This window comes from Musa acuminata, chromosome BXJ1-4 (genome assembly GCF_036884655.1).
Source record: "Musa acuminata AAA Group cultivar baxijiao chromosome BXJ1-4, Cavendish_Baxijiao_AAA, whole genome shotgun sequence".
In the NCBI taxonomy this organism is placed as follows: Eukaryota; Viridiplantae; Streptophyta; class Magnoliopsida; order Zingiberales; family Musaceae; genus Musa; species Musa acuminata.
The window spans coordinates 25750539-25822627 of record NC_088330.1 but is presented as its reverse complement, the minus strand read 5'-3'; the positions used below and the strand labels follow the sequence as shown (position 1 = coordinate 25822627).

Genomic DNA, 72089 nt, shown 5'->3' with positions numbered 1-72089 from the left:
AAATTATCCAAGATTAAGAAATTTTTTAATGTAAAGGGTAAATGACTAAGGTAGGATTCGAGTCTAGGGTCTTACGATATACTATTAAAGTCTATACCAGCTTGACTAATTGATACCTTCAAAAATTTATCTACTGGGGTCTCAAATTCTCAACTTTTAATAAGAGAGTTTGGTATAGCATTGTTAGACCAATGTTTAATATGTTAAGATTAAGAATATTATTTCTTATATTCAGTATATAATAAATATTTAAAAAAAATTGATGACTTCTATTCTGAGGCTTATCAAAATATTATATTTGCCTCTCATTGGGACTTTTAAGGAGTCTTCAAAGTAAACTTATCCTTTTCACAATTTCATCCAACTCTATGAATATATTTTTGTAACCACATATATAATTGCTAGCTCTATTATCCAAGTTTCATTGTTGTGCACGAGGATATGTTCTTCTTTATGTGCTAGAAACAAAAATAAATCTTTTTCTTCAACATAATTAGTATTTTTCTCAACTTGATTATTATTATTACAATAGTATTCAGAAGCATAATAATCATATTTTTCACAATAATAGTATTGAATTTTTAAATGATTATATCTTTGGCCTCTTGTATCTTCTCTTTTTTATTCTTGTCTTAGATTTGAATCTTTCTTATTATTTCTTCCTCTTCCTCCTGTTAGGATCAAGAGTACTAAGAAGGGGGGGAGGTGAATTAGTACAGCGGAAAACTTTCGACGATTTAAAACGATGTTCGTATAATAAAAACACTTTCGATGAAAAACCGTTTTAAATGATTATATCTTTAGCCTCTTGTATCTTCTCTTTCTTATTCTTGTCTTAGATTTGAATCTTTCTTATTAGTTCTTCCTCTTCCTCTTTGGCTATATCCTCTATCATGACCATAATCACTTGAGCATTTATTTATTTCTTTTAAACTTATATTTGTTTGAAGGACTAGTTTCACCGCATCTGGTTTCTTCTTGTTGATCAAATACTTATGTGCTTACTAAGAACCCATTAGTCTATCAATAGTTATTTAGTCTTAAATCATTTGATTATTGGATAAAGATTGTAATAAAGTTGAACTTCTCATATAGTGATCGAAGTACTTTTTTGATCACACATACATATGTTGAATCTTAGATTTTGATGATGAAACCAATCGATATGTGTTTATGTTTTAATCTGCATTTTGAGTGATGCAGGATGCTTCAATCAGGATGAGACAATTAAAGTAGGAAAAATCATGTTGGGCTAGAGGAACATGTCAGAAGATTGGATGTCGGGCCGATGAATCGGTCGATGTATCGACAGAAGGCTTCGGGCTATGGATTCGGGCATCGGGCCAAGAAGAGCGGATACTGCACCAAGGATATTGGAGTTGCGGAGTCAACTGGCCGATTGGGCAATAGGCCGCAAGAGAGGATGATGCGTCTACTAGTCATAGGTGCCCAGCAAGCCAATCACGTGAGTGATGGCACGTGTGACTTGATACAGAATCTTTTTGCTTATTATATTTTGGCGTATATCACTTTATAACTATTGCATAAATGCATATATATATTGTGATGTCCTTGGATTTGTGCAATGGGAATCGGATCGTGATGAGATCACGATAATGAGATCGATTCACCTTTAAACACATATCCTAAATAATCCCGGTCATAGGTTACTCGAGAGGGACATCGTGATAACCGGATAGACTGGTGTGCTGTATACCCGTCCATATGATGGATGCAGCTGGTCTCATAGCTGCTCGTGTAGGGACACTAGGGATACAGTACATGTGCTCATTGGAGAATGAGTTCACTGATTGATCCGCTTACGGAATGCTGGATGGTTGATGATGCCTTATTGTCAGACAGTGATTCCGTAGTCCTAGTGGTGTATCTGGTCCTTAGACTTGAGACACCAAGGATGTCTTGTATGAGTGCTCCACTCTTTGATACCAGACTTATAGGTTTGGCTGTCCCCAGATCTAGTACAACTGGTCATTGGGAGTGGTAGTCGACCTTACGAGGGCTATTGAGTGTCAATAGAGGATCATCCACTCTCGGCGTCATGAGAGGAATATCCTATGTGTTCTTGCTCAGACAAATCCCTGGCCAGGGTCATTCGGGTTGAGAGAGAAAGAGTTCTCCGGGAGAATCCGATTAGAGCGAGACTCGAGTAGAAACCGTATGAGTCTGACAGCACCATGCTCGATATACGGTCTCTGGGATATTAGATGGATGAGGGACTATAGGTACATGGTAACTGAGGACAAACAGGTCCAATGGATTGGATTCCCCTGTATCGTCTGGGGACTACGGCGTAGAGGCCTAGTACGTCCGTAGTCGATGAGTCGAGTGAATTATTACAGAGATAATAATTCACTGAGTTAGAAGGAGTTCTGACAGGTATGACTCACGGCCAGCTCGATATTGGGCCTAGAGGGTCACACACATATGGTAGGCATTGCGATGAGTAGAGGTTCGGATATGTGATATCCGACGGACCCCTTGTCTTATTGGATGCAGATCCAATACCCACTAGGGAAGGACCCATTAGGGTTTGACACGGGATCTCTATAAATAGGAGGGATTCACAGCCTCCTCCCTCTCCACCTCAGAGTAGGCCTGGAGTTTTGGGGAGCGTCATCGCAACCCTGCTGTGTGGATCACCGCTAGAGAGGAGGACGCTTGACCTCCTTCACCCTCTCCTAAGGATCTGCAAGGAAACAGAGATATACAATCTCCCTAGGTAACACAATCTCTATACGCAGTTTCATGTTTCACGGAATTTGCGCACCAATCTTCGCACGACGACGAACATCTTTTTGGGAATCGGGGATTTTGTTTTCTTGTTCTTCCGCTGCGCATATGATGTCGCCCCCAATGATTTCCCAACAGTGGTATCAGAGCCAGGTTGTTCGTGCGAATGATTGTTTTGAACTGCGTGTGTTGTGTTTAGGAAGAATATTGACGTCAAAATCGTTGACGCAAAAGCGAGGAAGGGCAGCAACAGTTGCTGCCCTCGATATGCATGCCTGCAGCCACCTGCAGCGGCAGCCGCAGCCAGGCAGCACAGCGCCGGCGCATGCGCAAGCGCTGTGCCTGCAGTAGCCGGCCGGCGGTCTGCTTGCAGCCCACGGGCAGAGGCGCCGCAGGGCAGCGGCGCCTGCCGCCGCTGCTCCCGCGGGCGAAACCCCCCCCACAGGGGCGGCCGCCCGGCGGGACAGCACCGCCTGCGGAGGCAGCGACGCCCGAAGGGGGAGCCCACCTGCAGCGGCAGCGCCGCCAGCGGGCGTGCCGCCTGTAGGCGAGGGCAGCGCCCTCGCCCCGCCGCACAGGCCGCCGCCAGCAGGGTGGCGATGGCGGCAGCGGCAGCAGAAAGTGGGAATTAGGGTTTTCTGGGAAAAAGATAGTTTTGCCCCTCGGAATTTGAGAAATTCCAGTTTCTGTATTTTGTCCAAATTACGAAAATACCCTTAGGAATTGAGAAATTCCCTACATATCCCTAATTTCAAAAAATATTAATTAATTAAAAGGTTTAGTTGATTATTATTTTTATTATTATCTAGTAGTCCTACATGATGATGATTATTTATACATGTGATGTATGATGTGTGGACGGATGATCATGGACCGTGTGATGTGTGTACTTGTGATTATTATTATTGAGGTCTGCGAACCTCCATTATATTTCTCGTTTATTGTCGGGCCTGCGTGCCTATGATTAAGTTGTAATCACATGAGGAGGCGCGGCGGGAGCGTGGATGCGACAGTGGGACCCACGAGACGGACGATCGTGATGCATGGAGATGCATCAAGATGTCGACGGAACCGACGAGGACGAGATGGACGATCACAGGGCATGGAGATGCACCGTTGCACACATAGATCTTGATGTGAGTGATTAGGCCTACTGGCTCGGGCCTAATCATATTAGGTTGTGGTCCATGATCATCTGGTGTGATTGCTTATACACATACTAGATATGTATATATATTTGCATGCGATGTAGATATATATTAAATATGTATATGTGTGACATGTCATATTAGGAGACCAAATCATAAAAACATCTCTCGATAATATTAAGTCGGTAAACGTGAGGCAATTAGATTGACCCACGTGGCCTTCCATCGTTATGAGTAGGAACCGATTCCCGGTGTAGGTTGAGTTGGTCGAGTCCCTCGAGACTCACCTATATCGCGATTCGTTATCTTGCTTACGACATAGAGATGTCACCGGTGACCTGAGGGCATGGTATGCTTGGTCGAGTCCCTCGAGGGTATATCATCAAATCAGACTCATCTTGTAACGAAGGTGTTGACTTAACCGAGCATCATGGTTGGTCGAGTCCCTCGAGGCCATGGTGATTCGGAGGCCGAACAGGACGGAAATCACAAGGAGTTGTGATCGGCAAGAGTTGCCTACCTTTTAGGCTTAGTGTGATTGGTCGAGTCCCTCGAGGTTACACTAAGACGCTGATTGGATCCTGATCCCCACTAGAAGTCTGCCGGAGACTTTCGTTTTACGTGTTGTGGGTGTCGCGTGACTCGATAGTAAAATAGTGGGAGCATATTAAGATAGAAGTTCATATCTTGATAGTTTATTTCTTGCAAAATCTGCATGTTATTCATTTCTGCTACATCTTTATTTTCAGAAAATGTCGCTTTCAAATCCCTTACGTGGCATACTTGATGTCAACCGCCTCACTGGTCCAAATTATACGGATTGGCTCCGTAACTTGAGAATTGTTCTCACAGCGGAGAAAATTGTGTACGTCCTTGATACAGTGATGCCTACGCCCGAAGAAGGGGCAAGCGAGGATGAGATCACTCGCTACATGAAGTACATTGATGACTCCACTCTTGCTCAGTGCTATATGTTGGGCTCTATGACTCCAGAGTTACAGAGACAACATGAAAAGATGGATGCCAGATCCATTCTCCTACATGTCCGCAAATTGTTTGAGGAACAGGGAAGGACTCAACAATATGAGATATCCAAGAGCCTTTTCCGTGCTAGGATGACTGAGGGGACACCGGTTCAGAACCATGTCCTAAAGATGATTGAGTGGATAGAGAAACTCACAGGTCTAGGAATGGTCCTAGAGGATAACTTGTGTGTGGACATTGTGCTTCAGTCCCTACCAGATTCCTTTTCACAGTTCATAATGAATTTTAATATGAACAAGCTTGAGGTGACTCTCCCAGAGCTCCTCAATATGTTGAGGGAGGCAGAGAGTACTATTAAGAAAGAGAAGCAAGTTCTCTACACTGGTGAGACCAGAAAGAAAAGGAAAGCAGAAAGGCCCCTTAAGAAGGGAAAGGGCAAGGGCAAACAAGGTAAAGCAAAGGTTGCTAAGAAAGACCCAGCAAAGGACAAAGGCCAGTGCTTCCACTGTGGTAAAGATGGGCATTGGAAGAGAAACTGCAAAGAGTACCTTGCAGAAAGGGCGAAACAAAAGCTTGATGAAGCTTCAGGTACATTCATGATCAGTCTCCATTTGTCAGACTCTTATGATAACACATGGGTATTGGATACCGGTAGTGCTTATCATATATGCAATTCGTTGCAGGTTCTGGCAAGGCCTAGGAGACTAGAGAGAGGCGAGATGGACCTCAAGATGGGTAATGGAGCAAAAGTTACTGTATTAGCTGTTGGCGAGGTCGCCCTACATCTGCCTAGTGGAGCTTTTATTGCATTAGATGCATGTTATTTTGTTCCTTCTATTATCAAAAACATTATCTCCATTTCATGTTTAATAGTTAGTGGATATAAATTTATTTTTGAGAACAATGGTTGTTCGATATTATTAGATGATAAGATCATCACGAAAGGAACATTGCATAATGGTTTATTTATGTTAGACACCACTCCACATATCATGAATGTAAATGTGTCCAAAAGGAAACGAGATGAGTTGAACAGTGCATACCTATGGCATTGTAGGCTAGGTCACATCCATGAAAGAAGGATTCAAAAGTTGCTAAATGATGGATATTTAGATCCATTCGACTATATGTCTTATGCAACTTGTGAGCCTTGCATTCGTGGAACATTCATGGAAAATTGACCAACTCTCCATTTAGTGGAATTGGTGAGAGAGCCACTGAGTTGTTGGAACTCATACATAGTGATGTATGTGGACCCATGTCAACTCATGCCATTGGAGGTTACTCCTACTTCATTACATTTACTGATGATTTCTCAAGGTAAGGATATGTGTACTTAATGAAGTACAAGTCCGAGGCCTTTGAGAAATTCGGAGAGTATAAGAATGAGGTGGAGAACCAGACTAGAAAGAGTATCAAAACTCTTCGATCAGATCGAGGAGGTGAGTACTTAAGGTCAGAGTTTACTCAGTTCCTCAAGGACCATGGGATATTATCCCAATGGACACCTCCTTACACACCTCAGCTCAATGGTGTCTCTGAAAGGAGAAATCGTACTTTATTAGATATGGTACGGTCCATGATGAGTTTCGCTGACCTACCCATCTCATTCTGGGGATATGCCCTAGAAACCGTAGCTTACCTTCTGAACAGAGTTTCAACTAAGTCGGTAGTGTCTACACCATATGAGATATGGAAAGGGAAGAAGCCTGATCTTAAGGTTGTTAAGATTTGGGGCTGCCCAGCCCACGTTAAAAGACACAACCCCGATAAGTTAGAATCAAGGACAGAGCGATGCATATTTGTGGGATACCCCAAGGAAACTTGTGGGTATTATTTCTATCATCTCGAGGACAAAAAGGTCTTTGTAGCTAAGAGAGCAGTGTTCCTTAAGAAGGAACACATTTTTGGCGGAGACAGTGGGAGAATGATAGAGTTGAGCGAAGTTAGAGAACCAAGCTCAAGCACCACTCTACAGCCCAAGTTTGTTCAGGTACCTAATACACAAGTTTCAACTTTACGCAGGTATGATAGAGTATCCCATCCTCCTGAGAGATATGTGGGACATATTAGAGCAGAGGATGTAGAGGATATTGATCCTCAGACCTACGAGGAGGCTATTATGAGTATAGGCTCCGGGAAGTGGCAAGAAGCCATGAATTCTGAGATGGATTCTATGTACTCCAATAAGGTTTGGAACCTAGTTGATGCGCCCGAAGGTATTGTACCCATCGGTTGCAAATGGATCTTTAAGAAAAAGATCGGAGTAGATGGAAAGGTAGAGACCTATAAAGCAAGGCTAGTGGCTAAGGGGTATCGTCAAAGGCAAGGTGTTGACTACGATGAAACCTTCTCACCCGTAGCAATGCTAAAATCTATCAGAATTCTATTGGCTATTGCAGCACACTATGATTATGAGATCTGGCAGATGGATGTGAAAACCGCATTCCTCAACGGGAACCTCGAGGAGGAGGTGTATATGATGCAACCTGAGGGATTCGTGTCCAAGAACTGCCCAGATAAGGTGTGTAGGTTTCTTAGATCCATTTATGGACTAAAGCAAGCTTCCCAAAGTTAGAACATAAGATTTGATGAGGCAATCAGATCTTATGACTTCGTTAAGAACGAAGATGAGCCTTGTGTGTACAGGAAGGTAAGTGGGAGCGCTATCACCTTTTTGGTGTTATATGTGGCTGACATCCTCATCATTGGGAATGACGTAGGAATGTTATCCACAGTAAAGACTTGGTTATCTAGACACTTCTCCATAAAGGACTTAGGGGAAGCACCCTATATCTTGGGGATTAGAATCTATAGAGATAGATCCAAGAGGATGCTTGACTTGTCCCAGTCCAAGTACATAGAAACCATTGTCAAAAGGTTTGACATGAAAAATTTCAGAAGAAAGGGCGAACATGGATATGATACCTTATGCCTCAGCAATATGGTATATCATGTATGCCATGCTATGTACTAGGCCTGATATAGCGCATGCTCTGAGTGTCATGAGCAGGTATCAGGCGGATCCAGGCTTGGAGCATTGGAAAGCAGTAAAATGTATCCTTAAGTACTTGAGAAGGACTAAGGATCTTTTACTAGTATATGGAGGTAATAGCCTTAAGGTTGAAGGCTTCACTGACTCAAGTTTTCAGTCTGATGTCGATGATAGCAAGTCGAATTCAGGGTATGTGTACACCTTGAATGGAGGAGCAGTGTGCTGGAAGAGTTCCAAGCAAGATACCACTGCTGACTCGACCACAGAGGCGGAGTACATTGCTGCATTAGATGCAGTAAAGGAGGGAGTCTGGGTGAAGAAGTTCATCACAGATTTGGGAGTCGATACAGATAGCGACAAGTCGACTTCTTTATATTGCGACAACTATGGGGTGATTACTCAAATAAGGGAACCCGGGTCTCATCAGAAGTGTTCTGAGGAGGTTCCAGCTTATAAGAGAGATCGTAACCCGAGGATATGTAGCAGTGGAAAGAGTTCCATCCGAAGATAACATTGCAGATCCACTGACAAAGCCGTTGTCTCATTTTGTCTTTGAGCGTCATAGGGGTCTGATGGGGATCAGACACATAGGTGATTGGCTTTAGGTCAAGTGGGAGATTGCTAGTCATAGGTGCCCAGCAAGCCAATCACGTGAGTGATGGCATGTGTGACTTGATACAGAATCTTTTTGCTTATTATATTTTGGCGTATATCACTTTATAACTATTGCATAAATGCATATATATATTGTGATGTCCTTGGATTTGTGCAATGGGAATCAGATCGTGATGAGATCACGATAATGAGATCGATTCACCTTTAAACACATATCCTAAATAATCCCGGTCATAGGTTACTCGAGAGGGACATCGTGATAACCGGATAGACTGGTGTGCTGTATACCCGTCCATATGATGGATGCAGTTGGTCTCATAGCTGCTCGTGTAGGGACACTAGGGATACAGTACAGGTGCTCATTGGAGAATGAGTTCACTGATTGATCCGCTTACGGAATGCTGGATGGTTGATGATGCCTTATTGTCAGACAGCGATTCCGTAGTCCTAGTGGTGTATCTGGTCCTTAGACTTGAGACACCAAGGATGTCTTGTATGAGTGCTCCACTCTTTGATACCAGACTTATAGGTTTGGCTGTCCCCAGATCTAGTACAGCTGGTCATTGGGAGTGGTAGTCGACCTTACGAGGGCTATTGAGTGTCAATAGAGGATCATCCACTCTCGGCGTCATGAGAGGAATATCCTATGTGTTTTTGCTCAGACAAATCCCTGGCCAGGGTCATTCGGGTTGAGAGAGAAAGAGTTCTCCGGGAGAATCCGATTAGAGCGAGACTCGAGTAGAAACCATATTGGTCTGACAGCACCATGCTCGATATACGGTCTCTGGGATATTAGATGGATGAGGGACTATAGGTACATGGTAACTGAGGACAGACAAGTCCAATGGATTGGATTCCCCTGTATCGTCTGGGGACTACGGCGTAGTGGCCTAGTACGTCCGTAGTCGATGAGTCGAGTGAATTATTATAGAGATAATAATTCACTGAGTTAGAAGGAGTTCTGACAGGTATGACTCACGGCCAGCTCGATATTGGACCTAGAGGGTCACACACATATGGTAGGCATTGTGATGAGTAGAGGTTCGGATATGAGATATCCGACGGACCCCTTGCCTTATTAGATGCAGATCCAATACCCACTAGGGAAGGACCCATTAGGGTTTGACATGGGATCTCTATAAATAGGAGGGATTCACAGCCTAATAGGCTAGAGTCTTTGCTTGCCTTTCCTATTCTCCTCTCCCTCTCCACCTCAGAGTAGGCCTGGAGTTTTGAGGAGCGTCGTCGCAACCCTGCTGTGTGGATCACCGCTAGAGAGGAGGACGCTTGACCTCCTTCACCCTCTCCTAAGGATCTGCAAGGAAACATGGATATACGATCTCCCTAGGTAACACAATCTCTATACGCAGTTTCATGTTTCACGGATTTTGCGCACCAATCTTCGCACGACGACGAACATCTTTTTGGGAATCGGGGATTTTGTTTTCTTGTTCTTCCGCTGCGCATATGATGTCGCCCCCAATGATTTCCCAACAGCGTCGAGGGACCAATGACATGCCGGACAACTTGATTAATGCTTAGTATTAATTGTCTAGATCGAAGTATGTTTTACATGTGCAGGATTAACTACGATAGCAAGGCATGAAGCAAAATGAAGTCCCCGAGTCAATGACGCGATTTCGTTGAGAATTCGAGAGTTCGTCGGAAGTCCGGACGTTCGTCGGAAGTTCTGTCGGAACCAACCGAGAAGTCCCGGAGCTTGCTAGAGAAGTTTATCGGAACTCATCAAGAATATCGTCATGAAGTCCACGAGCTTGTCAAGAGTCTGTCGGAAAATTACCGAGAGATCGTCGGAAGTTCACCGGAAGATTGCCGGAAGCTCGCCAGAAGAATAGACATAGGGACTTATTTAGCTTAGCAAATGTCTTAGGATTTCGTAGTTAACACGTAATTGGGCTTGGATTTAGGCCAACTCAATTAGGGGCCAGCTAGGCCTACGTAAGAATTATGTTGAGCCCAATAAGAGGCCCAAACAGTACCCTAAGAAGTCTCACCGTCAAGGCACAGTCTTCGAGATTATGTCAAGCGGTGGTACCACCAATCTGGGCAGTTGTACCGCCCCTGGCAGGGTACCAGGTGGTTATATCGCCAGTCTGGGTGGTGGTACCGCCCAGCATTGCCCCCCAAGTGGTGGTACCACCTAGGGCAGTGTCAGTCAGACTGACATTGGGCAGTGGTACCGCCCGTGCCCGGGGAACCCAAGATGGGAAAGTTTTAGGCTGCAAGTTTGAATCAACTTGAAGCCTATAAATACCTCTCTTATTCCTGGTTAAAGCACACAAGCACAAAGAGTTTAAAAATAAAGAAATGCTACTAAAATCTTGTGTGATCTTCTCTCCCTCTTCTAAGTGTTAGACTAGTTTGAGAGAGGAGTAAATGAGTGCTTGTAAGGGTTGTCTCCTAAACCCGGTAAAAGAAGAAGTGGGGTGTAAAAGGTGATTGGCCTTCGCATATTGAAGGAAGGCCTCTAGTGGAAGCCGGTGACCTCATCAGAGGAGGAAGCCGAAAGTGGATGTAGGTCACGTTGACCGAACCACTCTAAAACTGTTGTGTTATCTGGTTTGCATTTTATTCTTGCTATTACCTTACTGCAAACCTCTTTAAATGCTTACTGCCTTCATTTCATTACGTTCGCTTTCAAGTTAAGTTTCTGAAATTGATTTTTCATCGAAAATAGTTTTTATTGTACGAAGTTTTCCAAACCAACGTAGTTTTTACCGTTGCACTAATTCACCCCCCCTCTTAGTGCCGACCCCTAATTCTAATAATTGGTATCAGAGCCTCGTGATTTCTCATTTGGATTAACACCCAAGAGAAATGGCTCATTTCAGCTTTCAAGAGAGTCACTCTCTCATTCGTCCTCCCTTTTTAATGAGACGGACTACACTTATTGAAAAACTTGAATGAGAGTTTTTTGCTTTCGATTGATTTAAATTTATTGAATATGGTCGAAAATAGTTTTTAAATGTCTTCTCTTCCAATGAACCATTGGAATGATTTGGAGAAGAAGATATTTTTTCTAAATGCAAAGGCTATGAATGCCTTGTTTTGCGCCCTAGATAGAAATGAGTTTAATCGTGTTTCTACTTGCGAAATAGCTTTCGATATTTGGCGCACTCTTGAAATCACACATGAAGGAACTAGCAAAGTTAAAGATTCAAAAATTAATTTTTTAATACATGATTTCGAGCTTTTTCGAATGAAGCCGAGCGAAACCATTGTTGACATGTACACCCGTTTTACGGATGTTGTCAATGGTTTAAAAGCTCTTAGCAAATGTTTTTCATATTTTGAACATGTAAACAAGATTTTGCGTTCTCTTAATAAAAGTTGGGATTCAAAAGTAATGACAATTCAAGAATCAAAAAATTTGAATACATTTCCAATTAAAAAACTATTATGATTTTTAATGACCTATGAAATGACGTGCAATGTACGTAAAAAACTTGAGAACCACATTTGAAGACCACTCGAGCATAAGCTCTAAGTGATGGTGAACATGAACATGAACTCACTAAGAAATTTAAAAAGTTAATGAAACAAAAATTAAAGAAAAAAAAGAATATAACTACTTGCTATGAACACAAGAAGAAGTTGTCAAAAGACGAATCGAACTCCTCCAAAGACGATGAGAAAATCAATAAAGGCGAGGAGGCAAACTACGCCTTAACGGCTTTAAACGATGAGATAATCGAAATCCCCCTAATTTATTTCAAAATTACTTGATGCTTTTCATGATGCATTTATTTATTTTTTTGTTTAGAACAATTATTTTTCTTGAAAATTACATGTTTAATAATGAAATTACAAAAAATCAGGAATTTTAAAAATAATCATGAAAATTATATATTTATGATAAATAAAATGATTTTGATTAAAAATACCTTATGAAATCATGCTTGATGTTTTAATGATGTAATTGGTCCTATCCTCAAATTTCAATATAAATTCTAAGGCAAAAAAAAAAAATTCTATAATCAAAATTTTTTTGAGTGTCGATCGTTATATTTAACAACACATATAACGATTTTTTAAGCCGTCATTCAAACCGGATAAATCGGGGTCTAAGCTGCCGTCAGCTCCGGTTTATTTTATGGTTCGTTTGTTTCAGAAAACCGAATTGAAACGGCTGACACCTATGAACCGGCATGTTTTTGACAGACCGCACACGGCACACCTTGGTCTTCGTTCGTCTTTTCCATTGCCAGAACGGGGTAATCGATGGTCCTCTCGTCTCCGTGCCCTACCCGGCTCCCCCCTTTCTCCGCCGCGTCGCCGCCCTCCTCTCTACCTCTCACTCAGCCGCTCTATCTCCCTCTCTAGCTGCCTCACGTCGTATGTCGACACCCTCTCTCTATCGCTCGCTTCCTCATGCCCCAACTTCCGCCCTCTCCCGCCTCTATGGAAAGCTGCAGGTCGCGATGAGCCCTTGGCATTGAATTAGCTGAAGATGCAGAAAAGTGGTTCTTTTTCCTTTTTCTTTGTCCGTTTATTTATCTGTTGATTACATTTTCTTTTTCTTCGATCTTAGATACATCCCATCGTTAAATTTGTTTTTAACACTAAGTCAGCTGGTCAAGTTTGTTTCCTCCTGGTTTTAGTTGGTGTTAGAACTACTGCTTCTTTCTTAGTAGTTTTAATGCGATTTGTTGTTTGCTAAAAGCTTCAACTGCCCACCATTTTATGTTTTAGTTAGGTTCTGTATTCTAGTATTTATTCAGATCTCTCTCTCATTGATTTGTATGTTATGTAATTATACTATGGCATCATGTAAGAATATTCTGTTGGAGAATGAACAGCCAATGAAATAAATATTTTTTCTAAAACGTTTTCAGTATTTTCTGCTATCGAAACTAAAATAAAAACAGTTTAGCATTTGTAGATATTTATTGTTTCTAATATTATATTGCATTCTATATTTATTTATTTATATATTTTTATATTAGCCATGTGGTTCAATCAATTGACCCACCAGTCCAATCAATGACCCGTTGACTTGAGGCTTCGCCAAGTCAATCAAGAGTTTGGTTTTGATAATTATGGTTTTAGGTATCGATAGGCAATTGTTGCAGCCACAATAGATGATAGTGGTACGCGAACAATCATGATATCACCTAGAACTTATATTAGAACACTTTAAATAATCTAATCATTAATTACAAACAAAGAAATAGTCAACTGCAAAATAATTAATAGGTAGTTCCACACTATGGTAAAATCTGGAACATGTGGATGAATATTCATACTCATTTAAGAATATATTAAATAAATACTAATAGTAGGTTTGTCTAAGTGATTAATGTGGTATTATTAATTTGTTATAGACCGTAGTAATCAATAATATAGTGAGGGAACAATAACAGTGTGTGTGACCCACTTCATGCTTATGGGGGATGCATATGCGACTACGTAAACATATTTGACTTGCTTATGAAGTCTCATATTTAACATATACAATAACACTTGCGATACACACTACGTAAGTACATGGGTTTGGCATATGGGTACCACATATTTGGTATCATTACATTTTTTCAATTTTCCTGTTCAGAGTATTGATCATATGGGGTGATGGAGAACCATCTAGATTTATAAAGGATTTTAGAAGAGGATTTTCTAGGTAAAGAAATCAATAAAAAGTAATCAAGTAATTAATGTAGAAACTCTAAGAGTTGTGTGGAAAAATGAAGAATTTTTGGTACCATGGGACTCTACTTTTGTATTAAGTGCACTCTCTTTTTCTTCTCAGCTGTGATAAGCTGTTTTAAGCTATTTAGGTATCCTATAAGTCACATTTTGGGTTTTCAAAAGGCATACAAGTTCCCTAGAAGTCAAAGGAAGGTTACTCTTATGAATCATTGTCTTCATTGCTTGTACTAAGGCTCCTAAACCCTTATAAACAGTGGAGCTTGTCAGTGGATGAAACAATTTAGATTTTGAATGAAAATGAATTGTATTTTCTCTCTTCTCGTCTCACTCTCCTCTCTAATCTCACTCTTCTCTTTCTCTCTTCTTCTCTTTCTATTCTACATCAATTGATATTAGAGCTTATCAAGAAACCTGCCCTGCACCCCATCAAGTCCCAACTAGCAGCAAAAGCTTTAATCAACAGTGAGGCTACTCACAGATCCTTGCATTGTCCCTATGGAATTGGTGGACCACTTAGCTCTTGAAGCCTGGTAATTTTTTGAAAACTTTTGCTAATATTTTTTGTCGAAAAAATTATATATTTTGTTAGAGGATGGTTTTCAACGCTTTTTCTCCCCTCATTTTCTCCTTTCTTTTCATTTATCGCCCTCTTAGCTCTCTCTCTCTCTCTCTCTCTCTCTCCCCCTTTTAACTAACTTTAAAACCTTGAAAGTTGCCCCCTAATCCAAAAAGGTGAAAAAAAGTGAGAGAACAACTTGAATCACTATGCCTCTATCTTTTGCATTGCAGCAGTTAATAACATCATTATCAAAAAGCAATTTATCGATAGCATTAGAATCATGATTAGGCTGTCTAGGCGAAGTGAAAACAAATCCAATCTTGTTGATTCCCAAAGCCAACAAAGTAGGTAGACGACACCTTTAGGACTAAACTTATAGATCATGATACAATGTTGAATTGATTATCTGACCAAATGATCGATTCTCCATAATCTATAGCTTTAAATTAAGGAATTTTGCCTACTTCCTAAGCTTTACTGTGAACAAATCCTAAGTCTACCTATAGGGCACCTATTCACAACCATGCTCCAACAATTCTTGATGACTAAGTTGTTGACCTTAACGATGAATTCCTAGAACATGCTAAAAATCCCCCAACCCGAGTAATGGGCTAACAAGAACGGTTTGCTGACAATTTAGGAAACGAGCTAGAGGAGTCAAAGTGGATATGTTAGACTTTGATAGCCAATTTGACCCAATTGTGTTTGTTGAATGGTTAGATAGTATGGAGGACTTCTCTGAGTGGTACAGAGTGATTGATATTGAAGGTGTGAGGTTTCCAAAATTGAAACAGTTAGGGTTTGCTAGGAAGCATTGGCAACTTGCCCATTGTAGTTTTAAACGTCGTAGAGAACCTCCAATCACTCAATAGGAAGTGATGAAACAAAATCTTAAGGAAAAATATCTACCAACCTACTTTCAGAACTAACTAATTAAACGATTATTAAACCATAAGTAGTTAACTTCTAGTATGTTTGAATATTGGCTCGATTTGAAGAACTTTTGCTTAGGTGTGAAATCAAGAAGGACCAAATCATCATTGTTCGAAAGTTTGTTGATAGATTAAGGTTTGGCATCCAATGAGAAGCCCCCCTTAGTTTTTCTAACACCATGGAAGAAGCTTCTCGACGAGCCCATGAGATTGAGAATTACCTTAAACTCTAAGTCATCGAGTATTTTCTTAACCTTTTGATAATAAATTCATTTCCCAATCTACTCCGAGAAGTGACTCTATCAAGTCAAAAAACCCCCACTACTGGCAACACCCTTGGCCCAATCATGAATTGTCCAACTTGTTCGGTTCTTGATTTTCAAACTAATTTGCCTTCAATCCCATGTCACTTCTGTCATAATAGAAGTCACATTGTCTTTCAATATCCTCAATGTACCCTTACCCTAAAACAAGAATCAAAGGATCTACTGGAGGAAGTACACCAAGTATTTGAACCCGAAACCTAAATATGCACTAGAAATTAAAGATGCTCATGTTAATGTTGTCCATATCATTCTTTCGACCGCTAGTGATTCTAATGAATGGAAGATGACAAGTATCTTCCATACTTTTATCCGAAGCGGAGAGAGAATGGAAGATGAATGGAAGTATCGTTTTTTCAATCGCTAGTGGTTCTAATGAATGGAAGATAACAAGTATCTTCCATACTTTTATCCGAGTGGAGAGAGAATGTGCAAGTTGATTATAGATGGGGGTAACACTGTGAACATAGTTTTAAAATTTATTGTTAAAAAATTAAACCTTAAGGTAGAGTCACATCTGATGCCATATAAGGTAGCCTAGGTTGACAAAACCACTTGACCTGTGATTGAGAGGTGTCCAGTACCAATAAAAATGGGTGATTACTAAGATGAGATTTATTGTAACGTTCTACCAATGAACATTGCTCACATTCTTCTGGGTCGGTCTTGATTATATGATCTCGATGTTATCGATTATAAGAGAGAAAACACCTAAGCCTTTCAGTTCAAAGGTAAAAACATCATCTCGTGACTAGCAAAATCATCAGAAGAGGACAAATCAAGAACTTCTAAGTCCCTTCCATGAGCCCTAACTGCTAAGGACTGCACACTAGATCTCAAGCCTTTTGAAGTAGAGAACCTAGATAACAAGTTGTGTGTGCCCATCATCGCTAGAAAAATTCTTAGCCCTTACACTACTCTTGACCCAACTCTTGAGGTTAAGTCTTTGTTAGATAAATTTTTTGATATCATATATATGTTATTGATTGCTTTTAAAAAATGAACCATTTTTCACATGTAACAAAATTGATGATGCTTCATATATTGCTAAATTGTCCTTTCGAGGAGTGGTTAAGTTACACGGTTTGCTCTCAACTATGGTGTACAATAAGATTGTGAAAAATGGTTAAGTTACACGGTTTGCCCTTAACCATGGTGTATGATAAGAATGTAAAATTTGTTAGTCTACTTTTGGAAAATTTTGTGGAAACTATTTGGCTCAATGTTGAAGTTCACTTCAGCCTTTCACCCCTAGAGTGATGATCAAATCAAGGTTAGCTGTTCCTAGGAAAATCTTCTTAGATGTTTAGTTGGGAGAAAACTGAAAAACTGGGTCTTAATCTTACCCACGATAGAGTTTGCATATAATAACTCAGTCAATTGCTCCACTAGAAAAAACCTATTTGAAGTTGTCATCGCTTATACACCTTGCACACCCATTGACCTTGCACCCCTTTGACTTGACAATACTCCTTGCTCGCTCGTTGACTTTGCGCCCCTCCCACTTGACTATATTCCTTGCACACCCATTAACCTTGCACCCCTTCCATTTGACTATCATGTTTTAGAACCAACCCACTTCACTCAACATATTCATGATTTGCATGTTGAGATTCGACGTAAAATTACTAATGAAAGTTATAAATTTGCTGTTAGTGCACATCATAGAAGTCAAGAGTTTCAAGTTGGTGATTGTCTTTATTCGCATTTGCCCTAAGAGATTCTCAAAAACTCATTCAAAAAGTTGTATGCTTGAGGCATTAGTCATTTCCCCATTATCAAAAAATTGGGTTCGAATGCACATATTCTCGATTTGCTTTCTGACTTAAATATTAGTCCAATTTTTAATGTGGAGGGTTTAACTCCATATTATGGTGCTTTTGAGTCTCCTTCTATGTCTAACAGTCTTCCTGTAGGTGCCAATACTCTTAAAACACCAACTCTCCCACAATACAGGGATGATGTAGAGGCCATTCTTGATGATCACCTTGTTATGTTTGCCACTAGCGTCATTCAACATTTTCTTATCAAATGGCATGACCGTTCAACTTTTGATGCCACTTGGATTACTTTGGAAGAACTTACATGACTTTGCACTAGACTTATTAGATTAGTACCTTGCAGACCACTCTGTAGGATTGAGTTTGTTTTCATTGGGAGAGAATGATGGAGAATCATCTAGGTATATAAAGGACTTTAGAAGAGTTTATTCCATGCAAAGAAATCAACAAAAAGTCATAAATTAGTTAGTCTAGAAACTCTAAGAGTTGTGGAAAAATGAAGAGTTTTTGGTCTTTCTAGGTGTTAACCTTGGGATTATACTTTTTTATATTAAGTGAACTTTTTTTTTCTTATCAGCTGTAATAAGTTTTTAAAATCTATTTAGGGATTCTAGAAGTCACATTTTGTATTTTCAAAAAGCATACAAGTTTCCTGTAAGTCGAATAAAGGGAGTCTAAGAGATTACTCTTGAGAATCATTGTATTCATAGATTATATTAAGGCTCCTAAACTCTTATAAATAATGAAGCTTTTCATTGAATGAAACAGTTCAGAAATTGAATGAAAAAAATTGCATCCTTTGTCTTCTAGTCTTACTCTCCTCTCTAATCCCACTCTTCTCATTCCCTCTATTTCTCTTTCTGTTCTAATCATGGGGACCACGCAAGCATCGTGTGATGTGGTCATATGAGAGAATATGTGGATGTGGTATAGTTCACCTACATTGGGAAAAGACAAGTCGTCATTAATTCAACTGTAGGAGTTTGCCTACCAGAGGAATTTTCTGTAAAATGGTGTACTTTAATGGATCACCTCTGTCAATCAAATTAATCCTCTATGTATAGTGTTTTTTATTGATTTAATGTGTAAACAATAACTGGGATATGGACACTTAGATTCAGATTGCTCATTATACGAATGAGCATACATATAGTATCTATTTATGTTGAGAAATAAGGAATATCAGGCATTAATTTTGTTAATATTGTTTGAAATTTAGAGTTCACAAGTTCAGTGGAGCTGCATGCAACCACCTTAGGAAGTTATTAGGATTTAGTCATGAACATGTGTTTATGGAAGGAAAGTTCATTTTGGAGTGAGTTTTGGCCAACATGATGTTGTATATGAGGTAGAGCATTTTTCATCTCATAATGAAGTTATAATTCAAATTTATTTAGCCACTAACTAAGCCACTTTCAAATATACCATCAGATGTATGAGGTGTTGTCTAGGTATGCTTTGTAGCTTGTGTTGTTTATAGAAGCATGCATGGGTTTTTTGATCTTCATGGGTGATAGATATATACTTTTGGTAAACACTATTTATAATTTATGACCAATATCTTAACCAAATTGTGAGATAAGGCCTAAGGGTCTGAAAAGCATGATTATTTTTTCTTAGGAGGATTTTTTTTTGGCCACTTTTTCTTAGGAGATTCAAATGATTTGATGATTTTCATACTCTTGCAGGGAGGTAAAAAGATTCAACTTCATCAGTTAGATGTGGCATCAATGAAGTCGAGCTTTTTACTCTATTCTTCAATGTTCTCTCACTACCAGTGAATAATAGTGAAATTTCTAATGTTGGAACCAAGAGGTGCTCATCAACCAATTATCATATATAGGCCAATACTACCTTCTGATCTTGAAGTCCTTGAGGAGATCCATGTAGCTTTATTTCCTATAAGGTATCCCATTAATGTGTTATTGTGTTCAGTGTTTGATTTGTCAGAATAGCACTTCAGAAGAAATTTTGTTTACCTAAAGTCGTCATTGTGGTCATGGATATCAGGAATTTTCACAATGTTTGCAGGTATGAAAGAGACTTCTTCATCAGTGTGGTGCAAGGACATGGAATAGTCTCTTGGGCTGCTGTTGATGTTAGCAGGTCGGATGGCGGCCGTGATAAACTAGTTGGATTCGTCACAACACGTCTTATGTCAGCAAAAGAAAGCGAGGTGTCTGAGATTAATGTTTATTTTCATTCCAGCACATGTTTCTCACAGTAACAATTGTATTGTTCTATGTTGGTCATGCAGATTTCAGATTTGCTTAGGTATAATGCCTCAAGGCAAGATCTAATGCTAGTCTATATCTTGACACTTGGTGTGGTGGAGAATTATAGAAACCATGGGATCGGTCAATACCTTGTCTAGCTTATTAATTGCTTTTATGCACCAGATAGTGTTTTATGCTAATCTCACTATGGCATTTGCAGCTACTTCGCTTGTTTGCGAGGTAATCAAATATGCTTCAAGCATCACAAATTGTAGAGCAGTGTATTTGCATGTCATTTCCTACAACATGCCAGCCATACATTTCTATGAGAAGATGTCGTTTGCGTGCGTAAGACGGTTGCAGAAGTTTTATTACATTAATGGCCAGCATTATGATTCATATCTGTTTGTTTACTATGTGAATGGTGGCCATTCTCTCTGCTCTCCATTGTAAGTATATATCTCCGATAGGAAACATGGTGTGGTTTACTAATAGTTGTGTATTTTACATATATTCCTTTTACTAGTCATCTTGGTGATGCGATGTGTTCATCTATTGATTTGCATGTAAATAATATATAAATAATATATTGCTTTTACTCATTTGTTTTTACAACTACCAACGAGAAAAGCTTGCATGAGTTCCCTTAAGTTTTAATTTAAATCTGGGAAGTGATGGCTGTTACTTGTATGTTAGATACCTTGGATCTTTTTTAGTCAAAATTTTTGTGCTTATTGTATGAGAAACATGCAAATTAAGCAGTAGAATTTGCTTTTTTTGTTCCCTTGGAGAAAGTTCCTTACTTTTGACTCATGATAACTTTGCATATTTACATATTTCACATGTCTCTGGTGTTGAATTACTTTGACCATCCTAGCCGTGATAATTATGCCTAAATGTGATCACTGAATATGCTTGAACTGCTAATTGACTCAGATACTGCTCTGTTTCCTGCTCCATACAAATTTTATGATAATTTAGCTGGTAGACATGTATTTGTTTTAAGAATTTGGGATTCTTAATTGGGGTCATTTGTGGCATTCGAAAGTCCAACTATATGTAAATATGGTGAAGAATTTAGTCATTGATTCCGTGAAAAAGTTTTATCAACTCTTCTGCATTTGCTAAATCTTTAGTGCATACTACTGGGCTATGAACTTGGAAACAACAGGTGCTTCTTGAGAAATCATTCATTCGGTTTATGACCTCTGATTAAGATACCTTTTTCTATTCATAACTAACTCCATTTGAGTTGCTGAAGTCTTATGAATGATAGTTTTTATTTATTTGGTAAAATTTACATTTTACTTTGCATGATGTTGCATCAATTATATCTCTTTTGAATCTCCCACTTAGATTCTTTACCCCAAAAATGAAAAGACACTTATCACAAAGTTCTAATACAACCTATGCCTTGTACACAACGAGAAGCATTTACCAACTTAGAACACAATGAGGAGCTTAGTCGTGTTTTAATATTTAAACTGATTTTTACCATCCATCACTGCTTCATTGTACTAATTGGCACTGTGTTCCCATTTCTGTATCAAAATTAGTTATGAACCAGATATCATCATAATTATTCAACCATGAGACACATCAGATAGATCTTAAAATATGTTTCTTGTCATTGCTTATTTGAGGATGGCATCCTATCTCAATTAAATTAGTTCTTTTCTTAAGCGTTAAGACTTTCGAATTTTGATCTTATTCTGGACATAGTTTTTTGAGAATATTAAAGAAAACCAAGTGATTGTTAGTGATTGAAATATACACACCATGAACGAATTAAATAGCATTCAAATGTGAACATTGTATAAGAAACAACAAAAGTATTTGCCATGCCAACGTCCCAAAATGTGGAGACTTTGAGAATTAATAACATGTGAATTACCTACCATATATTATAGATGTTCTTTTTTTGTCTGTCTCCCTTTTTCCATGTTCCTTTGATGATGAACCTGTTTTCTTGTGCAGAAACATTGTGGCAGCAGTGGCAGCTTACTTGAGAGACCTTTTTAAAGTGCTGGCTTCCAAGCTGTGGAGGAAACAAGAGAAGCATATTCCCAGATATCTCAAGTGTAAAGAAACAAGTAGCCTTCTGGTTGCTCAAAACAGAAGGATCCTTGGCGCCGATAATTCTGCGTGTCAGAGTGTATAGATAGCCATTTGAATCAACCGAGGATTTAAAAAGATTCGCTTGTTTGACATCACCTATAAACAATTAGACACATACCATCGAATTTGTTTTCTGTATATTGAAAAGAAGCTTCCTCATTGAAGTTTTCACATGCCTTGTGGACCAGATGCTTGTTCTTTGTCGGATGGAGAGATTTAGAAACTTGGTTAATGCTAATGTGCATTAATTAGTAGTGTTTGTGCTCTTTAATACTTGTGATGAGGAATGAGCAATCTTCCCAAACCTATTATTATGGGTTGGAAGTGGTACCTTTGTGGTGGTGACTCGTGAGATAAAAGGGTATAAACCATGGCGACAGCTTGTCGTAAGATCAGTGCCATAACTTGGGGTCCTTTTTATTCGTCCTCTAAACAGAAGCCAAAGATACAAAAGCAGCTTCCGGCCTTCCCTGTGTGAAGGGAAAACGAAGCTGCACCATGAGTTGGGTAGGTGGAGGAGTTTGTCTGCATTTAGGATGCAGTTAAGGCCTGCGGAGGTAGGTAGTTGCACTAGCTGTACCTGATGGCTGATGCAATACCAGCCTAATTACCCCAACATCCACGTCTTACGGTTGGATGTCAGGATTGCAAAGCAAATGACACGTTACTCTCTCTATCATGTCTATTAATTAAGGTAGAGAAGGAGTTCAGTGCACTTTTCTCTGTCATCCTTTATTGGAGCGAGGCCCACTGCAAATTAACGATTTCAATGCTTGCAAGTTTTAGATTCTGAGATGAAATATATATATATATATATATAGTGACGTGTGCTCGGCTGTGGTCCTTCAGTTTGTTGATAGAGTGGATAATGGGGGAGGACTGTGATGGTGTTACCAAATCCAGTCGAGGTTAAAAAAAGCAGGCTGTCCAATGTCTACGAATCGATGCACGCGTCTTTTGCTGCTGTTGGAGATGCTTGCATGGCGTAGGCTTATCTACGTGTTATCCCTTTCTTTCCTGTATCATCCACCGTAGCTAAACAAAAATATTCATTGATTTCCAATTACTTGCAACGAATCTAATCAGGAACCCCTTTTCTACCTACAATTTAAGTAGAAATCCAGAATGATTGATGTCTGGAGTCAAATCCGAACGCAATGACAACTATTTGTAGTGTCACATGGGACGACATTAAATCTCTCCCTCGTTCGCTCTCTGCAGTTAATGCCACGGCTCTGTGAGATCGAAGAAACCAATGTTCATCATCTCCGCAACCATCCGCTGCTCAACTGTCCTCGCTCCAGCATTTAATTAGTAAGCTGTAGAACAGTATCTCCGCAAACCAAAACGCGCATGGCAACATCAAGACGTTGAGCACGGTTTTCATCCACATCCAGTCCGATTATTAATTGAATGATAGAACTAGGTTAGTAAGTTGGATGGTTTCAGCTATAGCTTGGACCAGATGAGATGTAGTAAAGTGGAGTTTGGTGTGCTTATATAATTCACCTACATTTCGCGACTTGAGCTGGACAAGCACGGCCTTCCTATGCACGGCCATCATACTTCACCTACATTTCTCGACTTGAGCTGGCCATGCACGGCCTTCGTATGCTTCGTGACATCTCATGACTCATAAAGTCGGAAGTAATCATATTTCCGAAATCATGGGTCAAGCCGGTTGTTTGGGCGCAGTAATGGCACAACCTTCCTCAATTGCCACCCCGACCACTGAACCCAAAAGCCTCCTCATAGCCTTCCCCCTCCGAGCTATGTAGCTTAGTACTGGCACAGCTCCTCCCTCGCGCCCCCCCCTTATTTCTCTCTTTTCCCTCTCCTCTCCCCCTCCCAGAAAAGAAGATGAACTCGGTGGTAGGCCCTGAGAGCAGCCATGAAGACGGGGCGAGCAAGAAGGAGGTGCACAAGGTCCCCTTCCTCAAGCTCTTCGCCTTCGCCGACACATGGGACTACGTCCTCATGGCCCTCGGCTCCATCGGCGCCTGCGCGCACGGCGCGTCCGTGCCCGTCTTCTTCATCTTCTTCGGCAAGCTCATCAACATCATCGGGGTCGCCTTCCTCTTCCCCACCACGGTCTCACACCGGGTCGCCAAGGTACGCACGACTGCGCCCAGCTGCAAACGATACATGCAACATCTGGCCTGAGATCTCCGATCCTTTCACTGCAGTACTCGCTGGATTTCGTTTATCTGGGCATTGCCATATTGTTCTCCTCGTGGACCGGTAAGACGAGAGAGAGAGAGAGAGAGAGATGGAAAGCTGGAAGGAACTTGGACCAAGCTTGACGATGATGAGCCTCTTGGTGTTTTGCAGAGGTGGCTTGTTGGATGCACACAGGAGAGAGACAGGCGGCGAAGATGAGGCTGGCTTACCTGCGTTCCATGTTAGATCAGGACATAGCGGTGTTTGATACGGAGGCTTCCACCGGAGAGGTGATTGCAGCCATTACAAGCGATATTATTGTGGTGCAGGATGCCATCTCCGAGAAGGTACGTACAATTTCCATGATTTGTTTTCATGTAATGTCCACCATATACTCATGATAGTGTTTAGGTGAGATTGTTGAACGTTGAGGCTAGTGTTTAGTGGGCCATGAATGCATCTTTATTATTATTATTATTATTATTATTATTATTATTATTATTTTGAGCAGACGCATTTTCAAGAAAATAAAATAAAATAAAATCGAAGGAAACACCTCCCCATCTTGTAAATTAGATGGCGTGTCTCTTTCCTTGTGCGTGCCTGCCACAAATATTTCCTGTGCCTTGGAAATAAATTGGAGTTGTTGCACCCATTAATTGTGAAGGCAAGGAGAGAAACATTCAAAATCACAAAGAAACCTCCTCAGAATTGATTGTGCGTTGTTTCTTGTCGCAACTTAAGTCACGATTGGGAGGTAACATGGTACCTGAAACTTTATTTATTTAATCTTAAATATATTTGTAATGTGACTGATTGCCACCATTATACAGAGTAGCATCATTAATTAAATTTTAAAAATATATTTTCCATTATTGACTCATCTAAAACTTGGTTAGTGACCTAATAATAAATATCTGCTAATCTCGGTGTTCTTCTTCTTCTTCTTCTTCTTCTTCTCTAAAACTCATCTTAGTGACCTAATAAATATCTGCTAATCTCACTGTTCTTCTTCTTCTTCTTTTGGCTACGCCAGCAAATCTTACTTAATAGAACTGTCCGAGTGCCTTCCGGGGGTAGGTTTGGTTCATAAATGCTATGCCACATTTGTGATTGACCGAGTAATGTGGGACATCACTTTCTTTGGAAAACCTGGTTGACATCAGAAACAAGACAGATTACATGGTTTGGTGAATGCTTCACCGATGAACTACTACATGTTGTGAATTTTAAAATTGGATATGGATATTATTTTACTTCTCTCGAGCGTTAGTTTCTTACATGTTGTTAATAATCTAAATCTTATAGCTGCAGTCCTTCTTTTTCAAGTACTAGTCATCATCTATTCCGTAGTAGCAATTACATGCCGATATCTAAACAGCTACCAACCTGATGCATTTGTTTTTTTACTGTAACGAAAGACAGCATATGAATCTTTCATCTCATCCTGTGACCTCCCTCTTCCCTTATTTAATGGGCGTGGCCCCAAGCTGAGCTGGAACGCTGGAGTCTGATCTGTCTCAACGCAGAAATCAAGGTCATCGTACAGTGAGAGTGAGTGAGAGAGAGAGAGAGAGAGAGAGAGAGAGGTGCAGCTTGACTGTTGCGCATTAAGTTGCATCGCGGGAAAATGCTGCAGAAATAATTCTTCTACCTCCGCATGCCGTGGTGTTCGACGAGTCATGTTGCCATCATTTATTCTCATATTCACGAGACGCATTGTATCTTTCCTTGTTTCACTGCGGAACTCGTAGCCATCGAGTGTCATCAAATCTATGCTTGGCCTGTGAAGCTTTTATGGAAGGCTTGAATTGGGCTCAGGCGTAGGGAAAACCATGAGGTGGTTAAATCCTCGAAGCTGCATCTCTCACCATGAGAAGGGTTAATTAATTTGCATGATGGGGTATTTTAGCTGAAGCTGATAAAAATCTACAGTAGATTGGCCCTATGTTCGGCCTGTTAGTTGTCTGGCCAAAAACACAAAAAAACATGCTGAATTGCTTGTAAATTCTATGGTACGTACTTGCATTAGATTGTGGATGATGCGGATTTTGATTCTTCGTGTACTGCGAATGCAAGCAAGGGCATATATGATTCCATGAATATTTTCGTTCCCGAATATGACTGACGTATGGCACCGCATGCAGGTGGGAAACTTCATGCACTACATCAGCAGATTCATCGCAGGATTTGCCATCGGCTTCGCTCGCGTCTGGCAGATCAGTCTGGTCACACTGTCCATCGTCCCGTTGATCGCCATTGCTGGTGGAATCTACGCCTACGTCGCCACTGGCCTAATTGCTCGAGTCCGGAAATCCTACGTCAAGGCCGGAGAAATAGCTGAGGAGGTCTCTGTTCTCCATTCTGAAACCATTAGATTCAGTACCATCTTTTCTTTTTCTTCTTCTTCTTCTTCCTCTTAATGTGTGTTCAGTGCTTCTCTCGGGGTAGGTGATCGGCAATGTGCGCACCGTGCAAGCGTTTGTGGGGGAGGAGAAGGCGGTGAGGTCGTACAGAAGTGCGTTGATGAATACGTACGAGTATGGGAAGAAGGGTGGGTTGGCCAAGGGACTCGGCCTTGGTTCCATGCACTGCGTTCTCTTCCTCTCCTGGGCTCTCCTCGTCTGGTTCACCAGCATCGTCGTCCACAAGAAAATAGCAAACGGAGGAGAATCCTTCACCACCATGCTCAACGTCGTCATCGCTGGGCTGTAAGTCTCGTTCTCCTGTTCCAATGCTGATGTACCTCTCTTCTTCAGTGTCACAATGCTCTCTCTATTTTTCCCCATCTCTGGTTTCAGATTCTTCTCTATTTTTCCTCATCTCTCGTCTTCAGTGTCACAATTTGTAGGTCGTCGTGATCTCACAGATAGATGCCTTGTTGTACAGGTCATTAGGCCAGGCAGCACCAAACATCTCCACGTTTCTGAGAGCAAGGACTGCCGCGTACTCCATCTTTGAGATGATCGAGAGAAACACGGTTAGCAGAACGAGTGCCAAGACGGGGCGGAAACTGGCCGGCGTGGACGGGCACATCAAGTTTGTCAATATTCACTTCAGCTATCCATCACGTCCCGACGTCCTCATCTTTAATGGGCTGAATCTGGACATCCCGTCGGGAAAGATCGTTGCACTTGTTGGTGGAAGTGGGTCGGGGAAGAGCACGGTTATCTCGTTGATCGAGCGGTTCTACGAGCCCCAACGAGGCCATATCCTGTTGGATGGGCATGACATCAAGGATCTGGATCTCAAGTGGCTCCGGCAGCAAATCGGGTTGGTGAATCAGGAGCCTGCCCTCTTCGCAACAAGCATCCGAGAAAACATACTTTACGGGAAGGATGATGCCACCATCGACGAAATAGCGCAGTCTGCAAAGCTTTCTGAGGCCATTAATTTCATCAAACACCTGCCTGACCGATACGAGACGCAGGTGACTGATTCGGATGTTCGGTGTTGGAACTCAGCATCATAAACGGCTCTCGGTACGTCTCGATCTTCTTATTAATGAATAACATGCTGTCGCAGGTGGGTGAGCGAGGGGTTCAACTATCAGGCGGGCAGAAGCAGCGCATCGCAATCTCAAGAGCCATCCTGAAGAACCCTTCGATCCTCCTCCTCGACGAGGCCACAAGTGCCCTCGACGCTGAGTCCGAGAAGAGCGTGCAAGAGGCGCTCGACAGGGTTATGATAGGCCGTACCACGGTGGTGGTGGCGCATCGATTGTCCACCATCAGGAATGCGGACATCATTGCGGTCGTGCAGGGCGGAAGGATCGTCGAGACGGGAACTCACGACCAGCTCATGTCTCATCCCACCAGTGCCTACGCTTCACTTGTGAAGCTCCAGGAGACTGCTCACCATCAGCGGCCATCGCCCGCGGAGGGCCCGAGCATCGGGCGACCGCTAAGGTGAACATCCATCTATGCTTCGGCTCGGACTATTTCTGTCCTGCTGATGCGCAGGATTCTGATTCGTTCCATCTGGTGATCTCAGCATCAAATACTCCAGAGAGCTGTCCGCAAAAAACACAAGCTTGGGGGCGAGCTTCAGGTCTGATAAGGACTCCGGCAGTCGTTATGCCCCTGAAGCAACCGATGTGGCAAAAGCGAAGCCTGTGTCTCTCAAGAAGTTGTATTCCATGGTCAGGCCTGATTGGATCTTTGGAGTCATTGGCACGTTAGGTGCCTTCGTTGCAGGTGCCCAGATGCCGCTCTTTGCGCTCGGAGTTACCCAGGCGCTTGTTTCCTATTACATGGTTTGGGAAACCACCCAGAGGGAGGTGAAGAAGATCGCACTGTTGTTCTGCGGTGGGGCCGTTCTCACCGTGTTCTTCCACGTCATCGAACACCTCAACTTTGGCATCATGGGCGAAAGGCTAACTCTTCGGGTGAGGGAAAGGATGTTTGGAGGTAAAGTCCTTGAACAGAACCAACCAGCTATAAAGAGTGTTCTGTTCCGTCTTCCATCACTGCTTGACATAACCTCTGCATTTCGCTCTGCTAGTGATCTTAAGGAACGAGATCGGTTGGTTCGACGACATGAGCAACACCAGCGCGATGTTGACGTCGCGCCTTGAGACGGATGCCACTCTGCTGCGGACCATCGTGGTGGATCGTTCCACAATCCTCCTGCAGAACATCGGAATGATCGTAACCTCCTTGATCATTGCCTTCATCTTGAATTGGCGAATAACTCTGGTGGTTCTGGCCACATACCCTTTGATGGTCAGTGGGCATATCAGTGAGGTACACCCACCTTTCCCTCGCATGCAGTCTTAGCCTGTTGTTGCGTAGGGTCAGCCGTTCTCTCCTTCTTCTTTTCATATGCGACGCACTGCAGAAGCTGTTCATGAGGGGGTATGGAGGAAACCTGAGCAAGACGTACCTGAAAGCAAACATGCTAGCTGCTGAGGCTGTGAGCAACATCCGAACGGTGGCCGCCTTTTGCTCGGAACAAAAAGTAATCGATCTCTACGTCGAGGAGCTCAGGGAGCCGTCCAGGCGATCTTTCCGACGCGGGCAGACTGCGGGCATCTTCTACGGCGTCTCCCAGTGCTTCCTCTTCTCTTCGTACGGGCTTGCTTTGTGGTAACCAATGCATGCACTTTCTTCTTTTGTGATTCTTGTGCTTCACGAATAGCCTAATCTCGAATGAATTGCTACGATCTGTTTCAGCTATCAGAGGTTGTATGTTACAATGGTGACGGTGCAATCTATGATTTGTGCAGGTATGGCTCAGTCCTGATGGGCAAAGGGCTTGCCAGCTTCAAGTCGGTGATGAAATCATTCATGGTCCTCATAGTGACGGCGTTAGCCATGGGAGAAACGTTGGCTCTGGCTCCGGACATCATCAAAGGGAATCAAATGGCAGCATCGGTCTTCGAGGTGCTTGATAGAAGGACGGAGGTGCCGCCCGAGGTCGGGGAGGACGTTGGAAGGGTCGAGGGCGCTATCGAGATGAGAGGAGTAGAATTCTGTTATCCTTCAAGGCCGGATGTCTTAATCTTCAGAGGGTTCGATCTGAGAGTGACGGCTGGGAAGAGCATGGCGTTGGTGGGAATGAGCGGATCAGGCAAGAGCACGGTGTTGTCTCTGATACTACGATTTTATGATGCGACTGCTGGAAAAGTGATGATCGATGGTCTGCTTGTCTCCTCTTCCCAAGTACTTCTTCTTCTTCTTTCTTTTATTGGTCTTGATCTCTGTGAGTGAGTGTGGTTTGCAGGCAAAGATATAAGGAGACTGAGACTGAAGGAGCTCCGCAAGCACATCGGCATGGTTCAGCAAGAGCCCGTGCTCTTCGCCACAACCATCTACGACAACATCGTCTACGGCAAGGATGGTGCCACAGAAGCAGAGGTTGTGGAGGCTGCAAAGCTCGCGAACGCCCACTCCTTCATCAGTGCTCTCCCGGAGGGCTACTCGACCAAGGCAGGGGAGCGAGGGATCCAACTGTCGGGAGGCCAGAAGCAGCGGATCGCCATCGCCCGAGCCATCATAAAGAATCCTGCCATCTTGCTGCTCGATGAGGCCACCAGCGCGCTGGACGTGGAGTCGGAGCGCGTGGTCCAGCACGCGCTGGAGCGGGTCATGAGGAACCGCACCACCGTCATGGTGGCGCACAGGCTCTCCACCATTCACAACGCTGATGTCATCTCGGTGTTGCAGGACGGGAGAATCGTGGAACAGGGGAGCCACTCCACTCTGGTTGAGAACAGGAACGGTGCCTATTTCAAGTTGATCAGCTTGCAGCAAAAGCACTAGTAGAGGATGCAATGAAGCTGAAGAAGAGTAGGGGTCATTTTTGACGTCCCAGTCTATGCCATAAGAACACCGCATAGACGATATGCACCAGACTCTAACTGCCACTCACGAGCTCGTCTTGTTGGTATATAAGACTGAGCCCTACTTTGCCATATTAATCCTCGATGCAATTATCTTAATATCTAAAAATGGTTGATATTTAGTTATGATGATAATAATAGCCATACTGCAACTATTCTTTCCGACTGTTGTCAAACTATGCATTATGATGTCATTCAGCTCAAAATTACTCAATTTGCTGATTTCTTTTTTCTGTATTTTGTGGTTGACAAAGCATAAATGTCGATGAACAGCATTAAGTATTTAACTGCTAATATCAGTTAGCTGATCCAGCGTTTCTAATCATTCAGTGTGCATCTTAATTTAGTTGAGATCATGTGATCAGGGTTCGGATCTGTTGCATGACATTTGTGAAGCCTACAAAGCAGCCCTCTAGCATATACCTTGTCAAGAAATAACATATTTGCAATTGTATTAACAACTAGCTCCACAAAAAATTCATAAGCACGTTGGATCATGGAGACTGTGGTAGCACAAAGAAGAAGAAGAAACAGGAACACCAATAATCTGCTGTCGTGATGATTCTGTGAAGAAAACAAGAGACAAATATGAAAGAAAAGGCGAAGAAAATCGTTTGGATAACCAATATAACCACAGAAAAAGGAAATGCAAACACCAGGTTTTCTGCGCTTGTATCAAAAAGAAAGATGTAGAGAACATGCTGTAGTCACAAAGAAACATTGTAATAATGCCAATTCAAGAGAAGCAACTGAAGCAAATAAAAAAGAACAGGATAAGATCCATTTTGATTACCAAGATATATAATCAAAAGATAACAAAAATGCTGAGAGGTCTGATTGAAATTCTGAATGGCAGGTTTCTGCTGTTGTATCATTAAATAGCAGCTGCTGACAGAAAATAAAAAGAACAATCAAATTAATAGTATGTTTTACTGGAATTTACCAGATTCATGCCCAGAGTATGTGACCAGAAGTAGACACAACATGGCATATTTGTGCTGGTCAATGCAACATACTTGTGTCGTGGTATCCTGGGCTTGTCACATGCTAAAGCATACACCATATCTTGGTTTATGAGCAGGCAATCACATATTACCCGGGCACTTTTCTGCCATACAAAAATGCCAGCAAAGAGAAGAGGGAACAAAACAGAGACATTAACTGTGTTTTATTAATAAAAGATATACTATAGGAATACAGAAATCCAGGATGCACTCACCCAAGGATGCAGAGATATCAACCTAGAATGAAAAGAAAGTACCGATACACAACAATAATCATTTAATGTGAAACATATATAAACCTACTCATTCTAATCATGAACAAAATTATTGATGACCACAAAGTAAAAGCATTACAATGGAAGTCAAGGCACATTCCGTATCTACTAAATGTAGAAAGTAGAAAGACCAATCCAAACCAAGGTTTGCCGTACCGGACTGTACCGCCCGGTACGGGTGGTACGTACCGGTCCGACAGGCTAGCGGTACGCGGACCGCCCTGTACCGGTCCGCTCGTACCGAGCACTGTAGCAGTGCACTGTAGCACTGGAGCACTACTACAGTGCTCGGTACACCTGGGTGTACCGAGCGGTATACCGTACCATACCGGTACCAAGCCCGGGTCGAAACGCCGGTACGGTACGGTACGACGAACCTTGATCCAAACCCCTTTAGATTGGTAGTGAACATAAATTTGGCTTCAGATTGACCACACTTTTCACTTTCACCATGATTTTCTATTGAAAGAATGATTTTGGTACTATAAAGGAGGAGGCTTATATAAACACCATAAGTTGTCACACGGCAACATTTCGTATGTTTCCACTTAAATTTCATATATTTCCTTGATTGCTCAAGGAAAAGGAAAAGAAAGCCAAATGGAATGCAAAAGTTAAAATTCAAATTGGTGGAAGATGATTACAAGGTCCGTTCGATGATTTCATCACTATATGGAAGTTCAAGATTGGTTGAAAAAAATCCACAAATAAATAAACCTATGTCAATCAAATATTGTGCTCAAAGGGCAGATTATCTTTCAAAATACATTTGAAAGTTTATCATCCTGAAAAAAAAGTAGGTCAACAAACCTTGATTCAAGGGTTACAATTTTAAATTTCAATTTTCTAAAGTAATGTTATTGTAGATTTGCATTTTGTGTGTATCTAATAAGGGAAGTGTATAGTTCCTTCTTGATTGAACAAATGAATGGATGAATAAAATCTTTTTTCCATAGTTTGTACGGTAGTATGAATGTGAGATACCAACAAATTTTGCACTGAAAGTAAGATTGAAGGAATACTAGTTTCTACCTTCTCCTCTCTCTCTCTCTCTCTCTCTCTCTATATATATATATATATATATATATATATACTGTTTCTAAGCTTTACACAAACAACCAAACCAAACTACTGAAAAGAAACAAATGGTTCAAACTTAGGGACCAACTAAAGCTATTCGGGAAGGGTGCCATCATTGTCCACTATCAACCAAGAACTGGTATGCGGTTGAACTTGTTCTGCTTATATTTTCATAGTCGATATGGTTTTCCTATGAATCATATGTGTCCTATCAAAGTATTCTCATTATTTATCCTTTTCTTCTCTTTATCATTCATTTTAGTCGCAGTACCTTGAATCTTTGCATCCTCTAGTTTGTCGTATCTCACATTAGTGCTTCTATTTGTACTAGAAATAAAAAAATTTCAAAGCCAAGTAAAGTTTCTTTTTTAAAGTAGTGCCATTTGATATTTGTTCTCATATTCACTACATTATAATGTAAACGCACCAAATATGACTTAACAACCCACGTATGACTTTCAATTTTTACAACCTTGGTTATGCAGATGTATTACAGCAAATGAAAACTTGTTTTCCTTCTCTTTCTCATCATTCCTTTAATTTTTTCTCTTCTCTAACATTTAGGACATGCATCATTATCATCTGCGGTCATTGCAGATGGAAGCAATGATCTATGGACCATGGAGCAGAGTGCCACCACTAGTGCTGCTTCTGTGATGGGGGGTTACTACAAGCAGAACATAGGATCAATTAAGATATTGCCCAGTATCAAACCTAGGCAGCTACTTCCAGACCAATCAATTGCTGCCTACAATCATTCAAAACCATGAATTTTCTGTTCAATAAAAGGATAACTATGGAAGTAAAAGCTTTAGTTTGGCAGGTGGTCACCAAGGATAAATCAATATTGTGCACATAGATGACCAATGTTCTCTTGCAAAATGTTAAGTGTTAGAAACAGAAATATCAAAATATGGAATGTAACAAGTTCTTAGCATCATTCAACACTACATTAGGTACATTTTGTCTCAACATATAGGGGAATGGATAAAAGAAAATTTACAAATTCAATGCTCACATATTTGAAGATAACTAAAAGAAAGGAATCCTCACTGTATTGACATTAGAATCGAAGTCGAAGGTCCAGCTTAGGCACCAGAATAAGGCATTTGCAACTTGTACGATAAGAGTCTAGTTCCGCACATACTCTACATGCAGGACTAAGAATAGGATATCAACTTTCAGTTTACTAATGTTATAAAAAATAGTATAGTGGAAAAGTGGATAATTTTGAAACATGCTAACTTGCTAAACAAAATGATAGGTTTCCTGTACATAGTAGTGTTTGATAGTTTTACTACGTAGTTAAAAACACAACCGAAAAAAAATACACATGCATATCCTGTTCAAAATTTATACACACAAAAATATTCACAGGTCATCATTCATATTCTGTGCTGTGGGAGGGAACCTTGAACATGTACATCAATTTAGTGATACAGCATTAGTACTAGTTTAATGTCACTTTATTGTCATAATATATTGACTTTATAAAAGAAAATTTTCAGCATCATATAATATATGCTCTTATGGAATATATCCAGGTCTGAATTTGACCAATGCTTTTCTGAATACATTATTAGGAACAAACATGCTAGGACCAAGGATAAAAGTCCAAGTCAGGTTTGGGCATATCACCCGAAACTTGCAAAGCCAACTATGTTTCGGGACCCAAGAATAGGGATTACTGACTAGCTCGTTAAAATTCTAAGCTAACCTATTAAGAAAACAGGGCTAGTTCTGGTCCATGGCTGATGATTAAGAAGGGTCATGCTTCATTTGTATCATCAACACTGTTGGGAAGAAACCCAGCTCTCTGAGTCAACCCTCACTGCTGCTGAGCAACTTCTCAAGGCTGGAGAAATATGAGAGGACTTAGAGATAAGTATACAAGTAAATTCTGTTGGGTTCTTGTGTGGACAAGAACCACTGTGTTATATCAAGCCTTGCCATGCTACTGTGTTATATGCCAGTGGCATATAACACGGTGGTTTGACTTCAGCAGCTTAATGCTTCAACAGGATTCTACCTCAGTCATTAGATTCATCATCATCATGACCTTTTTTTCGTACAATTTGTCTAAGGTGTATATAAATATATATATATATATATATAGCTTGGATTTGTTCATTTGGATTCTGTGTTCTCCTATCCTCAACCTATATAGAACATATACTTTTCTTTCTTTTTTTTTGCTTTATTCTTTATTTCATTTTTTATGATCTTTCCATGTGTTACACACACACACACACACACACACACATATATATATATATATATATATATATATATAAGAATGAGAATCAACATATTTACATACTGCATAGCATTTTAGTGTCGACAACTGCCAGAACAGTCAAGAGTCAAATTCTCATGCGAGTGAACAATCTTTACTCTCATATGCACTAAGCAAAACAATTACAAATGACAAATAACAAATCCCATGTTTTATAAATGCCCGGTTGATTAGAATGAGATCATAACCCTTTGAATGGAGCACCAGGCTTATTACTCTTCTAACTACAGAGAGAAAGCAATGTCACAAGGTGGTATATCTAATCACAGCCACAAAGTAAGGATGTTTAGTCAATGTAAGAACCAAATAAACTTATGGCAAAGTTATGAATCCCTAATTGACTGACCTACTTATTCAGCCAAACACAACAACATGCAGACTGATAACCTTAGCAGAAAGGTGAAAATTCTTGTACCTTCCAAGTAATCAGGAAAACTAAATTTCTAGAAGGATGGCAGCATTAAAACCCTCATCCGACATTCTCTATATCTTGTGCAATCTTGTCAATGACTATCAACCAAGAGCTTGCTCTCTTTATAGTGACTGTTAACAGCCGAGTCCACATCATCATGCTCATTGTTCTCATGAATGATGTTCCAGAGGAAGTCAGTTAAAATTTTCTCATAGAATGGCATTTTTGCATACCCAGGAAAGTAGTTAATGTCAATCACAAGGTAATGATTTCCTCCTGCTTTCAAATCCCTTATCATGTCAAAATTGAAAAGGTGCAATCCCATGAGCCGCCTCAAACCTCTTGCTATCTCCGTGACAAAGCTCAATGGAGGCATCTCCGCCTTATCCAAATTCATGTAATAGTCAACCCCCACTGGATCCTGCGTCGTCATATTGGAAACCTGCGAGAAGGTGAAAGACCCCTCAGAGCACTCCAATTCCTCTTGGGAGACATCCGGAAGGGATTTCCTCTTCACGCACTGCACGTAATCCCCCACCACAAACACCTTGAAGATGACCCCGCCGTGATTCACAAACTCCTGCAGCACAAGTGGCGGCTTGAGCTTTCGGAGGCTATCCCGGCAGAAAACAAGGGACATCTTATGGGACTTGGCGCTGCCATCAGCTATCAGGGGCTTGGCGATGACGGGGAAGCGGAGGACCCCGACGACCCCGGAGTTTGTGAGGGCCGCGGAATCATAGATCACCACCTGCCTAGGAATTCCAAATGTCTCCCTCTCCTGGGGGATATCGAGCTCACACACGACCTGGAGCATGGAGATGCGGTTGTGGAGGCGCCGGATGGCAAGGGGCGGGTCGACAATTGGAACGTCTGGGTTCCTGGAAGCAAAATCCTCGAGCTGGGCCTTCCAGTCCTCCCCATGGAGCTTGTGGAGCACGCAATCGAAGGGACCCTGATCAGCAAGGCGCCGTGAGGTATCGATGGGAACGAGATCGATGCCGCGCTCGCGTGCGAGACCGACGAGCGAGGGCTGGATGAAGCTCCGCTGCTTCTTGGGGGCGAGCGCATATCCTACCACGAATCTACGAGGGGTTGCGGCTTCCGCCATGGCGAGCCCAGTATCCAAGAAACACCTCGAATTCCTCCGCAATCTCCGAACGCCTGAGAAACAAACCGCATTTTAGAGCACAGATTGATCCCAATCTAGGGTTCCTCAACCGAAATCATCGATTACCAGGGAGCAAAACATGAAGAGAAGCGTCAAAAATTAGGGTTCTTCCCCTTTTCTCGCACTTCGGACACCGTAGGAAAGATTAACTGGATGGAACGGTTAGGCGAGCCAGCGAGCACGCGATACGAAGGGAAGGAATGAGGCGAGGGTTGGGGGCCTTTTTATAGCTTCGGAGTTGCCGGGAGGCGGGGGGAGGGGAGTGTGGGGGGGGGTGGTGTGAGGTCAATTGCGGTGAGCAGATTGGCAACTCTTTCGCCTCTTCACGCCCAGCGAGAAGTAAACCAATGGCGATTTGCGGCGAGCGTTCACGTGGCATAGACATCGCGGATCGCCACGCGCAACCAACGGTCTCGATGCTCCCTGTCAGCAAAACGACGATTGGGGCCCACTAGCGCGGCATCGGGAGTGACCAACAAGAAGAATAAAACGTGGCGAGCCGACAGCCGTCGCTTGGGGCATTAACAGGCGTGACTGGATCAGGTTCGTTCGATGAAGCGAGACGGCGGGCCGCGAAACGGCGCACGTGCGATTTCCGGGGTGCGGCGGGACAAGGTGCGGGGCCCCGGACAGCGAATCTCGTGGGGTCGGGGAGGGGAGATTCACATGTTGCTTTCAAGATTCGTGCTGATACAGTTGGGTGGTGTACATGTACATGTACATGTGAAAGATTCCAGGGCAGATCTGTTTGTGGGACAGTGCGAAAGCGGGATTCTTACGCGTAATACAAGATTCCTTTAGAAAGGGGTGCATCTGATGCTAAATGGATAGAGGCCACGACAGTCCGTCAACACACAGTGGCCTACTTTTATTAATTCATTCCTTTTCTATTTATTTTTCATGGAAGGAGATAAACCCCTCATACAGGCATGATTGGACTAAAGAGAATTTAGAACATGGAATGCTTTGACGCTTTATATCAAATGTGATTCCATTCTTATCCACGAACCTACTCACGGCAAAGGAATGCTTGTATATCTATAAAATATAATATATATTGATAAGTCAACGTTTAATTGTTATTGATGTGATTTTATTGACTCGCTAGGAATTATCCTTTCGGAGCTCAGACATATTTGGAAGAAAGGGTGACTCGACGAGCTTACAAGTCCTTGATTTTTCTACTCTTTAATCAATATAGAATTAAATATTTTTATCAGTCCCACATTGGTTGCGAAATAGGGGAACCAAAATCTTATAAGCTCGTCGGGTCATCTTTACCCTGTAGATATTTTTTGTGACCTATGAGTCTCGAAAAGGCAAAATCGTACGGGCACACCCAAAGTGGATAATTCCTTACGAACCTATGAGGTTGCACTAATGACGACCAAATATTAATTTATCAAATTGACATTAGAAGAAAGGTCACGAGCCCTTAGCTTCCTAGAACACTGATAAGAATATTTAGTCCTATATTAATTAAGAAGTAAGAAAAATAAGGACTTATAATCTCATCGGATCACCCTTATCCTCAAAAATATTTTATTCTTTCGGGGCTCGGACATATTTAAGGGTAAGGGTGACTCAACGAGCTTACAAATCCTTGGTTTCTTTACTCTTGAACCAATATAGGATTAAATATCTTTATCAATCCCACATTGGTTAAGGAGTAGGAGAACCAAGGGTTTATAAGCTCGTTGGGTTACCCTTACCCCTATATATGTTTTTTGGGGCTCGAGAGTCTCGAAAGGGCAAAATCGTATGGACATACCCAAAAGGGACAATTCCTTACGAGCATGTGGGGTTGCACCAATGATGACCAAATGTTGATTTATCATATTAGTATTAGAAGGAGGGTCATAAGCTCTTATCTCCCATATGGGGAGAGCATTGATAAGAATATTTAATCCCATATTAATTGAGGAGTAGGGGAACCAAAGACATGTAAGCTCATCGAGTCACCCTTATTCTTAAATGTTTCTTTACTCCTCAACCAATATAGGACTAAATATTTTTATCAGTCCCATATTAGTTAAGGAGTAGGGGAGTCAGGGACTTATAAGCTCGATGGGTCACTCTTACCTCTATCAATATTTTTTGGGACTCGGTGAGTCTCAAAAAGATAAAATCATACGGACATATCTAAGGAGGATAATTCCTTGTGAGTCTATGAGGTTATATTAATGACGACCAAATATTGATTTGTCATATTAGCATTAGAAGGAGGTCCATAAGCCCTTGGCTCCCCTATGGGGAGAGCACTGATAAGGATATTTAGTCCTATATTAATTGAGGAGTAAGAGAACCAAGAACTTATAAGCTCGTCGAGTCACCCTTACTCTTAAATGTTTCTTTACTCCTCAACCAATATAGGACTAAATATTTTTATCAATCCCACATTAGTTGAGAAGTAGAGGAACAAATGACTTATAAGCTCGACGGGTCACTCTTACCCCTATCAATATATTTTGGGACTCGGGAGTCTCGAAAAGGCAAAATCGTACGGATATACCCAAAGCAGATAATTCCTTGTGAGTCTATGTAGTTATATCAATGACGATCAAATATTGATTTATTAGATTGACATTAGAAGGAGGGTCATGAGCCCTTAGCTCCCTCGTGGGGAGAGCACTAATAAGGATATTTAGTCTTATATTAATTGAGAAGTAGGAGAACCAAGAACTTATAAGGTCATCAGGTTACTTTTATCATCAAAAATATTTTTTGGGCTCACGAGTCCTAAAGGGACAAAACCATATGAGTATAACCAAAGCGGATAATTTTTCATGATTTTATGATTAAATATTAATTTAATTAGTAATTCTATACGTGTCTCATCAATTTTTTTTATTAATTCGAGGTATTTTCCAATAGAACCCCTCCCATTTAGTTCAAGATGGCTGTAGCCAATTAGAAATTCTGGAAAATTTTAATTTAGGCTCGATTAATATCATCGTTATACCATCGATGTTTTCGCAGCTTGTATGCAAAAATTATCGTCAGTAGTGCATGGTACAGTTCTTTTATTTTACACGACAAATTTAACGTGTTGGATATGCATTTGATCCCTTTTGGTAGAGAGGTTAATTAACGAGTTAGATTTTTTTTCTGCTATGTAGCTGCATTTAACCTACTTAAACTAGATTTTTATTTTTTATTTTTTGGATTTAAAATGCCTTTGAATATAAAAGTAGGTCGGCAGTGATTTGGTTTCATGTTCGACTTCAGATATTACGGGTACTTTGAATATAAAACTAATCGATCGAGTTGGGGAATGAATCGGGCGAAATTTATGAGTACTTTTATTTATTTTTCTTTTTATTGTTAAAAAGTACAGCACGCTGTTATTATTTTATGAAGCGAGTCTCATATGAGCTACTAAATTAACTGACTGTTTCCATCTATGTTAGTAGCAATCGAGATCGAGTGACTCCAGATATCATGCAAGGGTTGAATAAGGGCTCTCCCACTCTTTTCGGGCTTTACGAATGCCTATTCAATCGAATTTATAATGTTTAAATATTTATTTATAATTTTTAATGTAATGTAAAGAATTAGGAGCATTATGGTTAGTGCAGCCATATATTGTATTAGATTCCCCTCTAAAGGCCATTTCCATCCCGATGAAGGCAAACTTGGGTGTTGGAGGCCAATCTGAATAAATAATCTACTTTTTTCGTATACGACTGTCGCCTAAATCTAAGAGTTGTAGAAGCCAAAAACAAAGGAGTTGTAGGTGGTTAGACTTGGATAGGTCTACAAGGACAATAAGACCAGAAGGTATGGACAATAGCTATGATAAGTCACCTGTTTCAGTAGACACAGATGCATGCAGGCATGAGAATACTGTAGCAAAACCTCAAAGGTAAGGACAATAGCTATGATAAGTCACCTGTTTCAGTAGACACAGGTGCATGCAGGCATGAGAATACTGTAGCAAAACCTCAAAGGTAAGGACAATAGCTATGATAAGTCACCTGTTTCAGAAGACACAGATGCATGCAGGCATGAGAATACTGTAGCAAAACCTCAAACTTCATCTGTTTTGAACATACACAGCAACTTAGAGCAAAGATTAGATGCAAGCAAGGATCAATGGGTGGAAGAAAAATATGTTATGTAAGCATTGTGAGAGAGTTGTAGAAAGATCATTTGCCTAATTTAGTGCATTTGGTGGAAGCAAACTGATCTCGATTGGATGACCAGTGATCCCAGAAAAACCTTTACGTGAAAGTCAGATTAGACTTGACGTTATATATGTACTCGAATTAATATGAAATCCATCAAAGTGTATTGAACCCTAACAGTAAGAGTTGGAGACAAATGTGGTGCTTTCAGCTATAAAAAGAAAAACCCTATGTATATTAAAATCTATCATTTCCTTTCACGTGCAAGTCGGATTAGACTTTGACATTATATATACTCGAATTTATATGAAATCCATCAAATGTGTAAGAGTCACAAGTCAATTCGGATACAGATTTGGTTCTTTCAGCTACCAAGTAAAACCAAGATGTCATCCTTCTTACATCTTGGAGCAACTTGTTAAATAATAGGTTGCGCATTTTCTAAAAACACTTATGCTGAAATATTTGAGGTAGATCTTAATCACTTTAGTTAGTAAGTTCCTCACTCTTTTGCCTAACCCAAATATTGGGCTACTTACTGTGAAGATTTTTAGATGCTGAATCATTGTGACAGATGAAATCTTTTGAGTATGGGGCAACGAGGAACTTGGGGAAGGATGGAATCGTACCTTCTACAATTTTACCTACTTCCGAAAGGCAATTCTTCAATGTTCTTGGAATTTGATAGTAGTTCTCAATAGGCCAAGTGCCAATCTACAGGTACAAGTTTTCTTTTTTATTTTTTAAAGAAAATATCTATAAATTATTCACTCACGAAGATTAGACTGAATAAAATTTAGAGGGTAATAATCTCTACATAAAACTTCTCAAGAGATAATGTTTTAAAGGAAATATCTATAGATTATTCACTCATGAAGATTAGACTTGAATAAAATTTACAGGGTGATAATCTCTACATGAAACTTATCAAGAGATAATGTTTTAAAGGAAATATCTATAGATTACTCACTCATAAAGAAAGATTAGACTGAATAAAATTTAGAGGGTAATAATCTCTACATAAAACTTCTCAAGAGATAATGTTTTAAAGGAAATATCTATAGATTATTCACTCATGAAGATTAGACTTGAATAAAATTTACAGGGTGATAATCTCTACATGAAACTTATCAAGAGATAATGTTTTAAAGGAAATATCTATAGATTACTCACTCATAAAGAAAGATTAGACTGAATAAAATTTAGAGGGTGATAATCTCTACATAAAACTTCTCAAGAGATAATGTTTTAAAGGAAATATCTATAGATTATTCACTCATGAAGATTAGACTTGAATAAAATTTACAGGGTGATAATCTCTACATGAAACTTATCAAGAGATAATGTTTTAAAGGAAATATCTATAGATTACTCACTCATAAAGAAAGATTAGACTGAATAAAATTTAGAGGGTAATAATCTCTACATAAAACTTCTCAAGAGATAATGTTTTAAAGGAAATATCTATAGATTATTCACTCATGAAGATTAGACTTGAATAAAATTTACAGGGTGATAATCTCTACATGAAACTTATCAAGAGATAATGTTTTAAAGGAAATATCTATAGATTACTCACTCATAAAGAAATATTAGACTGAATAACATTTAGAGGGTGATAATCTCTACGTGAAACTTATCAAGAGATAGCCTCTCCAAATTCAGTTGAGTTATCCCATCAATCAACTATTTAATATTATCCGAGAAACAAATATAGCTCTCCTGAGAATTTTTATAAGATTATGATAATCTTAGTATATCTTTAGGTGAGATAGATTCAACCCTTTTGTATGATTTAAATTTACTATAAATATTATCCTTTTATCTTGAATGGGTGATCATTCATAATTGTCAGCAAATCTTATAGTAACCGATTACACTTATTCATTCCTTGGGGAATGGCCCACACTTACACCGTTAGAAACCAAGTCATAAGGGTCATTATTAGTCTGAAAGAAATATTTTCAACATCAATTATTTCTAACTTCATAAGCTCTATTGAGACTCCTCAATACGCTTAGTTAAATAAAATTGGTCATTAGTAGTGGTTACTATTTTCTTCCAAATAGGTATACTACTAATCTAATGATTGAGACAATGAATATCATTTCGAGCTAATCATAAATACTATAAAGATATTGCAATAAGATGTCTTAGATAAACAGTAATAGGCATCCCAGATTCACCCCTTCGTTAATTCAAGCCTTAATTGTTGAATTTTGAAAGAACATGAAACTCACCCCAACATAGCACTAATTCTTATCCTATAACTCCAAAATAAGTTTACATAAAAAAAATTATATAAAGCTGAGTAAAAAATAAATTACACAATGAACATAAATATGATTAACTATATAGGAACTTAGAAAGATGGGATCATAAAATAGAATAGCCATAATAGTTTCCATAAAAATATTTTAATTTTGGGTCAGATGTTCAGATTCCATAACATTTTCGAACCAGGTCAAAAGTTATCATCATTGTTATCTTTCTCTCTCGACATGCGATAAGCACTAATAATTATGGTTATACCACTTGAAGTAAAAGACCAAATCTAAAAATCCTCCTTAGGATAATTAGAAAAATGAATGATAAAAATCCTATAAACTATAAACGGATAAAAATATAAATTAAAATCATGCCACTTCAAGAAGAAGCTTCCATAAAATCTTAAATTTTATCAAAATAATATATAGTGACATAAGTGGGCCATTTATAGATAAATATATTTTCTACTCATATATCCTCCCAAACTCTAGTTATTTGATCATAAGCTATATAAATGGACTAATAAGTTTTCAAAATACCTCTTTTAAATTTATACGAGTGGAGCATAGTTTTTTCCAACTAAGAGATGCACTAGATTTGCAACAACTTGCCAAAGGTTCATTACCCCATACATAGAGGTAAGGACTTTAGTCAATATATTACTCTCCTTATTCAAGAATGATAAGAGTCTCTTAATACAAATAGAATCCCTAGTTACTGTGAGACCTCAAACTTCAAGGCTCCGTAGTTTTATGAAAGAGGTCACTCTCTCCTAGCTAAGGAGGCTAGACTCATTAGAATTAAAAAAAAATTTCTAAAAGGGTTTTCTAGCATATTTAGAGAATCATTGAAGGATCTGACCAGAGACCTTAGAATTTAGTAAGGAGTATATGGGAATGACATTGATAACGGAGTTGATAAAAACCGGTTTGCCTACTTAGCATATGTAATTTTAATGTCAACACTAGAGTTTGTTCAACATTTTGTCTACAAGACCATGTTAAAGGGAGAGAGATTTTACCATAGGATATGTAGGTTCCAAGTTACTTAAAAAGTTAGAACCCCTCCTTAATATCAAAAGATTCATAAATACCATGTTTAACATATGGGTTACACTATTTTAGAAAAAAATAGTTTAAATTCAAAATTATTGATGTTAACATTTACGAGAGAGGGATAAAATTCTAGTAAATTTCTTAAAGAAGCATAGGTTTTATGATTGGCTCTAAACATAATGAGAATGTCTATAGCGAAAATCAAATGAGAAACCTTAAGCCCTTTTATATTGAAAGATTTGAATAGAATTTTCCACAAATCATTAGTGAGACTAAATAGTATTCGTTAAACAAGAATGAATATGTAAGGCGATAAAAGGATCCATTGTTTAATACTTTGATGACCTTAGAATCAATCAAATTACCTATGAGTATCTGGATAAGTGGATCTATAGGAAGCTATACACTTTTTGACCCGATCCATAAATACACCTAGGAAAGCCCTTTTAATAAGAACCTCCGTGATAATAGTCTAGGAGACTATCATATGCATTTGATAGGTTAAGTTTCATATAAGTTAAAGCATATTTTCCTCTGTGGCTTGGGACAAAGGCTAATTAGGTTTAAGATATCATAGAATTTTAAAAATATTTTACTTTATTAGACAAAACTTTAGCTAGGATCTTATAGTCCCAATCTAGTTTCAAAATAATAGAATTAGTATTGGTAGTAAATTAACACGGTAGTTTAGCCTCCAAATAATTTTTTAAAGTTGAAGCTTATTATGTATTTATTTTATATGTCTCTTAGTTTCCTATAAATTTTATAATAATTTAATATCGTTTAGTCATCTAAAATAGTGAAGTAAAATTTCTTCATAGAATTATGTAATGGTTTGAGTGATACTAACTAGTTCATTTAATTATAGAGTGATTTGTTAAAAAATTAATAGTAAAATTTAGAATATTTTTTTAAAAAATATAGTCTATTTTATTAGGGATTATATCTGAAAGTTTTTTTATGAATTATTATAAATCAATAATTCAAAAGGTAGGTTTTTAATCAAGGCATTTCATGATCATATGTTCCCAATTTGATAGATGTACTACTCCCTAACACACTCAATCATTAAGGAATATAGTCTTTCACTATCATATTTATTTTTAAGTTAAATCAAGTAAGTATAAGTTTAATTATTATAAAATAGTGGTTGTATAAATTATTGTATTCATAATATATTTTGGAAGATATGTTTTAAATGATATGATTGTCATTAGCTAGACATGAGCTAAATATGAATGTATATATTTTGTAAGTATAAAAATTATATGAATTGAGATAACGTGTATGCATGTATATATAATAATGTGTACTACTCCCTAATATACTCGATCATATTAAGGAATATAGTCTTTCACTATCATCTTTATTTTTGAGTTATATTAAGTAATTATAAGTTTAATTATTATAAAATAGTGGTTGTGTAAATTATCATATTCATAATATATTTTACAAGACATGTTTCAAATGATATTATTGTCATTAGCTAAACATGAGCTAAATATGAATGTATATATTTGGTAAGCATAAAAATATATGAATTGAGATAAAAATATATTATATGCATGTATATATGATGATGTGTAGTGTGAGAGTGCATATGTTTTATATGTCTTATAGTGTGGAAGTATACATATATGTTACGATATGCAATACTCATATATACTATGACATACGGTATGAGAGTGCACGTATATATTATAATGACGTGCGGTGTGAGAGTGCATATATATATATATATATATATATATATATATATATATATATATATATATATATATATATATATATATATATATATATATATATATATATATATATATATATATATGTTATGATATGAGATGTAGAAATTCATGAACTTGTTGTGTTTTCTATATGTGCATATAAATATTTTTGAATTATTTCTATGTAGAATTTTATCTCTTTATTTTGCATATGCTATGTTGCAGGGTTATGTTTGTTAAAAAAAATCATAGGATGAGGTGTTTACTATTAAATATTTTATGTCAATAATTTTGAAATATTATATATATGACATGACGCATGCTTACCTAAATAAAGTTATAAAGACTTATACTTACTGTGTGATCATTTACTATATATTTTACTTTATGGGTAAAGAAACTAGTACCCCACCCAAGTAATTAGGTTAGGAAGTAAACACATACGAGCTCATACTAGTACATATATGGATGATGATCTATGAGCATTTGTATATATATAACTTTAGGATATATTACTCTTAAGATTATATATTTTTTTCACCGTGCTTCTATCGATGCCAGTAAAAGAATTGAAAAGTGATATTATACTTTAATTATACATGTAGGGTATCGATGGGATTAGGAGTAGGATATTACATTAATTAGCTTACCAAGATTTCTACCTTAGACCCTAAACCCTAATTAAATGGAATGTTTCAACTAGAATTCGGTCCAAAATAAAGACAAATAAATTATTGTGCATGGACTCTGTTAAATTAATTAGCACTGATCAAGCTTATTTATAACTCTTCTTTGGAAATGTGCTTTCATGTTAGAAATCAAAGTAAAAGAATAGGAGCATTATATATATTATTTATTAGTTATACAACAATGTATGATCTTTTTTCTCTTTTGCTACGAGACGTGGACTTCATAAAAAATGGTAAGGGAAGACAAAAATCATAGTTGAGTATTAGCTTGCGCTAATCTTGAATTCTTATGGAAAAGATTGCTCTTCGAGGTTTTTGCCATGGAACATTGTACTTTTGTGAGGTGTGGCTCCTGTTCAACGAGTTTCTAAGATAGTTTGTCAAGCTATTCAACTGTAAAGAAATTCTATCGATACAACTCCAATGTTAGGATGGATTTGACTAGAAATCCCAAGTTACACATAATAGTCCTTTTATTCGTCTCTTTGAGTATTAGCAGTAATAATGAACACCATTATGCAAAATAAGCTTTGTAAAACTGTTAAAGAACTGATTTAGAGTTTGGTTTTAATTTCTAATTCATTTTTGTAAGATGTAGCTACTAATAGAAAAAGCTTTGACATTTATAATATTGTTTGATTTAGTTTGTGCAAACGAAGGAGAACAGAAGCTATCTTTATAGAATGTGATGAAATGTTCGATGGCAAAAGTTGGTTCTTTATGTTGTAAACAGAGAATCCTATGGAAATGCATGATGAAAAGGAGAGTTGGAGTTGGTGGCCAACTAATGGTTTCGAGGAGGGGAACACTGAGTTATTCCGCTTCCCCTTCAACATGTTACAGTGGATTCCGTGTTTCAACACTATCCGCTATGGCATGAAAGCATCCAAATTATAGGCTTTAGATATATATAAATGTTGTAGACAACATAACTTGTATAAACTTGATGGTGTGGGTTTTGTTAATATTTGATTGTAGTGGTGGTGTTCTATGAGCTTATAGTATTGAATTTTTTTCTTTAATATATATATATATATATATATATATATATATTTTTTGTGAACATCAGCATGGTCTTATCAATTACATTTATGGTGATCATTACTTTTTTTTGTATCTAATTGGAATCTTTCAATGACAAACTTCAGTAGTCTGTTACTAAAAGTTTCATATTAAAATATAGCTACAAAATTAGATGTTGCCTCAACATCATCATTATTGTGTCAAATAACATGTTTCTAGTGATGAAATTTTAATAAATTGATTATAGATATAATTTGTCACTGAAAATAGTAATTCAGTGATAAATCTATCGGCATTTCGTTCGCTATTAAATCATTTAGTGATAATTCATTGCATATCTTGATGATTCTTATCCATGGCTAATAAATAATTTTCTTGTAGTATTTGAATCCACATAAGAGCATCTCTCACGCGTAAAATCATCATAGTATCCCTACATATTTTACTTTTTCATTGCCTAATACTCCACTTTTCTACCATGCTTAATTTTTTGACCTAGGTGATTAATTCAAGTTACAAAAATATTGTTTCTAGTTAAAAAGATGTTATTATGTATATTGATATTCCATATGCAAAATCTTGTGATTTAGATTCTGTCTTGTGATCAAACATTTTATAGATAAGTCAAAAAGTGTTATTTACGATGAGAAAAGAAAAAAACATAAGACGTGATCAAGATGCCTAATTTTGACCCGATATTTTATGTAATCTTTCCTCAGATTTCACAAACAGAGAGAAAGAAAAGAATTTGATCCGTTGATAGGATTGACATTGCAAAGCTTATTACATAATAAGCGAAAGTTAAGTATCATTTGATGCTGACCCAAGGGGATGGTGTTGATTAGCTTGACTTGATCATCTCAAGAACCTTTTTCCAGCTGAAATTATAACATATAAAAGAAAATTAATAAAGACACAAGATTCTAAATGACAATGCAAAATAATAATAATAATAATATTATTATTATTATTAAACTCTTACCTTAGTATCCAATCTTCTAGTTTGCTTCATCTCTCTTGATCTCATGAATCCTTTTTAAAAAAATATTGTTAATATTCTCTTTTCATTAGAAAAGAGAGAATAAAAAAAAGACAGTAATAAGAGCATTAGCACATCAACCTAATTATTTGTGCGTGTTCTTGTTGTGATCTTCATGTGTAATAAACAACTACATTTGATTATAATAAACAACTACATTTGAAACGTAGAGAAGAATTTTGACAAGGAAAGATCAAAGGCCTTGCAGTTCTTTTGAGTTGACATGAGGAGCAATTATGTTGGTGTAAAGATGCCATGGTAAGAGTTGATTAATTAGCAACGAAATGTATTGAAAAATAAGAGAATCATCTCCCAACCTTTTTGTTTATTGATATCATGAAATTTTTTTTTTTTCATCGTCAATATTTCTTATTTTTTTATATTTTAATACAAACTAAGCCTTTTAAATGGTAATTATTTTCGTTGTACTCAATGAATTCAAATATATGCAATAGAAATTTACTAAAAAAAATATTGATATGTATAACCTTATGTACGAATATTTATTTTTATTAAATCTCTTTATTTTTGGGATTTTTCCTTTATCTCGAAATGATAAATATTATATATTATATACAAGAAATGTCATCAAAATGATAGTTGCTTTTTGATGAATTTAAGTAATGCATTAAAAACTTAGTCCAAAACGAAAAGTTTGGATGATTCACAGTTTCATGTAAAACAAAGAAATTAGTTTGATTTCTTTGATCATTCATTTTTATCTCTACCTAAAACAAAGTTTTAGCACGTATAAGTGATAACTCTTGAACAATTATAGCAATTATGTTGGACTATTGCGATCCTATTTGGATAAATCAATTCAATGATTATCTATATGCATGCACATGAAGATATAATATTACGTTCGCATTTATCTTCTTATGAATAGTTGTGATAATAAATAAAGAAGTGTATGAAATACAATATTTATATGTATGAAGGTATCGATTAGCTTAGCTAATAAAGATCTTGATAGTTTATCATAAAGACTTAAATCCTAACTTCATCATTTATCTTTTATAAAAAAAAAATCATATGCATAAATAAATAAAGTTAGTGCCAAAAGGAGCAAATTTGTTAATGCAAGAATACTATCCTAGCCGAAAAATGTTTGATAGATTGTCTTGATGAAATTATATGGTAGATTGTATTAGAAAATAGTTTTATGATTAAAAAAAGAAATGTGATGCAAAAAAATCAACTCCAAACTTCTTTAGCAAATATCATGAAAATGGTTCTTATTAATTTTTCACACTACAAACATGATATTTAAAATGATAGTTATGAGAAATGGGGTTCTTTATTTTACTTTGAGAACTATAATGATCCCAATATAAATTTTTTAAATATAGAGATTAAGATACTAATATGATCTAAATATAATAGGTAAAATGTAATTAGTCCACATTCTTATATTTATGTTTTTTCTTTCATTATAATAATTATATAATGGATTTATTAGTTTTATCAAGATAAAATCAAATTTATGGTATATATATATTATGAAATATATCCATCATTATTGAAACTATCAAGTGGTTTTGGGCATATAAATTAAAAGGATTCTTTTATGTCTTGGATTATTTTAGATATATTGATATTAAATTTTTTTTAGGCACAATGAATGGATTTTCATATATGATTCATAATTGACAAGTCTCTTTTCATATATTAAAGTCTGTTGTGATTACGTGACTTGTAGTACATATATGTGCTCTATGGTGATTGCAATTATTTCTTGTCTTAAGCATTCATATGAGTATCTATTAATGAGTTTATCATGAGATGTCATATAAAATTTCTATATTTGTAATGAGTAATCATAACATATAGTCACATCTATTATAAAATATTTATTAAAATGACTACAAAAGAACAAATGACAAGGGTAAGCACTTGGTTGTATAGGAAAGTAATTATCTTTTATGAGTTAATTAGAATAAGATAACAATTTAGGTATTTAATTTTCCTAAACTCATAGGTTTGGAAAATTATTTTCATGCTCTGGTTATCGGTCTTACTAATTAAAGAATTAAAGTTTGAAATAAGTTTTATGCATGATGCACCTCTACCCAAAGGAAGGTTAGAAGTTGTATTAATATGAATTATTTTGTTTCATAGCATAAAGTATATTATGTTTCTTGGCTTCACAGTTTTTTCTTTTTGTTATTATGAATGATATTCTTAATTTTAAGTGATGATAATTATGTTGATTGGAAATAAAAAGTTCTTATAACTCTTAGGCGCTTCATATGGATGAACCATCCATTTTTACATAATCAAATATATTTGTTGAGAAAACAATATATGAGTGGTGCGAGCGATCAAATCACTTAAGTATAATGCTAACTAGATCTCATGATAATAAAAGCATGGGAGGTTTTATTCTTGAACGTAACAAGGTGAAAGATCTTATAAAAATTATTAAAAAATAATTTGTAACTTCAAATAAGACACTTGCTAGCAACACTCTAATGAAAAGATTTTTAGACATGAAGTTTGACAATTCCAAAGATATGTATGAGCACATAATACAAATAAGAAATATTGTTTCCCTACTTACACCCTCGGAGAGTGAGATATCATAATCTTTTCTTTCATTTCATATTAATTTTTTTTTCTATAGAATTTGACCCATTTAAAATTTTCTACAATAAAAATGATCAATTAATAAACTTTTAACTGTGTGTATAAGAGAAAAAAATAAAATACGAGAAACTTGATGAAAAACAGACGGTGCTCATCTAACGACTCACAAAAAGGTTTCTAAGTGGAAGGGAAAAGGTGTTTGTACAGAAAAATAAAAAAATTACTAATAAAATATCAAGATAGAAAAGTTTATTATTTCTTTTATAAGAAAAAGGGAAGTACAAAAGTTAGCTTTAAAAGAAAGGTATTCATATATCTTTAATGCATTATGAATCTTTTTTTTTTTATAATACTTGATGAATTGATTTTTATTTATAAATTCATATTGTTAATACTACTTAGAGCTTTTTAGATGTAAGGAAGTCAAGGACAAAATAAAGAACATTTATTCTGATAATTAGATGCACTCTAATGTAGACGACATAAGAATATTTAAACTAATTTTAAAAATCAAATATATTTTGGATCTTGAAAATACTGTTTATGTTCCATTATTTTCTAGAAATTTGGTTTCAGTTTCAATATTTATGTAAGTGGGCTTTTCTTTTCATTTTAAAATCTCATTTTTAATATTTCACAGAATAAAAGAGAGATTAGAATTGAATATTTAGTTGATGGTTTATTTAAATCTAATTTAGATTCAATATTTGAGCTTAACTATTTTACTATATATGGTCAAAATACAAGACTTAAGCATAGCATCCATCTAGTTTATGACAGATGAGATTATGTCATATCTCCATAAAAAAATAAAAAGATTAGTAAATGATATTCTAAAAACACTAGATCTTATTGGAATTTGTGTGGATTGTATAAAATGTAAGTTATCTAACAAGTCCACTAAATATACCAAGAGAAATTTTAAAATTTTAGAAATCATACATACTAATATATGTGGGCCTTTTACTCGATTCCTCAAAGGTCAAAGATATTTTATTTAATTTATAGATGTATCTTTATTTTATGTTTGAGAAAGTTGAGGCTCATAACACCTTTAATGCTTATAAAGCAAAAATAGAGAAATAAATAAAAAAAATTAAAATTATACAACTAGATAGATGCAGAGAGTATTATGGAAGGTATATAAAAAAAGAATAAATAATGATTTCATTTGCTAAGTTTCTTGAAGAAGTTATTATTGGGTAATATACACACACCTCAACAAAATAGGATTGCTGAAACAAGAAACTACACACTTACTAACATGATAAAAAATATGATAGATAATTCTAATTTACCTTTAGCCTTTTTTAGTAAAGTATTAAAGATCATTATATATATCTTAATAGGATTCATCTAAAGCTATTCAAAGACTCCTTTTAAGTTTTAGAATTGGTGAAAACTAAATTTAAGTTATTTACATATTTATAGTTATGCAATTGAAGTGAAGATTTATAGTCCTCATATAAAAAATTTAGACCCTAAAACAGTCAATAGTTTTTTTCATTGGTTATGTTATTAACTCTAAAGGATATTAGTTTTATTGTCCCTCTCATACACCTAAAATTGTTGAAGCTGCTAAATTTCTTAAGAAAATAAAGACTCCATATAAGGAATCAAATGATAATATTGGTTTAATTCCTATTAGTCAACTTTATTATATTGAAACTGCTTGAGTATAATGCCCCTAATTTAAAAATGAAAGGGATATTATGACATTGGTGAGATCTAAGTATAAAAAGATAAGACATTCTTAATGATCCCCTTGCATATATCTAATTTTAATACTAGATTTAAGGATGACCCTTAATTGTTTTCATAAGCCATGAATAAAGATGACTTTAAACTTTGGTATAATATCATAAAAGTGGAATTAGAGTTTACGACTAAAAATGAAGTTTGGGATCTTGTTGAATCACCAAAAACAACTATAACCATTTGCTGTCAATATGTTGATAAGATGAAAAAGGATGTCTATGATAATATCAAGAGATATAAAATGACATGTGGTTAAATGTTTACTTAGAAAGAAAGCATTAAATATTATGACACATTCTCTCATATTGGACTTATTCAGGACAATTATAGCTTTTATAGTTTATTTTAACTTAGATATAAATTAAATAGATATGAAAGTAATATTTTTAAATGGACATCTTGAGAAAGAAGTGCATGTGGATTAGCCTAAAGGTTTTTGGAAGGAAATTCATGTAGTATGTGAGTTAAAGAAGTTAATATATGGACTAAAATAGATTTCCCAATAGTGGTACACCAATTTCATAATAATAATATTATTTTTTATTTTATTAAAAATATTGTGGATTAATGTGTATATGTTAAGAATAATGGGAGAAAAATAATTTTCTTAGTCCTATATATTGATAACATTTTGCAAGCAATAATTTAGTGTATTACATAAAATATAATATTTACTTTCATAAAATTTTGAGATGAAAGACTTGGATGACGCCTCTTATGTTATTACTACAGAGATTCATAAAGATAGAATTTAAAGATCATTAAAATTATCTTAAAATAATTTATCATAAAGATTTTGAATACAAGATTGTTCTCATTTAATAGTGCCCATTGTGAAAGAAGATAAATTCTATTAAAGTTAATATCCACAAAATAATTTAGAAAAGAAGTAGATAAAAAATGTGTTATATATATCCATTGGAAAACCTTAATGTATGTACAAGTCAGCATACGACTTAATATAACATTTATAGTAAAGATACTTAACATATATTAAAGTAATTTAAGAATAACTCATTGAAAGCTGCAAAGAATGTCATAAGATATTTATCAAAAATCAAAAGTTATATATTGACTTTTGGATATTCAAAATCAAAAGTTATATAATGACTTTTGGATATTTAAATCAACTTGAGTTGATCAAATATTTAGATTGAAATTTCGATGGATACTAGACACAAGAAAGTCTATTTCCAAATATATTTTTCTATTATCTAGATATGCAATATCTCGGAGAAGCAATAAGTAAATTATAGTTGCTTCATTTACTATTGAAGTTAAATTTACTATTGTTACGAAGCTATTACACAACATTATGGTTATGAAACTTTATCTGATGGTTAAATATTGTCGATTCAATTACTTAACCTATAAGGATCTATTGTGACAACTCAACCACTATATTCTTTTCTAAGAATGATAAAAGGGAAAGTCATAACAAGCATATTAATATAAAGTATCTTACTATTAGGGATTACATAAAGATGCATGAAGTAAATATTCATCGTAATAGCTTCCAACTAATGATTATGGATCCCATGACTAAGGGTCTGTTGGCAATACAATATAAAGATAATGTGAAGCATATGAGAATTATTAGTTCATTTGCTATTTGATATGATACATTACTTCTAAATTTATATAATAAAGTATTCTATGTTATGCATGGATAAAGTTTGTTGGACCTGAGTGATTAAGGATCATTCATAAGTAATTAACTCTTAAAGTGTTCATTTAGAGGGTATTATATATTATAATATAGGAAGAAAATATTTTATTAATTGGATACAACATTCATGTATTACAGTAGCCTTTACATTAAGTGACTAGAGCTTTCTGGTCATATAAAGATGTTAACTTTCATCTGTGACATATGGACTAAGTAAGAGAATATTAAAATTTTTAAAAATTATTGAAATCCCATAATATAGATGGTCCACATCTCAAATTATTGATTTCAATTATATTATTATCATGATAATGATGATATAAGTTATATAACATTAATAGTCAAGTAAAATTAATAGCCAGATAAAAAGGTTTTTATTAGTCACAAAAAAGAAAGTTACTTAAAATGTCTTAAATTACTTTGATGATGTATGAAATCATTACGGATAATGCATTAGGTATTTCATGAATTATACTGAATTAACAAAAGTGTCGGTTATTAGTATCTACGGTGACTTATTTCTAATGGAGTAGGTGTGACGGGTGTAAATGGGGATGAGATCAATGATATAGGATATTTTTTATTACCTATATAGTTATAGGGCAGAGATGAGTAAAACACTCCTCATCCCATACCCATATCCATCCATCTATATATGGGTCGAGAGATTGGAGTGAGCTTTGATTGAGTAGATTGTAAATCAATTACGAGTTATTTGATTTGATTGAATCAAATGAAATAGTATCAATAATTATTATTAGTTAGATTTGGATATATTTATATTTGAATATTATTATTACATATAAATTTTATAAATATTAATAATATTATTTTTATATATTTTATTTTATAAAAGATAAGTCTCAAAAAACGAAATTCGAGCCTAGGACCTTACGTTATACTATCAAAGTCTTTAGTAGCTAAACTAGCTAACACCCTCAAAATAATTTCATAAATAATTTTGATAATAATTTTATTTTTTTTTTAAAAATAAAATAAAATAGATTAACTAAGATAATACGAAGAACCTATCGGTTCTCCTTCCTAAATGGAGATTTTTCATCCTCGCCCCCATCCCATCTAAATGGGGAATGAGGTGGAAATATAAGATGAGACAAGGACTAAGACGAGGAAATCAATCTCTTTTCCTTCCTTGATATTCCTATTTGTCTGGTTATTATAAAGGTATGACTATTTATTAAGAAATATATATCCTTAACATTTCTTAAGACATAGACAAGAAAAAGATACTTATTCTTGAGTGCATCTAAAGTTTATTGTTAGACAACGACAGCTGCAGCAGCTGCATGTACTTTTATATTTTGTTACATAATTAATTTATAAATTATTTTACTACCATAAAAGAGTCCTCAGCTAGTTCAAAATTCGCAGAGATCAGCAAGAGCTCGTCGACTTCAATACGGATCTTTTATTCCCTCCACAAGAGCTAGCTTGATTGGTTAGAGATCAGCAACCACTCCATTGTATCCTTTTGTGTCCTTCCAATCTCCATGGCATTTGTTTGACATCTTATATACTTTTCAACTTTCCTTGTACGAAGTTATATCGCACCCAAGTGACACCGGCAAAAAAAATAAAAAAAAAGAGAATGAAATGTGAGGCGTTTCTGGGAAATTTACTGTTTTATAATTTGAAGAGGATATGTGTGGAAGATGATCTTATAACTTGGAGTATATGTCAAAATTGGTAGGGGTCAACACTCTATTGTCCAGTTTGTAAGGATAGGTCTAAAATAGATGCATATTGTTTGTTTCATCCTTTTCGAAGGGACATTTTATGTACGTAATGCAGGTACATAAATGAAGGGACATTTTTAAAAGATTAACTACTTCTCTGATATTGCTTTTTATGGTTAATCAGAATGACTCTTGTTTTTGCAACAACCAAGCTAACGTAACGTCCTCCTCCTGTTTCCAAGTAATTGATCACACTCCTAATCGATTCATGATATCTGAATCAACAAGTGTCCAAGTGTCTTCTCCTTCCTTGCTTTGATGTTAGTAGCTTAGAATGCAACGGCCTGTTTCACACCTCTGATGGACATGCAAGTATTTGGTCGTTGCAGGATGTGATAGACGTGCTTCAGCTAACCCTCCAACTTGGTTTGGAGGATTATCCTGTGATAAAAGGATGGGTTTTAGCAACATCATGACACTTTCCGAGTCTCAACAATACGTCTATTTGCTAATCGTGAGTGTCATTTTTTAATGATATTTTACTGTTTGTTTGCGGTGGAAATCGATGTATGTCAATTCAGGCAGGCATATTGGTAGAGAAATGAATGTTTTTACCCTTAGATGAGCTACCATCGTTCCCCATTCTCAAGTCTTGAATTTAATGATGTTGAACTTACAACTTTTAATTCCTAATATATCTTCTTATTCTTTTTTTTTCAAAAGAAAAAGAAACTTCAATCAATTAAATAAAATTCAAAACTCTTTAAATATATTTTTCTTCACCAGTCATCCGCATATAAGAGGGGCATAAATGGTTATCCAACTGGGAAAAATGTCTATGCAGACATAAATGATCGATATGATTCTTATATTATTATTAAAATCCTTACCAAATCCTAATTCCTCTCTCCTTCAAGAACATTCGATTTGGAGACCCATTTTTGAATCTAAACATGCACTCGTTCGATTAAACTTATTAGCCGGAGACCAAATTCAGCCATCTCCATTCGAGGACTTTTAAGGAAGAAAAAGTCACCGGTGGACCCTATGCATGCATGCTCAATCAATGAGCCAGAAGTAGGTATCATTCATCCCTTTTTTTTTTTCTTTTAATGGAAAATCTTTGAGAAAAATTCTCCCTGTATAAATATGGAGTATTATGTATTGTTTCAATTAATACAATCTTTTTCTTTCTATTTCATTTTTATCATGGTATCAGAGCTCTCATCGTGAAGACCATTTCTAAACATCTCGAAGTAGACCTGTCTCCCCGTCAGACTCTACCGAATCTCGGCTCCTTCTCTTACTGCCTCGTGGACCGTGACTCTATCTCAATCGCTTCCCCATCCGTCACTGCTCCCGTCATGACTGCACCTGGCGTCACCATCAGGTGCGATGTTTTTCCTTGGCGAAAGGTGCTAGCAACAACAGCATCTTCCTCCGTCGAGCTCTTATCATTGCAACGTGTTCCACGGATGTCCTCCAGGATCGTTGCGTCGGCTTCCTTCGAAGTTGAACAAGGGCCACCACACTACGCCCTCTTCTCCTCCCTATGCCGATGGCATTCTTTACTGCCACCCTTCTTTTGCCTCTTCCTACAGAAGCAGAGCCGACGCAGCCTCGCAACTGCTCCCCGACCAGCGACCTCTCCTCCTCGTTCCCACATCTTGCTCGAGCGAGAAGTGCCGCTATTGTCGTCCTTGCCATAGCAACCCTCGCAGCTGCAACAGCCCTCTCTACCGCAGCAGTTGCAGTAGCCGCAATAGCTGTAGCAGCAGTGATATGCTCTTCTCCCAAGTTGTTGTCCCCTGCTCCACCTTCTTCGCCTCGACAAGCAGCATCCGGAACCATTTCCAAGTTCGCAACTGCAGAACTGCTGCTGCACAGAGATATGCAACTTTACACAATATTGATCATTGTCAATATTGATCAATAACCCACAACCCATTTGCCACCATAACCCACAACCCCCCATTTGCCACCAAAACCTCTTCCTCCCTTATCATTGTTATCGCTGCATACTTCTAGTTGCTCTCAGATATTGGTACATATCCTCTATATATCCTCATCATCTATCTTTAATGCTCCCATTATTGTTCCTACAGGGAACCACAGTACTTTCCTACATATAGGCCTTATTTCCATAAATACAGCAACCCTCATTCCCTTTAAATTATCCGATAACTACGCATCCTGGTGTGCTCAATTCTCTAATCTACTATTTGGCTATGATCTTCTAGGCTATGTCGATGGCTCTCTTCGTTGTCTATCGGCAATGCTCAACATCCCAGGCGCACCTAGTCTAGTACCAAATTCGGACCACAGATTATGGTTACATCAGAATCATCTCATCCTTCAAGCTATTTAAGCCTCGGTCACTGGATCCATCGCCCTACTCATTTCTTCATGTGACACTACTGCCGAAGCTTGGTGCAAGTTGCAAACCACCCTAGCCAATCGTTCTCACACTCATATGCTTAGTCTCCTGTCCAGTCTCATAACGATAAAACAAGAGGGAAGTACTATTGCTGATTATCTACATAACATAAGGATTATCATCGATAACTTGGCCTTGATAGGTCATTCTCTCAGTGATGAAAAAGTTAATGTTCATATCCTCAACGGCCTAGGAGACGAGTACAAGGAATTGTCAGCAGTAATATGTGCATGTGATTCACTAGTATCATTTGAAGAACTCTATGACAAGTTGACTAATTATGAGATCTATCTCAAGCGTGAGGACAAGTTGCCAGGACCATCCATCACAGCTTAAGTCAGTCAAAAATCTAAGAAGACGAGCGACCGATATAACAAATTGGCCAGCATGCCTGCACTTATGGGCTCCAAACAAACCTCCCCTCCTCAACATTTCAATTACAACCATCAAGGCGGCTACTTCAATTATCCTCAACCCTAGCATCCTGATCACACAAATTAACAAAGAGTTATCTGCCAACTATGTAACAAAGTTGGCCACTCTACAAAAGTATGTAGAACTCGACCCAAACTTCCTCCTTCGTCGCATTGGCCTCGCGCAATTCTTACAACTACTCCGACTACTGGTCATCAAAATTGGATTGTGGACTCTGACGCATCTCATCACATCATTTCTGATTTACAAAACTTGTCTATCCACAACGACTATGGCGGAAACGAAGACATCATCATCAGTGACGGTAATGGACTCCCTATTACTCATACTAGTTCCACAATGCTTAATTCAGATAGCACTTCATTTACGCTAGATGATGTTTTGTGTGCAACCCACATCAAACGAAGCATGATTTATGTTTCTCAATTCTGCAAACAGAATCATACCTCAATTGAATTCTTTCCTAACTCATTTCTTGTCAAGGATTTGAGCACGGGGGCATCCTTGGTCCGAGTCCAGAGTAAAGATAACATTTACGAGTGGCCGTCAGTTCTACAAATCACCCAACCCATTGTCTACTCTTCGGTCGCAGCTTCAACTGATGTGTGGCATCGTCGTCTTGGTCAAACTTTTATTCAGCAAAAATTGCTTTCCCATTATTCTCTTCCTACGCCTATAACCAATAACATCGTAACTCATTGTGATGCTTGTTTAAGTAATAAAAGTCATAGACTTCCCTTTGGAAAATCCTCCATATGCTCTAAACCCCTTGAGGTTATTTACATTGATGTTTGGGGCCCGCTCCAATCACTTCCTTTGACAAATTTAGATTTTATGTTATTTTCATAGACTAGTTTACCAAATATACATGGTTATACCCTCTTTACCATAAATCTGAAGTTTCAACAGTCTTTACCAACTTTCGAAGATTGGTCGAGAATTTTTTTCAGTCTAAAATTAAAACTGTTTACTCCGATGGTAGCGATGAATATCAAGCCCTCACATCCTACCTATCTGCTTGTGGTATACAACACCTCAAGTCACCTCTACACACTCCTCAACTTGTCGGCTGTGCTGAAAGTAAACATCGACATATAGTTGAAACTGGTCTCACACTCCTACACCAAGCCTCTATGCTACCAACTTTTTGGACTACAGCATTTCAAGCTGTCGTCTACCTCATTAATCGTGTCGTCTACCTCATTAATCGTATGCTCACTCTTGTCATTGAGTACGAGTCACTATTTGAAATTTTTTTCACAATTCCCCAAACCTTCAAAAACCCAAAGTGTTTGGATGTTTATGTTATCCATGGCTTCGTCCCTATGCCTCACATAAGTTAACATAAAAATCTAAACCTTGCATTTTCATTGGATACTCCCTTGACAATAATGCATTTTGATGCTATGAACCCCAATCTTGAAAAGTCTTTACGTCCCATCATGTTATTTTTATAGCGACTATCTTTCCGTTTCACAACCCTGAGTCTCCTGCTATGCGACCTACTCCATCACATATACATCACTGGAGTATGCCATCAATCCCGTCAACCGAGTCTCCCATAATATCATCTAGTCCTTCTCCTCAGGATCCACACTCTCTCCTTCTCCCAGTGCAACAGCTCCTCACCCCCTCCATAGTGCCTCTCCCTTCTTCACAAGATTCCCCTATGATTGAAGGCATTCCCTTGGAATCACATTCACTACTTTTATCCTCTTTTGGGACCAATGACATTGAAGTCTCTCAGCCTACCCTAATCTGTGCCCCTCCACCGCCCATACCTATAATACCCTCTATAGCCCTTGGACATCTAATGACAACACGCTCCAAAAGTGGTGTTTTTAAATCACGACAAATCCTTGACCTATATACCATCACAACATCCTCGTTAGAGACCACTGAACCTATCACAATTACTCAAGCCCAAAAATCTCCCTACTAGCGTAAAGCTATGTGTGAAGAATATGATGTACTCCTCCATAATTTTATATGGACTCTTGTACCCTCTCATCCCACACAAAACATCATCGGGTGTAAGTGGGTCTTTCGAATTAAGCGGAACCTAGATGGATTCGTAGCCAGATATAAAGCGCGTCTAGTGGCCAAAGGGTTTCATTAACGAACTAGTGTTGACTTCATAGAGACATTCAACCCTGTTGTTAAATCCACAACAATCTGACTTATTCTGAGTTTGGCCATCTCAAAAGGCTGGCATTTACGTCAACTCGACGTTAAAAATGCCTTTCTACAGGGGACGCTAACTAACGATATCTTCATGCAACAGCCTCCTGGCTTCATCCACCCTCAATATCCAAAGCATATTTGTAAACTACAAAAAACTATTTATGGACTTTGTTAGGCTCCAAAAGCTTGGTACATTGAACTTGCTCATTTTTTGCATCAATTGGCTTCATCAACTCTAAGTCTGATACCTCCTTATTTTTTCGTCACCAAAGTAGTAATATATTATATCTTCTAGTATATGTGAATGATATTATTGTCACAGGAAATAATCCTATGGAAATCAAGGCATTTCTCAAGCATTTAGTAGATCGATTCTCCCCTAAAGATCTAGGAACCTTGAGCTATTTTTTGGGAGTGGAAGCAACATACACATCTTTCGGACTCTTCCTATCACAACGAAAGTATATTCAAGATCTATTATCTAAAACAAGCATGTAAGATGCAAAGGTAGTTATAACACCTCTATCTATTGGCAAGTCGCTCAAACTATGTAATGGAAGCCCTACTATAGGCCCAACTCAATACCGTCAAGTCCTTGGCTCCTTACAATACTTATATCTCACCTCTCCAGATATCTCATTTGTGGTCAATAAATTATCCCAATTCATGCATCGACCATCTACTATGCATTGGTCAGCAATTAAACGAATATTACGATATCTTCACGGGACTATCAATCATAGCCTCTTTTTTCTTAAACACTCCCCCATTTATCTCCATGCCTTTGCTGATGTTGATTGGGCAGGGAATTTTGATGACAGAACATCCACATCGGGATATATTCTTTACCTTAAACCTAATCCAATCAGTTGGAGTTCTAAGAAGCAAAGGACAGTTGCATGTTCTTTAACTGAAGCTGAATACCGTGTCATTACCACCGCTACTGCAGAACTCAATTGGGTCATGAATCTCCTCAAGAAACTTGGCATCAACATCAACTCTTCTCCTATAATATATTGTGACAATGTCGGAGCCACTTATCTATGCACCAATCCGGTATTCCACTCACGCATGAAATATATCACCATCGACTTTCACTTTATGCGAGAACAAGTTGTCAGACATTAACTTTTCTCATATATATACGGTTGATCAACTAGCGAACTCCGCGTCCTTGATAGAAGCACCGTCCCGTAATAACAACCTCAACAATAGCTAAGATCTCCCTAATTACATGAGATATCATAAATCTGTTAAGAAAAATCCTCTTCTGTTGATGAAAATCCTCAACTATAAAATTCTTCCTTCTATCTATTCTTACTACACTTAAAAAAGGGAAAAACTATACACTCAACACACGATATCCAAAAGAATAATAGATTTGATATCACAATCAAACATAAAGCTGAAGTTTTCTAAAATTTTATAAAGTTAGATTAATGGTCAAACATTTTACTCCACAGGCCAAGTTGTATAGCACTAAGAATAAGGATTTTGATTTCTCTTGCTACTCAAGTGGGTTGGACCTTGTAATAGTTTGGTGTAAGAAATGCTAGTATATACGGAGATCTACAGGGGAAGTCTACACGGAGACTCCACTTAGTTTTAATAATAAAGCAACAAGGAAAAGACTGTGATCTCAAAAAATCACTATACAATCAAAGGTTCAGATATAGATAAAGTTTGTAGCGATGACACACTCTTTATGTTCATGCCCTCCCTCCAGCGAAATTAATTATTTTATTTCTTACAAAAAAATAAAATAATAGTGACCCACTCTTACGAAACAGAAAGCTCCAACTACAACGTTATGACATAAAATGTTCAAGAAGAAGAGATTAAGAAGCTGAAGCAATGTCCAACGAATATTTCCTCAAATAATGATGTCATCGTTTATGTCAACGCTTTTGGATGACTATTATACAGAAATAGCGTAAATAGCAAGCTTAATTAATCAATTTATGCATGTACTTGCATACCAAATTCTTAAGTATAGTCAGCCCTTGGCAAAGGTGTTTTTTTGCTTTGTTTTCCTTTTCAGAAAATGAATGAGAAAATGGAAGGAAAAAATCAAGTCCAACGCAAACCAGGTTGGGTTTATCATGAAATAAAGATCCACTAGTGCATGTTGTACCTTCGCTGAGAGTAATTACATGGAGAAGCAACAAGCAATGTGCAGTCGTTAGAGAAAGTGCTGAAGTAGAATATAGATCAGTGACTCAATATATGTATAAGCTGATCTAAAATCTATTGATTCTCTCATATGTGGAGATAAAACTAGAAAGATTTATCGAGTACAACAAGTCAGGAGATCGTACTACATGCATAGAAATAGATCGGGACATGATCAAATACAAACTAAATTCGTGATAGCTTTGTATAAGTCTATTCTAGGCGACCGGGAAATATTGACATTCTTTCTTGGATTCATTAGATATTCTAATTTTATCATTTTTTTTTCTTTTTGTATTTATATGCTAGCTAAAAAAAATCCTAAAATATTAATTAGACTTTTTTTAATAGTTTCCTAGAATAGCTCCAAAACATTTGTATGTATATCCATCCATGTTGTAATTCATAAAAAAGGGGGAAAAACTTCTGTTATGTTTATTTATTCTTTCTCTGCGTCCAATTCTCTTCATATTTTATCCATACAATATTGATCGAGTGTTGAGATACTTCACAAGGTTGCCCCATTCGTTTATTCAAAGTAGCTGAATTAGACACCCGAGTTCCAACTTTTTTACTTGCAAATGTGAATTCTGTCTGCCACTCTACAAATGGGAATATACGCCACCACCACATCTTTGAGTTGGATCATCACATACCTTATGTGTGATTTTAGATTACCGAATCACACCGCTTTGATGCTTTCTTCACCTTATTTAATTAGTGATGTAAACTAATAATAAGCCAGTAAGAATATTTGTGTCTTGTGGAAAAAGGGAAAGTTAAAAACAAGTCAACTCTCTCTCTCTCTCTCTCTCTCTCTCTCTCTCTCTCTCTCTTGCTTGTGGATGAAGTAGGTGGCTGGGGGAAGTCCACAATTTGCCACCAACCTTCCATCATCATTGTGCATCCCACCTCTTCCTCACTACATCTAACTACAACCACCTTTCCCACCTGTCCCCTCCCATGCACATCCTTTGAATGCTAGTTCTCCTTTGGCGGCCTCCTCGTATCTACCTCTATTTCTCTCTCCCTCGTGTTCACTTCTACTTCTCCATACCTTCCCTCGTCTCCTCCGGCTTCTCCCTTTCCATTTACTTCTACTCCCAAGTAATCGCCGATCATGGCACCAGCCTTCGTTCACCGTGATCGGAATACCATCTGCGTCATGGACGCGTCATGTAGCCTCGGTGTCTCGCTCGTCGACAGGCTCCTACAAAGAGGATACACTGTTCATGCCGCTGCTTACAACCATGGTTCCAGTTCCCTCCTCCTCCTCGTCTTTGTTCTTGTTCAATTCAAGCAATCTTGTGCTGTTGTGTCTCAGTAAATTCACGGTAGCCCATTTTTGCCATGGAATTATGATTGTTTACTTAGATTTTTATGATCCGGTATTGCAGGTGACTCGAGTGGCAATCTGAAGAGGCTATCCGGCGAGAACACCCGGCTTAAGCTCTTTCAAGCGGACCCCTTCGACTACCACAGCATCGTGGAAGCCATGAAGGGTTGCTCGGGCCTGTTCTACACCTTTGAGCCTCCTCAGGATCAATTCTATGATGTAAGTGTTTCCTTCACCTATTTGGAAGAGTTTTAAGCACGAAATTGAGATGCCAAAGACTTTCTTCAAATTCCAGCCTCCCTCAAAGAGCTTATTAGATGTCATGAGCTGGGCTTATTGATTGCACAAACAGTTTGAACAAAAAGGAGCAAGTGGGTACAGAAACGACTGCAACCATTTAAAGCATAGTATTGCACTTTAAGAAATATTTTTGACAATCATGGACAGCCCACCTTGTCTGATACGACTGCAAGCAAATCGTCGTCGCTTCTCTTGTCTTGATCTGTGGCACATGATGCAGGAGCTCATGGTCGAAATCGAGGTGAGGGCAGCACACAACGTGCTGGAAGCATGTGCTCAAGTCGAAACCATCGAAAGGGTCGTCTTCACCTCATCGGTGACGGCCGTCGTTTGGTCGGAGAACCAAGAACCGGTGACGGACGTGGACGAGAGGGGATGGAGCGAACCCAGCTTCTGCAGAACGTTCAAGGTAATACAATATTTTATATGTATATATATAATCTTCTTTCTTCTTATCTCTTGATTGCTTAGCCCCAAGAAAGAGAGAGAAGTTTCAAGATAGATAGGCTCATGCCATCAACGTCGACAATAAAATTCTGTGACTAGTCAAACTTCAAACTTAAAAATGATACTACAATACCCTCCAACCATCATTTTTCAGTTAGAAATTGATGTCCACTTCTTAATAAACACATCGCACAGCTTTCGTTTGGCAAACTGCCAATTTACACCTACTCACTTGTTGACTGTTGACTGTGTTCTCCCGTCCATTGTTGACCAAAAATTTAATGAATGCCATTTTTAGTTGGTAATTACGATATAACCAAATATATGATTATTTATGCATGACATCGATACATGAATGTGATGCAGATGGACCCAAAACCTGACTTGATCCCAACTCAACCTAATTCCTTAAATGGGTTATATTGTGTCAGCTTGTGTTTGTAATGATGTAGAGATGGTCTAAATATGCATTTAGCATCTTTACATGGCTATTTCGCAAAACGGCCCTCACGCTTATTCCTTCCGGCAAACGGCAGCTTTGGCACGCGCTGGCGAAGACGTTAGCGGAGAAGACGGCGTGGGCCATGGCGATGGACCGAGGCGTCGACATGGTCGCCGTCAACGCCGGGCTCGTAACGGTGCCAGGGATCTCCGTCACCAGCCCCTACCTGAAGGGCGCGCAGCGGATGTACGAGGGTGGCGTCTTGGTGACGGTGGACGTCGGCTTCCTAGTCGACGCCCACGTCGCCGTTTACGAGAGCCCGTCTGCTTACGGACGTTATCTCTGTTTCAGTGACGCCGTTTCTCGCCCACATGACGCCGTTAAGCTCGCCCAGTTGCTCTCTCCGTACGACGCCGGCGCTCCCCCATGGTTTTAACTCTTTCCTTTTCTCTTTAATTATTTCATGTACTTAAATTAAAAGAACAGTATTTGTAATATAAGTGTGTGTATTGCGTATGTGCAGTGATGAGTTGAGGGTTGTACAACAGCGGATCCAGAACAAGAAGCTTAACAAGATGATGGTGGAATTTGACGCGGGTAAACACGTGGACGAGTAGCAGCAATTCAATTGGAGCCCTTGATGAATAAGGACGAGGAAGTCATCAATTGTATAGATGCACTGTGCTCCTATCAAATATAAATATATAGAGATTGCATTCCATAAAATTGTTATATATATATATATATATATATTCTATAAAATATCTTTTAAATTTAAAAATTTTCATAAAATACTCTTGCATTGGCATCACTTGACTTGCCACTACCCACCTCATCTTTGTATAAGGAAGGAAGGGGTGCGACAACAATTGTTGCCCTCATGTCCTCGTATGAACAAGAAAGAGGTGTGATAATGGGGTTACAATGATGATGGCCCATTCCATTGTAATTACAATTAGATATTGAGGAGGAAAGATCGTGAATGTGACTCCTTTTGTGATAGGTTCGACAGGATGAGCAAAGAGAGACCACAATAGTGGTGGCCCTCGTCGCCCTCAAGCAAAGAGGAGGGTATGATAGTGGTGGTCCCTTCCATGCCATATATGACAAAAATATAAATAATGGGAAAGCAATGCGGGATAGAAGCGACGATATGCCCAACAAGAAGCTAAGAGTAAAATAATTATTTATAAAAAAAATAATGCTGTACGAGAATTTGTTTGTAAGTATTAGTTTTCAATGAAAAAAATTTGAAGTTAGAAATTTTTTTGAGAATTCATCATATATATATATATATATATATATATATATATATATATATATATATATATATATATATATATATATATATATATATATATATATATATATATATATATATATATATATATATATATAATAGCTTTCTCAATCAATTTTTGTATGCCAAGTGAAATGGAAAAAGAATTTTGTATGCACATGACGAGGCCACTTTTCTCAGATTTTGTGTGCGTTTGGAAAATAGGGTAGGGAAATTTTTTATTCATAAATATATTATTAAAAGAAAATTGGCTCATTACCACTATTTCGTGATTTAGAAAGACGTCATAAGTATATCATGCTGAGGTGAGTCACATCTACTTTACCCGAAGGTCATAAGTGTTAAGCTTAAATTTGGTTGACCAACTGTATATTGTATACCCGAAGGTCGAAAGTAAGGTTAGAAATTGTGATCCAATTTGATTACTTGAAGAGAGCGGCGGTAGGTAAACTGTGGAAATTGTGATTTTTAACAATAATTTGTGGCGTTTGTGTTGCTTGAAATTTAACAAGTCTTCTCTCTTATGTAGAGATATTTGATGTAATGGATCTCATTAATTAAAGCCCATGATGTTGATATGATCCATCCTGTTGAGTGTTTAATTTATGGCATTTGTGTTGCTTGAATGTAAAGAAATCTTCTCTCTTATGTAGAGATATTTGATGCAATGGATGGATCTCATTAATCAAAGCCTATGATGTCGATACGATCCATCCTAATGATTGTTTAATGTTATAATTGAACAAATCAAGCACACTAATATTTTTTGGAACTAGTTAACAGATATGAAATACAAGAAAACAAAATCATACTCACCTCAAATGATTTTGTTGACGCATCAATGATTTTGTTTATCACGGTAAATATCGACAACAACAGTGATCAATGGTTGCCAACTTATTTGTTTGAGAGATTATTTTGTTACATAAAAAAATGATGAGATATTACGGATCTCAACGCAGCAATCATCAAAGTTCCATCAAACGTTAATTTGGAACCAAAATACTAGTGTTTAGTATAGCCATCAAGTGTATGTTTAAATCAATATCTATGTTTTTTATTTTATTTTTTAATTAACACTCTTTGTTTATTAAATTCAACAGTTCTCGGTATAGAATAGTAAAACCAAAAACCAAACCTGTTTGAGAAGTAGAATATTACCAAATGAATTAGTCATTAAACGGAATCAACCAAAAAGCCAAACAATGTAGGTTCAATTTGGCAATCCAATTTTGATCAAATACTGCTCAACCTAGCACAAGACTAAACAAACATTTTTACCTAAGCTTGCCCCCCTCGTCTCCAACAAGTAAATTAGAAGAAGATTGCGGTTTAAGCCGATACATTAAGTCTCTCCAGAAAACATGCGTATTGACTAATCTTTAATTCAGTCTTTATCATCATTGTCTTTTCAATGTAACCTCTGATTACATTGCTAATATCACATCCATTCACAAATGTTGTGTCCAGTGTTATGAGTCTTCCAGACACATCATGTTTTAGTATAGAGCAACAAACCTGCTTTGGGGAAAATTGGTTTGAGTGTTTCCAAATTGCTGGAGGAAAACAGAGGACTAATAACATTAGTGAGGAAGTGTCCTTAGCACGTATTGTAAATACCTTATGACAACTATAGATAAACAAGAACGATGATCACTTTTGCAACCACTAGACCAGATGAATGTGGAGACCCTATTTAGGAAGGTAACTACCACCAGTGATGACTGTTTAGGGTTCTTTGGAAGCCTAAGAGGTCACTTAAGCAAAAGCTTGAGAAAAGTCTGGTACTAATAGAGGATTATAATTTAGTGTTGAATACGATGGCTCATTTGATGGTGGTATTTATTTTATAGGGATTGGCTATATCATCAAGGATGAATGAGGACACTTTGTAGTAGCAGGGAGCATAGCTTGCGAAGTGGAGAAGCCCGTGTGTGCCGGAAGGCCATCCTTCTAGCAATGAAGAGGATGAAGGCTGAAGCCTGGAGGAATGTGCTTGTACTGTCCGATTCCAAGAAATGGATAGATTTTGTAAACAATCAAGTTCCGGCATATTAGCGCTTTGAGATCCCAATATAGGGACACTGATCTCAAATCACCTAAAACATACAAGTTGAGATATTAGATTATGTGTGGAAAGCTTATGATCTCAACAAATTAAGTAATAAATAGAAACGACTTATATATACTTATTTATATCACCATCGAGAGTCCACTACCGATTGACATAATGATCTTATCAACTATATGACATTAATGTATCAACATGATAACAATTATCGTTTGATCGTCATTAATGATAGGTGTTCTCTTGAGACAAGCTTGATTACCGCATGCAAATGTATGGAGGAGGTTGGAGTGCATTAGAATTTCTACTGTTGTCATTATCCTGCTGCTCTATATCATAAGAATGATCAATCTAAAAAAAAAGACCAACTATTATTGGGCATCTAAAGGTTGCGAATATGATGACTTTCTATCTAAATTTATATTGTATATGCTTCATGACATCTATTCAAAATCATTGACTATCTTTATGCATCATGGCATCTAAAGGTTACGTATCGATCCTCGAGCTCTATCATCTAAATCTTTGGTGATATAATGCATCAAGTAGCACACCTAATGATGGATATAGATAAACTTCATTATCGATTGTGTTTTACCACTATTATTCTAATTTATTGTAACTCACTAATATCTTTTATTATTAGGTCTATGTAATTTATTGCACATGAAGTCTAAAAAACTTCTTTTGCACTCCATCAACTACAATCTAACCTTTTTAAAAATTTATCTTATTATCGATAATAATCTACATAATATACTATGGGCCAATCATCTATACCATAGTGTGCATTAGGTTTTTTATGAAGTTTACATCTTGAATTTTGTCCGATACATTAATACACATATGAAAGACCACTATCTCTTATAATAAACTAAAAAGTTAATGATGCTCATTCTGGTTAATCTTGTCCGACTACCATACATCAATCTTACTTTATATAGGTTTAATCAAGTCCTTTTGGGTTATACAACCTCCTCATCTAGATATACATTATTTATCTCCTTCAACATATTCAACATAAAAGATTAGATGCTTGTACTAGTTTCCTAAAATGATAACACCATGCTCTAATAGTATAGACCTTGAGTTATATGCCTTGCAATCCTATGAAAGTTAGAACACTTAGCAATGGCTTTGCAAGTATCCTTTTTTTTTTCTTTTGTATATGTATTATCAATCCTTGTTTGTTTTACTATTATGATGGATAAGCTTCTAGATTAATATTTTCTAATACAAGTATTGACCTCTTGTCAAGGCCTCTTATAATACCTCGTAAGCCAATATATCATGTACTACCAATCATATTTAATCGAGGAGATGGGGCAAGTGGCCAAATGCCCTAATCACTATCAAGCTCTTTGCTTGGTTGATATCTCATGGTCTCCTCATACATATACATATGTTGATGCTCCAATGAAACTTGACATTATTATTGTGACCCTCATATTGTTCTTACATAGTACACCTATACTATTCTTATTGTTCGACTGGCTTCTAGCTACATCAACCTTTGCTTGTAAGATTTCTTGGAAATATCTTCTAATTTCTAGCATAACCATAGTGCATTTTGCAACGACGATATACCCACCAACTAATATTACTTTACATGAGTTATTCCACCACACCGACAAATGTTAACATAATGGATACATTCTCAATTATGATAGTTCTCCAAATAATGGACATGATATAAAGTCTGATCACTTGATTTTTATCTTGGGTTATTTTTCTATAAAAAATTATTAATTTAATACGATGTGATTATACATAATCACTTAGGAAAGGACCTTAAATGGACCTACAAGTGACAAAATTCATTAATTAGTTCTAATTATACTTTAATCATCATATTGAATTCCATAAGAAGATCCCTAATTAGGATTAATTATATGAAAAATGATAATAATACCTCTAATTGCACTTAAATTATATTAAATATAATAAATGTGTTAGGATCAAAAAGAGGGGGTGAATTAGTACTTATGTAAATTTTAAAAAATTTAAAATTTTGATAGAGAAAGCAAGTATTGAAAACTAATTCAAATAAGAAATAAGCACAAATGATAACAAAAGTAAAGATAAAAAGATAAACTAATTTATAGTGGTTTAGTCATCATAATCTATATCCACTTTTGATTCTTTTTCTCTTGAGGCCATTGATTTTCACTATCGATCTTTGGATAAAATCAATAACCTTTTATACTTTCTCCTTTCCAAAACTTAGGAAAGAAACTTTCACTTGACACTCTTAAGATTTTACAAAAATCTTGTACCTTTTAAATTTAGTAAATTAACTAGAAACTTAAGAATAAAAGGAAGTAAAGCTTTGAGAGAGATTTTTAATACTATAAAAATTCAAAATAGATACATCTCAATCATGTATTAATAGCCCCAAAGCATCCAAAAAATATGGAGTAAATTAGGAAAAATAATCAAAATAAAAAGTACTTACACACCACCAATGTTCCAAGTGATACCATAGAAACAACAG

General features: G+C 37.4%; 4 protein-coding genes across 6 annotated transcripts; 3 read left to right on the top strand and 1 right to left on the bottom strand.

Moving 5' to 3' along the window:
• The first annotated feature begins 12664 nt into the window (after nucleotides 1-12664).
• Nucleotides 12665-22265, top strand: LOC135651163 (histone acetyltransferase MCC1-like). 3 transcript variants are annotated; one of them, XM_065171049.1, is made up of 6 exons: nucleotides 12665-12929; nucleotides 19447-19664; nucleotides 19790-19934; nucleotides 20016-20115; nucleotides 20195-20423; nucleotides 21952-22265. In XM_065171049.1, exons 2-6 carry the CDS (start codon nucleotides 19558-19560, stop codon nucleotides 22133-22135), a joined length of 765 nt encoding a protein of 254 aa, XP_065027121.1. In that variant the 5' UTR covers nucleotides 12665-12929; nucleotides 19447-19557; the 3' UTR covers nucleotides 22136-22265. The 3 variants fall into 3 exon arrangements, with proteins under 3 accessions (XP_065027121.1, XP_065027108.1, XP_065027116.1); XM_065171036.1 differs by having other exon boundaries at nucleotides 12665-12974; XM_065171044.1 differs by having other exon boundaries at nucleotides 12665-12977.
• A 1353-nt stretch (nucleotides 22266-23618) lies between these two features.
• LOC135651157 (ABC transporter B family member 2-like) lies at nucleotides 23619-30809 on the top strand. The gene is made up of 12 exons (XM_065171028.1): nucleotides 23619-24204; nucleotides 24279-24333; nucleotides 24424-24599; nucleotides 26400-26600; nucleotides 26704-26963; nucleotides 27142-27682; nucleotides 27778-28160; nucleotides 28246-28661; nucleotides 28756-28997; nucleotides 29092-29339; nucleotides 29480-29892; nucleotides 29977-30809. Exons 1-12 carry the CDS (start codon nucleotides 23953-23955, stop codon nucleotides 30513-30515), a joined length of 3726 nt encoding a protein of 1241 aa, XP_065027100.1. The 5' UTR covers nucleotides 23619-23952; the 3' UTR covers nucleotides 30516-30809.
• A 4513-nt stretch (nucleotides 30810-35322) lies between these two features.
• Nucleotides 35323-37092, bottom strand: LOC135651150 (inositol-tetrakisphosphate 1-kinase 5-like). The gene is made up of 2 exons (XM_065171019.1): nucleotides 36900-37092; nucleotides 35323-36826 (listed from the first exon to the last, which is right to left on the bottom strand). Exon 2 carries the CDS (start codon nucleotides 36771-36773, stop codon nucleotides 35754-35756), a length of 1020 nt encoding a protein of 339 aa, XP_065027091.1. The 5' UTR covers nucleotides 36774-36826; nucleotides 36900-37092; the 3' UTR covers nucleotides 35323-35753.
• A 27554-nt stretch (nucleotides 37093-64646) lies between these two features.
• Nucleotides 64647-67008, top strand: LOC135651148 (cinnamoyl-CoA reductase 1-like). Its single transcript, XM_065171011.1, has 5 exons — nucleotides 64647-64955; nucleotides 65100-65257; nucleotides 65559-65747; nucleotides 66322-66656; nucleotides 66751-67008. Exons 1-5 carry the CDS (start codon nucleotides 64823-64825, stop codon nucleotides 66842-66844), a joined length of 909 nt encoding a protein of 302 aa, XP_065027083.1. The 5' UTR covers nucleotides 64647-64822; the 3' UTR covers nucleotides 66845-67008.
• The last annotated feature ends 5081 nt before the right edge of the window (nucleotides 67009-72089 follow it).

Coding starts and splice junctions, on each gene's coding strand:
- LOC135651157 (XM_065171028.1), top strand. CDS start 23,953: ATGAACTCGGTGGTAGGCCCTGAGAGCAGCCATGAAGACGGGGCGAGC. Junction 28,662..28,755: donor GAGGGAAAGGATGTTTGGAG/GTAAAGTCCTTG, acceptor TCGCTCTGCTAG/TGATCTTAAGGAACGAGATC. Junction 28,998..29,091: donor TCAGTGGGCATATCAGTGAG/GTACACCCACCT, acceptor GACGCACTGCAG/AAGCTGTTCATGAGGGGGTA.
- LOC135651150 (XM_065171019.1), bottom strand. CDS start 36,773: ATGGCGGAAGCCGCAACCCCTCGTAGATTCGTGGTAGGATATGCGCTC.
- LOC135651163 (XM_065171049.1), top strand. CDS start 19,558: ATGTTGGAACCAAGAGGTGCTCATCAACCAATTATCATATATAGGCCA. Junction 19,935..20,015: donor TGTCAGCAAAAGAAAGCGAG/GTGTCTGAGATT, acceptor TTGGTCATGCAG/ATTTCAGATTTGCTTAGGTA. Junction 20,424..21,951: donor CATTCTCTCTGCTCTCCATT/GTAAGTATATAT, acceptor TTTCTTGTGCAG/AAACATTGTGGCAGCAGTGG.
- LOC135651148 (XM_065171011.1), top strand. CDS start 64,823: ATGGCACCAGCCTTCGTTCACCGTGATCGGAATACCATCTGCGTCATG. Junction 64,956..65,099: donor TGCCGCTGCTTACAACCATG/GTTCCAGTTCCC, acceptor CCGGTATTGCAG/GTGACTCGAGTGGCAATCTG. Junction 65,258..65,558: donor CTCAGGATCAATTCTATGAT/GTAAGTGTTTCC, acceptor CACATGATGCAG/GAGCTCATGGTCGAAATCGA.